The 60948-nt window shown below is 40.4% G+C and overlaps 3 protein-coding genes across 6 annotated transcripts; 2 read left to right on the forward strand and 1 right to left on the reverse strand.

Moving 5' to 3' along the window:
* The first annotated feature begins 11340 nt into the window (after positions 1 to 11340).
* Positions 11341 to 18031, forward strand: cope (COPI coat complex subunit epsilon). Of its 3 annotated transcripts, XM_070909009.1 has the most exons (10): positions 11341 to 11453; positions 11613 to 11675; positions 11816 to 11916; positions 12650 to 12802; positions 13474 to 13527; positions 13726 to 13807; positions 14291 to 14446; positions 15937 to 16005; positions 17278 to 17352; positions 17685 to 18031. In XM_070909009.1, the coding sequence occupies exons 1-10, from the start codon at positions 11352 to 11354 to the stop codon at positions 17736 to 17738; spliced, it is 909 nt and encodes a 302-aa protein (XP_070765110.1). In that variant the 5' UTR covers positions 11341 to 11351; the 3' UTR covers positions 17739 to 18031. The 3 variants fall into 3 exon arrangements, with proteins under 3 accessions (XP_070765110.1, XP_070765112.1, XP_070765111.1); XM_070909011.1 differs by lacking the exon at positions 14291 to 14446; XM_070909010.1 differs by lacking the exon at positions 12650 to 12802.
* Positions 18032 to 19264: 1233 nt separating this feature from the next.
* Positions 19265 to 41917, forward strand: cers1 (ceramide synthase 1). The gene is made up of 7 exons (XM_070909480.1): positions 19265 to 19516; positions 35879 to 36038; positions 38858 to 39038; positions 39509 to 39670; positions 39879 to 40026; positions 40141 to 40301; positions 41875 to 41917. The coding sequence occupies exons 1-7, from the start codon at positions 19265 to 19267 to the stop codon at positions 41915 to 41917; spliced, it is 1107 nt and encodes a 368-aa protein (XP_070765581.1).
* Positions 41918 to 48142: 6225 nt separating this feature from the next.
* ncln (nicalin) lies at positions 48143 to 57372 on the reverse strand. 2 transcript variants are annotated; one of them, XM_070909167.1, is made up of 15 exons: positions 57198 to 57372; positions 56160 to 56350; positions 55209 to 55353; positions 54910 to 55004; positions 53207 to 53287; positions 52849 to 52952; positions 52087 to 52175; positions 51742 to 51881; positions 51199 to 51377; positions 50506 to 50593; positions 50368 to 50406; positions 49504 to 49664; positions 48983 to 49036; positions 48658 to 48736; positions 48143 to 48350 (listed from the first exon to the last, which is right to left on the reverse strand). In XM_070909167.1, exons 1-15 carry the CDS (start codon positions 57370 to 57372, stop codon positions 48288 to 48290), a joined length of 1683 nt encoding a protein of 560 aa, XP_070765268.1. In that variant the 3' UTR covers positions 48143 to 48287. The 2 variants fall into 2 exon arrangements, with proteins under 2 accessions (XP_070765268.1, XP_070765269.1); XM_070909168.1 differs by having other exon boundaries at positions 49504 to 49667.
* Positions 57373 to 60948: the final 3576 nt, after the last annotated feature.

The raw sequence follows: 60948 nt of genomic DNA on the forward strand, positions 1-60948 counted from the left end.
GAGGTTTTATTAGTGCAGCAGACAAAATGAACGGTGACATATTCCTGCTGGGTGACTTGTGATTTTTTTTACTGTTGTTGGAAGGCAGTGCGTCTGCTGCTACAGTGTGTCTTTCATTCCTCTCTCGCTCTCTCTCTCCCTCTGCAATGCCTCTCCAAGAATATCAATAAGACTCCTTGGAGAGAGTGTCAGCAAGATGCTTCCCAGGGAGGAGACACACGAGGAGAGGGAGAGCAAAGACAAGAGGCAAAGAGATGGAGAGAAAAAAAGGCCGGCAGGGGGGCGTTATATATCAATCCTGAAACATTGGGGAAATGTAGGCGTTGAATGAGAGGCCATTTATATACTGCCTCATGCTGTATGTAGTTTTACTCTCCTCTCTCTTTGCAGGTGCTGGACCTTTAAAATCAGGCTTCTTGCTGTGCTGATCAGGGATCACTGGCAGATCGACCGTTTCACCATGATTGTAAATCTAAACTTGCCAACTGCACTTGTTACCGAAAATCCTGCCCTGATGCAATGTGTGTGAAATGGGTAACAAGGAGAAAGACACTAATGATCAGAATGAAAAAAGAAAAAAGAAAAACAGAACTTGAGATCTTTATTTCTATTTGAGTGGCGAAAACAGTCACTTAGTCCTGCTGTCACCCTCTAATCACAACGGTCAGCCTCAAGAGGACAACCGCTTATCGCAACACTTAAGAGTAAGTCTTCATTTACCTCCCTCTCTTCCTATCAGCACTCATGCTGATGGACGTATACGAGTTGAGAGAAGTGCAAATGGATAATGGGCACATTAAGTAAAAGCAACCTCTTTCTCAGATTGGAGGGTGATTTCATAGTGCTCATTAAACTCCACTCTTGTCGGGGACCGGAGCCATCATAGCTGTCAACTCTGCCGATGAACAACAGAAAAAGAGGAGGAGGAGGAGGAGGAGGAGGAGGAGGAGGGGGGAAAAGAATGAAAGAGGGAGGAGTGTTTGTCTTTCACACCCATGAATACAAACGCTTTAACGTGGTGGCACTTAGGATTGTCTGTCTGAAGTTTCACTCAAAGCTGAAGAAGAGTGACATAACACACCCCTGGCACTCTTATCTTAAAGAATGGAGGCAGATCCTCACTGAAGCTCTCACTCACACCCCCCCTCCATTTCCCCAAGGCGAGAAAACTAAAGGCTTCATGAAAAAAGGTCCTCAGGGGACAGGTGCTCACAGTGATGAAAAGGTTTTCGATCAAGGAATCTTTTTTTTTGGTGACTTTGCAGCATGAGAGTGGTTAGTGCCAAACCTAAATAGCCTGTGAAGTCCGGTGCCCAGGGACAGCCTGGCCAGCCCTGACACAGCGTCTCCGTAGTATTTATAGAGGCAAAACTTTAACAGATTTAAGGAAGAACAAGACATGACAGCAGCAAAAAACTGCTGAGTGTTGTTGCAAAAATATATACAAGCCACAGCCATCACTGCATGTAGAAAAATCACACAAACAAACATCTGCACACATTACTGATAGGTCTGGTTTGCAGAGCAGCTGAAGATGAAATGAAAAACAAAGACAGATTGCAGCAGCCAAACAGCTCCTCCGCATAATTACGGCAGTTAGACAAGCTACAAAATCATCAACTCGCTTAGAACAAGCCGGCATATGTTCACTCACAAAGACATGCAGGCAAAAGCTGAGTAAACATGACTCATGGAAATGAAACCGGACCCTGCACAGTGTTAGATGGATGTCTCGTGACAGCGAGGGAGCTTTGGTAATGTACCCAGGGACTCTCGCACCCGTCTGAAGGTGCAGACAGCCCTGACAACCCTGTGTGACAGCCTGACTGAGGGATCGAGGTAAAAGAAGCTGTGAGGACGAGGAAATAACCTAACTGTCCTCTCTAGTCCTTGGAGGATTATTGAAGCTGGGTCAGGTGAAGCTTGATACTAGGCCCTTTATTATCTGGGTTTAATTTGCTTTGCCTCTTTCACTTTCAGGGCAGGTAAAGCTGGGGTCTACAGTGGGAACACAAAAGAGCAAAAAGCTTTTTCCAATCCATTTGGGGAAAGGGGAGTTAGTGGGATGACAACTCCTACTGGCTGTCGTTTTCATTTAGCGTTTTCACAATGTGGCCGCTGTGGAGACCTTTGAGAGTAGGCTGTAAAAAATGACTTCTACATCCTGTTGCAACAACTTTGAAGCACTGTGTAACTTTATAATGAGAACCATTACGCATTATTACTAATTTTAATATTAGAGCTATAATTATTTTCATATTTTCATATTAATTAGTCTGTTGGCTAGCAGTGTGGCTCTAGGGATGGCAATGTCAGTCTGTTGGTGGGCCAGTCCACCACTTTGGTCCAGGCTGAAATGTGTCTACCACTAGTGGAAGGATTCTAATACTTTATGGTTTACACCTGCAAAACTAATGATGTTCCCATCATCCTCGGCTTTGTACTTAAATGTTAGCATGCTAACACACTAAACTAAGATGGCAAACATTGTAAACCTTATACCTGCTTAACATCAGAATGTTAGCATTGTTATTGTGAACATGAACATGTTAGCATTTAGCACAAAGCACCACTGTGCCAAAGTGCAGCCTCACAGAGCTGCATGGCAGTAGACTCTTAGTCTCGTTTCTTGTGAAATAGTGGATCCTTTAATCCTGAATCCTGTAAATGAAACAACCGAAGAAGGAAAAATGACTTTGGTTGAACTGCTCACATCTCGTCATCATGCTAAAACTACAAACTGTGATTAGGGATTTTTTTCTTTTTGTTTTTTTTTTAAAGAAGTCTGCTTTGTCTAACCAACAGTCCCAAACCCAAAGATATGCAAATTGGAGAGAAAATCGGACACACAAATAACTTGTTATGTTGACCGACTAATTAATTGACCAATTTATTGTATCAGCACTATACAGTGACCTAGCTGCAGTATTGGCCGCCTGTGACTCACTTACCAATTAATAAAACCAAAAAAGGAGATAGCTACTGTTTACTACAAAGAAATTCAACACATGCTACTTGACATGAACATTTCTTTTGGCTGCTCATATTTAGAGTAAATCCAGCATGATGTGAGCGTGGCATTTTCTTTTCCATAGGGGGGCATTGAGCAGGATCCAGGATGCAGCCTCTGCATCGACTGCTCTCACTTGTCAGTCAAACTAAAGCTGAGGTGTGACAGGTGAGAAAGAGCCAGGAATTGGATACACCTGTAGCTTCCGCCCACTCTCAGCAATGCCATCATGCCTCACGAGGAAGAAGAGGCCACAGCACCCAAAATATCACCACTCTAATAGCTGCTGCCAATCTAGACAGCTTGGTGGATACTGATAACAGCCAACATAAAGAGAAAACCAATAAAGAGTGTGTTTCTACAGTTCTTGGCCACCACAAGTTGCTAAAAAGGCTTTGGCAGAGATTTTAGAAGTTTCCATGACACTTCATCTTACGAGTGATTGGGTGATGGCAGCAGAAAATGTCACGACTTTCATATTCTTCAGGGATCAGTAGTCACATGGATTGGGACACTGTGACCCTGACAGAGACGACTCCATCAGCAGAGAAAATCTTCACTGCTGTAGGATGGAGCCGATTACTGACAACAGCTCTGTATTTGTTGGGATTTACAATAACTTTTTGAACCTACACTCACAATCATGCACCACACAACGCATAAACACACACTATAATCTGCCCTTAACATAATGTACATCCATCGTTACCTCTGATTATTGACAGAAACCTTTATTCCACTGTGTACTCAACATATTATGTCAACGATCAGAAGCTTAATTCATATTTTCCAGATCTCCACATTTTAAAAGTTGGTGATCCAGAGGTCCAAGACACACACCATGTCACAGAGACGTCCCCAGTTTGAGTCCGGCCAATGACCTTTACCATATGTCCGTCCCCATGTACCCCTCCCTGTCTCCTCTCTCCTGCTTTCTCCTGCTCTCTCGCGCTGTTTCCTGCTGCTGTCAACTGTTCAAAAAATGCTAAATATCATATGATGAAGCTTAAAAACTGGTCAAAAACTAAACAAATATGTAACTATATAACTATGAGTAGTGCAAACAATGCATTACATTTAGGGCTGCAGCTAACAATTACTTTTATTACTGATTAATCTGCTTATTATTTTCTCAATTAATCGCTTAATTGTTTGGTCAATAAAAGGTCAGATCACAATCTCCTGAATCCTAAGGTGACCTATTTAAATTGCTTGTTCTGACAGTCCAAAAAAATATATTTAGTTCAGTATCATAGAAAACTAAGAAAACCAGCAAATATTCACATTTATGAAGTTATAAAAAGTTAATATTTGGCATTTTTGCTTTAAAAATGAATAAATCAATTATCAAAATAGATGCTGATTAATTTTCTGTCGATTGACTGATCCATTAATCAACTAATCATCCTGGCTCTGAATCTATTAAATGCACAGTTTGAAGAGTACCTACAAGAGATGGACCAGTATGGAAACAATACCAGCAACATCTGCAGCCTTTAATGCAATCCTGTACAATAAAAACTACCCTTGTGAAGGTTATAATGTTCAGTTTTGTGAGACACTGTCAGGGACAGTTATTGATTCAAGTATTTTCTAAAATAATCCTTTGGTCTTCAAAATGTCAGAAAATAGTCGTCACAATTTCCCAGAGCCCAGGGGGATGTCGTTAAATTGCTTGTTTTATCAGAGGAACAGTCCAAAAGCAAAAAGATATTCAGTTTACTTTCACACAAGACAAAGGAAAGCAGCAAATCCTCACATTTGAGAAGCTGGGACTAGGGACTCAGGAACAAGCGCGTTTGCTTGAAAAATATAAATATTAAATGATGAACCGATTATCAAAATAATTACTAATTATCTTCCTGTCGATCAACTATCATTTCAGCTCTATTCAACTTAATGGTAAGTTTTGAATCCGGTATTAGTGTTGTTGTTGTTGTATTAAATTGCATTATAATTCACCACTTGTGGGTGCAGACAAAATAATATAAACACTTTCTAATAAAAGACATTTGAGCAATAACATACATAGTTGAATCAACACCTCTTTGACACAGTGCCAACAAAAACTAAACATGATAAGCGCCATAAAAGGTAGTATTTATTGCAGGGCTGTTGAGTTGGACTAGAAGATGTTTTACAGTGTACACACTGTGAACATATTGTATTTGCTTTGCTGCCTTTTGGTAGAACTCCCACGAGTAAAAGGTCAATTAAAAACAGCCAACGTGTGAATAGGGGGAAGTCTATAGGACCACAACCCTGTCTTTCCAATGCCAGTTTGACTAAAAGCCTCACAACACTGCACAAGAAAATTGTGAAGAAAAAAAAAAGCTTCTTGATCATGACCGAAAGCATTACAGATATCATTAGAACACATTCTTATCGGGAAATCTTGAATCAGAAAGAAAAAAAAAACTTCTTCCTCCACAGATTCTCCCCAGCTGTATGATATAATCTGTCTCCACTTTGAGAAACAATAGACAATCCTGGTTGTTATATAAGGTACATCCGTGCTTTGTGCTCAGAGAGGACAAGTAACCACTCAAACGAGCTGTACTACTGGAACCACTCTACTGTTAGGGAATCAACAGCAGGATTTCAGGACAAGTGAATGCCGCAATTTCATCTTTCATCAAGTTTTGTAGTGTTTGTCTCACTCTTCTCTTGAGATGTTGCATAACAGAGGAGGTGCTGACTGCTAATAAGAGAGCCGGTGCTGGGAACGATGTTTGTGTGTTAACAATTGTATATGACAGGCGTGTGTGTGTGTGTCTGCGTTATGGCCTTTGTACACACAATCATTTAGTTCAGTGGCTCTGACACGAGAGCCATAATTGCATCCAAAACAGACGTATGTGAACATACTACAGGCATGCTTTGGATGAAGTCAATCTTTGCATGATGGTTATGCGCTGTCGCTTTCTCATCTTCCCACACAGTCATCATCTGTGAAGACTTGTGCAGATCTGCTGAGAAAGGAGGCAATCAGTGCCTTTCGCTCAGACACCATGCCCCATCCTACCCTTTTTTAACGGTTTTCTCAGATCTTCCAGAGCCCACTGAAAGATTAATAATTAACACATCGGCATATAATGGATCGGGGATTAATAATTCAGCTTGCCGATTTGGACTAAAATAGACCGGAGGGTAAGAGGAGTCTGCTACGGTGCAACAGGTTGGGTCAGGGATGTGGGACGGGGACAAAGGGTGGACTACCAGCACACACAGGTGGCTTTGAGCTGACGGCGTTAATTTAGAAACATCAGTCAGTGTTGAGCATGTATAATAAGGCTGGGAATACAGTAGCTGCTGCCCGAGGCCGGGCCATCGCAACACAACACTCACTGACAACATTTGTTCTAGCATTAAAATTCATATAGTGGGTAGTTGTTTTATGGTTACAACTGAGCTGATTTTTTAATAATACATCTGTGGAAAAAAGATAAAGAATAAAACAGACCAGTCACCTCTCACATGACTTCACCTCGACTGCCACGTCCAAGTTTTAATTATATATTATTTACAATATAATTAGCATCTTAACAGTGTCGCAAGTAATGCAAGACATAACCAAGGTGCTAACTGGTGCTTGAACTATGACTGATGGCTGGGCCTATGACATTTTAATTAAGGCCACCATAAGAGCAGGGCACATTATGACTAATTTTCAGCACTTCAAGCCCAGAGAGCATAATTTGTTAACTCAGTGTGTCAATGGAGAGGCAAATACCAGTGTGCTTGGCAGTAAGAACAGCAGGGATGGAGATCAGCGAAATCAGAGGGGGACCAATATGAGAGGACATGGCTGTGACTATTAGATTACTCAAGTGGGATCTCAAATGAGTCCAGTCTATTGGCAGACACACCATCGCTCACTCTCTCCATTTCAAACAATGCCATGATATTTGCAGGTCATGCGGCTCTGCTCTTTCTGACAAGGCCACATGCTCTGAGTGTTTCAGGTTTCCAGGGAAACTGGAGGCCACCTGCATGCTCGGCTGAACTTTGCAGCCTAGTAAGAGCAGGTCAAACACCTCTCTAGTCTCGCCAGTGAGTTACCATGGATTCTCCTCAGCATGAACAACAGTGTCTCTAGCATTACTGCAGCAATTTCAAGCTCTGCCCTTAATAACACTGCAAGGGGGATGTCTGGCAACGTGACTGTATTGTCCTATTCTCTAAAAGACTCAGAGGAGGGGATCTGCACAGATACAATTACACTGAAATATACATAGACGAGGCTCACCAGCATTTGCTTAATCCTGCTATTGACTGGCAATTATTATATATCATTATTATTTCTTGTCTTTCAGAATCACATTGTGTTGAAACAATAATAAAGCTGTTGTGAAGCACAAAGCTTTGATTAATGATGAAAAGCAAATACTCATTAAAACTAGTCATGGATGAAATCTAAAACAAATGGACTTTAATTGTACTTCTATTGTACTGTATTTCACTTTCACCATTTGCTGTCCAAGGCAACGGACACCAATTTGATTAGTTTAGGGCTGTAACTAAGGATTATTTTCATTATCGTTTATCATATTGATTAAACGATTAATCTTTTACATAACAAAATGTCAAAAAATGTCAAAAACAAAAAAATGCCCATCACGGTTCCCTAAAGCCCAACATGATGCCTTCAGATTGTTTGTTTTGTCTGGCCAGCAGTCCAAAACCCAAAAGATATTTAATTTACAATGAAGACATTGCGTCTTTTGAAAGGGTCACATGCCAAAAAGGTTTAGGACCACTGGTTCAGCCTATAAAATGTCAGAAAATAGTGCAACAGTTAAAAACCCAAAGATATGCAAAGTACAATGATGTAAAACAGAGAAGAGCAGCAAATCCTCGCAAATTGTCAAGCTGAAACAAGGAAATGTTTGGCGTTTTTGCTTGACAAAGAAAACAATCAATAATCAAAATAGTTTCTGATTCATTTTCTGTCAATCTACTAATAGATGAATCAACTGATCATTACAATTCTAGGTTATTTAGCCTGTATCTTTATATATATTGGATGATATAATTATGTATAAAGTATATATTGAATAAAGTCCTGCAGTTGTTCTATGACAGTGGTTTTGACCCTGCCTCAGCTCAACGGTTGTCAACTATTGCTACCAACCACAAAGACACAAAGGAAGCCTCGGCAACAAAAACAGAGTAGGCCGTAGAACGACACATCATTTCACCACTGATTCAGCTAATGCAAGGAGAGAGGCAACTCCAAGTCCTGATCCAAGGCCATAATTCATTTGACATGTCTGTTGAGGCTGTGCATGATAATGTGTGGCTGCTACCTGCCAGAGCCCAGCTGCACAGTGAAGCTATTCATCCACACTCTGGAGAGAAGCTTTACAATGTAAACAGAGCAATGTGCTACAAAACATATCAGTGTTTGCAAAACATATGTCTTCACCCTTTTCAGTCTTGTTTTGGATACGCACTGGATTACACTGGAATTACCAGGAGGCTTATTAGGCGTTTAAGGCAGCAGGGATAAGAGCATTTTTTTCCCTTGTTCTTCCACATTTCCTCAGTCTCTTGTGAGATGGTTAATTGTGTAGACTTCATACCCTCACCATAAATATGACACATAAGGTTCTTGTAAAATATTGTCTCAAATGGCCACACAATATAGCCTACATATTCTTGGTATGGTGCTCTACAGATTGTTTTACCTTTTATCCAATTTCTACAAAACATGCATACATATACAGTATATAATGGAGCCATTAGTAGTCCAACCAAAGCATGTCCAAAATTTAAATAAAAACATAGGAAATTAAGCAAACATGGTCCAAAGCCCTACAAAAGTCTAAAATTTAAATTTGGATGATATTGGTGCAAGTGGACATGCCTTCTGACAAGTTATACAACTTTCCATCTATTTGTTTCACTTGACACCAAATATGGTTGGCGGTTCTGCATTGTTTTTACTTATCAATAACTAAAAACTAAACTTTATGAACTGAGTGATCTAATAATGTACATGATAGTTGCTAAATAGCATTCTGTTTCTATTGATAGCCTAACTAACAAAACTATCAGCTAATGAATTACCCATGCCTATCACATTAAGTTAATAATTCATCAATCAGTTTCATTGCTAAAATAAATCACACATTATAGCCTACAATAGCCCTGTTTACTATAATAAACTGAAGCTATTTCTGTCGCCAGTTGCTGCTAGCTAAATTATCAAAATGCTATATTTGAATCACGTCCTAATATGTCTGACCGTTACTTCCGCTAACTTTGTATTAAAAATACAGCCTGTCAAAGAAAGACAAGTGGCCTAGCAAACTCAACTGAGTCTTACAAAGCCCATGTTTGTCCGTTGACCATGAAAAGGCTGCTAAACGTTGACAAAAGTGAATATTTGAACGGCCTAATAATTTGGGAGTGATTTGACCACAGGCCTCTGATATTAGATGTGACCGTTGATTGTTTGTTGGTGAGATGTTTCATTAAAAACTGCTCGACCGTTAAGATCCCCGACATGAACTCACCTTTCTCTCACCCTCAGCGGGACACAGGAGCGGTCAGCCGACAAGATGACAAATTAATCTGAACAAAATCTCTCAAGTCCTCATCCTGGCAGCAGCAGGGGGAAAAAAAGTCGCTTCACTGCATGTTTTTGTTTGTTCGCTTGTTTTGTTGGATTTCCGCTGTAAAAAAAAAAAAAGAAGACAAGTCCTCCCCTCGCAGCTCCTTTTTGTTCTGTAACCGTGTATCAGGCACAGATGTGTAAATTATTGAAAGAGTGTTTTCTTCTATCGGCTGCTGAGAGATCGGTTACAAGGGTTAGTTGTAACTCGATTCCTCCTCCTCCTCGTAAAAAAAAGTTTCAAACTTGAGGGGGACCTGGAAATCAACAGATTGATGTTGGCTTGGGCCAATGAAGGAGCAACAAGGGGAGTGGACCAACCCAATCAGGCCGAAAGAAAGGACCATTTACAGCCAGCACATTCCCTGCCCCCATTAGGGTTTCCAGTAATTATCCTTGTCCAGTTCCCAGTCCCAAGGCTGAAAATTTCCCAGAGGAAATGGTGTTAAGGGAACAATGAACAGGAACTGTGGGGAGCAGTTTTTCTGTCGTGGACTAGGTGATATACTGGCTTGTTATGTTACACATTCATGAAACACACTTAGACTTTGTTGCATCACAATTTTCAACATTCTTTCAAAATTTTACATTTCATAATCTACATTTCATAGTTTCATAACATTTAATTATTCATGAGAAGAGAGAGAGAGGGTGGGTTTTTGTCAGCGGATGTTTTTAGGATACAGGAAGTTTTTCCTCTTCTGTGTAATGAGGAGACAGGAACTCCCGAGGTCAAAATAGCCTTCTTGCATTGTTATTTTAACGCTGAGGTAATTTCATAGTATTGATATTGAACACTACATCGGCCGAAACATCAGGTCATACCTCAGTGTTATTTACGCAACTATGATACTACCCCGTAAACTATCAATATTTATATCTTGTATTGTAATTCTAACTATTGTGTTGCTGCAAGTCTCCGTCACAATAAAACATAAGACACCTGCAGTGGTGAAATTGATGTAGCGCGACCTCTACTGGTATAATGTGATCAGTGGGGTAAGTACACTATGTGCACTGAAGACTCAATGGTGGGGACTAATGTGCAAAAAGTAAGAAAGTATGTCAAAATCAGCCTGCATTTCTCAAAAACAAAAGACATTACAGAAATATATAATTTATAGTATTTTCATATACATAAACAACATGAAAGAAAAATATATATAATTACAAGATTATTTTATATAAATAATTTCTATCTTTTTAGAATTGGTTTCATTCCACAATAGTAATTTGCTGTAACAAACAATCGTTATAGTTATCGATTAATCTGCCAATTAATTTCTCGATTGAGCGATATGTTTGTCTACAAAATTGTGAAAAATGCTCATTACAATTTCCCAGAGCCTCAGGTGATGTCTTCAGATTGCTTGTTTAGTCAGACCAACAGTTGAAATCTCCAAAATAATCAGTTTAAGTGATTAATTGACTTATTATTTTAGCTCTAATTATACCTCATCAGTGGGCTAGCACGGGCCCAGATGAATGACAAATAAATGGATACATAATAGTGTACTTGTACTTGCGTGGGGATATGTCCATTTTTAGGGCAAAACAATACAGTGTAATACGTGTACAGACTAATTTACCCCGTAATCATCTTTAACTGCATTTGTGTAACGTCGAGTTGTTTTTGTTGTTGAACTCAACCTCCCACAATCCTCGGTGAGAAGCAGGGGGGTGACGTATTTGTGCTACGTGTCAGGGAGTTCTGTAGTCAACATGGCGGCGCAGCAGGGTGATGTTGATGAACTCTTCGATGTGAAAAATGCCTATTATATCGGCAGTTATCAACAGTGTATTAATGAGGCTCAGAAGGTGAAGGTTAGTATCTAATTGTCGTGAACCGAATGGTTTTAAACATACTGTTTCTTCTTAACGTCTCTTCCTAATTGCAGTCAACTGCGTTTTCGATGATACAATGCTAAACATGTTAGCGATTATTTCTCTATAAATACTTCTACCTGTGTTTTTTCTTTAAAGCCGTCAACACCAGAGAAGGAGATTGAAAGGGACATGTTTTTGTACAGAGCATACATTGCCCAGGTAAACCAATTTTCTCAAGTAGATATGTTATGTGTAACACTGAGCTGAGTTTCTTGCCCTTATCTGCTAGCTAGTGTATATTCATTGCTGTGACATTAAAAACCTGCTCATCTGACCTGTTGTGTTTTGTGCTATTACAGAGGAAGTACGCTGTTGTCCTGGATGATATAAAGGCCAACTCTCCACCCGAGCTTCAGGCTGTGAGGATGTTTGCTGAGTATCGGTCCAATGAAATCAAAAGGTAAGAGCTTGCTATGACGTTTGGGTCAACATGGGGCTGAACGATATGGCTACAGCATACGCTCTTTGTCAATATGCTGTGTAGACAATAACTCAATACATTCATTAACATTTTTAGGAGCCTTTCAGTCAGTATCAAAATTAGACTATTACATGTAGTCAGATATGCAATCACACTTGAATGCACAGGGTCTGGAGACTTTATATTTAATTATATTGGGTGGTCTGAAGTATCCACCAGAACCCAATTCTCCACACAATGCTGATGAAAACCATCGCTTTGATGATTTGATTCATTACCACATTAGTTGTTTCTTCCCAGGTTTTGCTGTTCTTACCATACTGCATATCTTGACACATCTAGGTGCTTATGTGGGAGTTTGAATGCTGGTCCAAGACAAAACTGATTACCTTCATAATTTCATGCTAAAGATGCAGTTTGAGGTGATTGAGAATACTTGAGTATCTTCTTCAGTTTGCAAAAGTGGTTGGTTTGTCTATTAATGTTAAACTAGATCCATGTCACTTTTTTGGTGAAGGGAAGACAACTGGTTGCCTCAAAAGTGGATTAGGACTAATGCAATATACTTAAAGTTGTATATTATAATATACTGTATCTCCTACATACTCAATATATCACCCAACCTTAGCATTTATGAGTCTATATCAGTTGATTGTGATTCAAGTCGTCATTGTCTGAACAATTTCCCTGCTGCAATTTTTTTCCCTTGCAGAGATGCCATTGTGGCTGATCTAGACAAGAAGATGGCAAAGAGTGTGGATGCTGCCAACACCACCTTCCTCCTCATGGCTGCCTCCATCTACTACCATGAGATGAACACTGATGCTGCTCTCAGGACCCTGCACCAAGGAGAAAGCCTGGAGTGGTAAGAAGGGATCAAGATTTTACTTTAAAAAAGTATCCGCAAGATTTTATTTTTGAACTGTTTACTTTCTTCAAACTACAAACTTCTTCCTTTGGAACTACAATAAAGACAAAGGATTTTTTTTTCATCCATGTTCCTAGCATTGTAATGTCAGCAACCACCCAGTTAATGTAAATGTAAGAATTACTAAAATTATCCATGTAGCCTGCATCGTCATCTCAACTAGATAGGTGCGTTCTGACCAAACAGGTTTACATTTCCAATAAGCATTGTATGGACGGTGTCTCCAGTTTTTGTGTTCCACCACATTTCACTATACAGATAATAATAATTATTATAATATAATGTATTAATTGACATTAGACACTTCCCTTAAATGTTTCTGCATAAAAAACAACTTGGGGTTTAATAGATGTGTGTAAGAGAGAGAGCGAGATTAACTAAATTTGCATTCTGAAGTCATTACATGGCATGTAACATAAACATGAAAGAAACAGAAAAATCACAAACACACAAGGTTGTTTAGCAACTGTGACTTCCACAACTTGTTTTGTAAATTGAAGTTTCAGCTACCACATCTGCTCCACAGAACTCTCTGGATTTATAAAGTTGCTTTCATTTTGAAGACAGCAGCATGAAACTGACCTGAACATTCGTTTGTTTTTTTTCAGCATGGCCATGACGATTCAGGTGTTGCTGAGTCTGGATCGTGTTGACCTGGCGAGGTATTGCAAAACACTTAGAGGGGAGGATTTGTTATTTGAAGGCTTAAGTAAAACATTCAGGTGCTTTTTGAATGTGTTTAGTTATGTCATTTGACACAGTGGACATATTCTTCTTTACACAACACTGTGTATATTCTGTCTCTTTTGAAATGGGACTGTGTTCCTTTAATAACAATGACATATTATTGTCATTGACAGGAAAGAGTTGAAGAAGATGCAGGAGCAGGATGAGGATGCTACTCTAACCCAGCTGGCCACAGCCTGGGTTAATATTGCTGTGGTGAGGATTCAGTTACATTTGCGTAACATCACCAAGATACATGTAGTTAGTTTATAATTAAATGTTCTATAATTAATCATTTGTAAATTCTCCATACATAATGGAGCGAATAGCATGTGTCTGCATGTACACCAAGTAAATTACATTCTGGTCGTCACATTATCAGCATCCACGTTGTATTGTGATTGACTGAAGCTCCAATCAGGTTTGAAATGACTAGCAGGCAGGGTAGTATGTAGAACTTCCTGGTACAGTATAAGGCTAAGCTAACCAAAGTATGGCAGGTTTAAGAAGGCCATTTAAATTGCTCATCTTGCACATTATGGTTCTTGTAACTCTTGAGGAACAGTAGGTACCCCCGACGCCAGTAAAAACAATCAAACAGCGAGCATTGTGCACTTATTTTTGGCTTTTCAGCTGAACACTTAAACAAATTAGATGTCTTCTTGCCAACATTTAATTGCATTCTGCTTGTTGTTCCAGGGTGGAGAGAAGCTGCAGGATGCCTACTACATTTTTCAGGAGATGTCAGACAAGTACTCATCTACGCTGCTGCTCCTCAACGGGCAGGCGGCCTGTTACATGGCTCAGAACAAGTGGGAGGAGGCTGAGGGAGTGCTACAGGAGGCACTTGACAAGGTTAGATGACAATTGTTTGATTTTGTCTCTCTTGTCTCTTCATCACATATTAACTGACGCACGTTGGTGTACATACATGCTTAGTTTATTCAGTTAAAGCGTTCAGTGGCTTGTTTCTGAGGCTGGTATTAGATTTGTGATGACAAAGCACTATTAAAACAGGCTAATGTGAACTTCCCCTCAGTTTGATGTCATAACTTGTGGGTTTGTGCAATGCAAAATACGGTCTTTAGACACGGTTTAAAAGCCTGTTTCATTCAAGCTGTGTTAAACACTGACAACCAAAGAAATGTTGATGAAACTCAACAAACTTTAGTAAAAGAAAACCACCAATGTGTTTTATAAACACAGCATACCAATTTGTCAGAAGACATTTTTAACTTAGTAATGAGGCTATTTTTTCCTAATAGCATTAAAACTTAAGCTTTAATATCACACGTCTCAGAACGGAGGCCAAATGTTTTCTGTTCTGTGGATGCTTCCCTCAACAACATCAAAAAACAATTTCAACTGCTCGCATTGTAACAGCAGATGGCACCACACACTCTTTTGTAGTCCACAGGTATTGTACTTTATCCAGAACAAATTAGGGTTTGGCCTGTCAACACTGTTTATCCACAAGATACAACAACATATTCACTGTGCAGTAGTGTTGTTTTGTCTTTTTAAAGTATTTTCATTTTCATACTATATAAATATTGAATATTCGCTGCTTCATCTCTCTCTCTGTTTATTGTATTGATGAGACCTGTGCTTCACATCTCAGGTCTGTTTTTGTATTGTTTGAGTTGCACAAGCACAGTTATGTTGACTGTTACAATCAGACCTGAGTTAACCAGACTCTGGCTGGCTTTGTGGAATGGCTAAACTCAACAGTTTAGGTTAACTGAAGTGAAGCTTTTCACAAATGTCCAGCTTTTCTGAGCTTCCTTTTGGGAAACCCCTCCAAACCAAGCTTAGTATTCCTTTGTCATGGGGCTAGACGGCCCAACACAACGTTTAGTGGTTAAATTATTACAAACTGATGGTTATCCATTGATATTATCTTTTACTAAACAGACAGAACATAACAGTAAAATGTGACTTTACATGAATGCCAGTGCTCACGATCTCCGTAGCAAAACCAGACAAATGTTTTGATGGTGGAAAATGGAAATAAATAAAAGGAAAAGATAAACAGAAATTACAGTGTTTCACACATACATGTAGAAACAACACTAATGAATCAATTCATGGCAGATGGTAACATTTGACGGAAATACTGCGCAACAATCACCTGTACCACCTTGTTGTCTGCTGTACTTGTGACATAGGAAATTAAAGTCCTATCATTCAGTTAATTATCTCAGAAAGTGACATGAAGCATGCTGAATAGAAAGTACTTTTCTCTTTCACTGGCTTGTCTCTACTTCTGTTCATATTGCTGTCCTGTTTGCTTTGTGAGAATGACACTTTCTGACCATCTTTGTTTTCTCTTGTCCCCCTTTTAGGACAGCAGTCACCCTGAGACGCTGATCAACCTCATAGTGCTGACCCAGCACCTGGGCAAAGCTCCTGAGGTGAGACTTTGGACCCAAAGCTGTTAATGAAGGCTACGCTTTAACTGCCATCAGTTTAGCAGTTTCCTAAAGACAAACTCCTCTTCAGTCAAAGACGACTTGAAAAATCTTTGTCCAATAACACTCTGCGCTTAGAGTGCAAGATGTTCTTCTCAGCAATTTTATGTGTGTTTGCTTTGATTAAACCAGGCAAAAGCATTCAAGCATGCAATTTCTTGATTGCGTTTGTCTTCTATCGTGAGAAGTGTCAGCTAAGCATTTCTACGGGTTTTAGTGCTGTGTGAGTTATACACCCGGAAGCTCAGAGTTCATAAGATAAAGACTCAATTATCTGTCTTAAGTTTGACGGACTTGATAGTAATGCCATAGAATGCTGACCATTTACTCGAAGCCATCATTAAAAAGGTTCTGACCGTGACAACAACTGATAAGCACATCTCACTCAAGGTTAATTGGAGTTATGTAGGCAAATAGGCAACTAGCCTAATCATCAGGTAAAGTAGTAGAGAGTAACTTGTCTAAATCTAAGTAAGCACTATTAAAGTGTGTCAGTCCTGCTGCTATATGGCTTCTTGATTATGATAGATGTTCAGATATTGTGAATTGTCTTAATCAGCTGCTTCTGTGCTCTGTGAATGGAATAGTGTTTGTTTTCTGTCTCCTCTCGCTCTCATTACTCAAATCAGATCGTAAAATTTTACAAGAGGATATTTGAACACTTTCAAACACAACTGTACAAAGATCGACATTTGAAGTACCTACTGACATGGATGCTATACAAACCATAGTTATAGTTCATAGTTCAAAATTGCCTTAAAGGTCCTGAGAACTTTTTTTTTCCTCTAACGTCAAATATTCATGATTAAATTGTCAACAATCAAAGCATCCTTATGTATTATTTATTAAGAGTTTGACACAGGACGGTTTAGTTTTGGTTTGATCACATTTGATTGACAATGGCCTGGTAATATACACAAACAACCTCACAACTGTCATCAGATTTTGAGTGAAACATCACCTTTTTCCAACTGAATCTCACCCACTTCAAACTAATGAGCAGAGCACAGACAACAACACAAACGCAAAAACCAAACCAACAAAACTGTTCTCATTTTGACAGAAAATTGTGTTTTCAGGGTTTGCAGGGTTTGGTTGTTGACAAGACAGACTTTTAAAGACCTTTTTAAAACTGTGTTTATGAGGCTTTTTTTTCGGTTTATTTACTATTGTCACTTTCTAACTTTTGTATGCTCTGTTTACTTCTGTCTTCAGGTAACCAATCGGTACCTCTCTCAGCTGAAAGATGCGCACAGAGCCCATCCATACCTCAAAGACTATTTAGCCAAGGTAACGTTATAGGTTCACAAGATCTGCTCACAGTTGGTGACAAACCTTAATAACCTTTACTCTGTAATAATTTAATTACCTGGCTTGGCTGTTTTGATGGTTGTGCAGCAGGTTTCCTTGGAAGGTGTCCAAAGTCAGTGGGAGCAGTAAACTCTGAATCTTTAGCCTTTGTCACACATTGTGTTTTAATTACGCAGGAGTGCAGATGTACATAAACATGCTAAAACTGGGTTATACCATTACCAAACAAACCATGCAATGCACAGCTGTTCCCATGGGCCGATATTTGTACTGGTGTTTAACTGTTTCCTCTGCTCTTTGTTTTCCCGCAGGAGAATGAGTTTGACAGACTAGTGATGCAGTACGCTCCCACTGCTACAGCATAAGACATCTGCCTTTGCTGTGACACCTCAACAATGAACTTCAGTGCAACATCATCAATTGTCAACAGTTTCTTTCTCTCTCTAACTTGTATACCTGTATTTGTTTTGATATTTGTACTTAAGAAAAAAAAAGTGTTTAATTAAAGCTTTGGCTGTTTTATTTAAACCAAACCAGGAGTCATAATTTCTCTTGGATGTTGATGGAACATGTCTGCCTTAGTATCCATTCTTTATAAATTTTGACTCCACTTTAATGTAAGCATTCCTCTCAAACAATAATAAATGTTTAATACCTGTGTTGTGTTTGAAGTGTGGTTTTGTTGGAGGGAAACAGAAGGGCTGTACATGCAAACACCATGGATTTAAGCCAAAGAAGCTTAATGATGCCTATTTAAAGTGTTTCTTGGTGCTTCCTGACACATTTAGTGTCTTATGTGTAGTCCTGTAGTAAGAGTTTGTCTGCACTGTCTCTTTAAGTCATCCTTTTAACCCCTTAGCGGTTCAAGCAGACGTTCAAAACGAAGATAGCGGCCCTAATTACGTCACGCCCCCCCTCCTCGGCTTTTTTCTCCTCTTCGCATAAACGTACGCTGTCCTCTTTTTTAATGTACCAGTTGATTCCCAAATGAAACCAACGCGACTTGTCAAAACGCAGGTTTGAACACGCTGACCGGTCCAGAGTAGCAGCAGCAGCCACAGCGGAGGAGGAGGAGGAGGAGAAGACGGAGAGACGGCAGCCTCATCATAGGATATTACTCTTATTTATCCTTTTCTCTTCGCTGGAATAACTTTGCGGCTTCGTGTGAGATTCGCCGGTTTGTCAGGAATCTTCTGCTCTAACGGTACAGAGACGTTATATAAGGCGAATAACGGACAGAGATGAGACCGTATGTACATTAACAGCATAGCGGCACAATAATCGCATGTGCTGAAAGGCGACACAAACGCTAGACGTCAAGCTGAGTTCGTTCATGTATGTGTGCTACATCACGTTTTAGGTTAATTTATTCAAGTAGCTAGCTAGCTTGGAAGCGGCAGCCAATGCTGGTCCATTCACTATTGTGCGCGTTTGATTTAAGTTAGCTAGGCGGCTAACCAGGACGCGCCGCTGCCTCTGATGAGCCCGCGTGCGTAGCGGAATGATGATCAGAAGAAACCTCCACCAGACAGGCGCTAATGGCCCACATTAATTGTCAAAAGCCGATTTAATAATTGTTTTGTGTGATTATTAAATACAGCCTCATAGCCGATGTGTGTGGTCAGACCCGGTGGGCCCTGCTATCATTCATAAAACTGTCCTGAACGCGAAGAATGGGCCCATGTCTTAATTTGGAAAACAAAGAATTAGGCTATTGAAGAGGTTAAGCTGGTTAGATAAGCTTGTTTTAGCGTTTTTAGGTGAGCTAGCAAGCTGGTTGACGGATTAGTCACAGTGTCTGGGCTGTACTGCTCCCTGCACTCCCTCCGTCACTCAATTGGAGTATTTTTTTCCGGTTTCCACGTTTTTGTTCTGATTGCGCCGCACCACAATGAGCAGTCACACCGGGGAGGACGCCGGGCCGGTGGAAGTGGAGCCCATGCCGGGATACTTGGACCTCATCACCAGAGCCTCCACGGTAATGCTGGGCGCATGGAGAGACTGTAGTAGTTGCGGTCTGGAGCTCTCCAAACGGACTCTCCTGGATAACGCATACATTACCTGGACCGAAATCGCCCTGTTCTTCTTTTGCGCCTTTTTGTGGACGCAGGTCAGGAGGGGACTGACAGAAAGTCTGTTTCAGGTTGGTGACACACAATCACAACACATACTGATCCCCTCCCAGCTCCCCAAGGTTATTTTATTTACACCCTTAATTAACGGGCTTAGTGGCTCATTCCTCTAATTAGAGCCCCAGCCCTCCAGAAGTGTGGCCTCCGAGCCTCCCATCTCTCAGGAGTTGTTATTGGTGGCACATGCTGAGAGTGAGTATAACAGGTGTTAACAAATATTAGACTCAGTTGTAGTTTTAAGATACAGACAGAAAACACCCTTATCTATACTTGTGTTGGGCAAACATTTCAACGGAACAGGTGTAATAAATAAGAGCTATGAAATTACGAAATTCTGTTAAAAGATTAAAATTTTGGTGAGCAGTCTTTGGTAGAATTTCTCTTGGGCACATAGCTCACATACAGACAGGTACGAGCATTTCATTGCTTTACATTCTGATGAAGTTTGTATTTTATAGTTTAAAAATGCTATATAATGACCCCAGCCAATAAAGTTCCTTTAAGACTAAAACCAGAGAGCTGTATCTTCAGCTAGCATCTTATTCCTTTTGGTGATCTGCTAACAGATTGCAAATATTTTGGTGAATTGTGATTCTTTTTATGTGCTCTCTGAATACAATCCAAACGTACTTTCCATTTTATCCATCTGTAAAATCCTGAAGCTTTTAGATTTCTGTTAGTGGTTTTTAGGTACTTGTTAGGACCTGGCAGCAAGGTCATTAATTGCAATTATGTCAGATTGCAAGTGATGCAGACTTCCTACCGCCCCCTCCCCTCCCCACTGTGTCGCTTTCTCTCTCTCTCTCACGAACAATGCCGAAATTAAGGTAGGGCAATGTGGATAAAGTGTAGTGCATGTAATTTATATATCGCAACATCAAAACATATCATAAAATCAAACATTTTCTGGAAAATCAATCAACTGTTAATGACTACAATAACCAGAAAGGAATGCCTGTTTTTGGCGAATCCAGTAAATAAAATACCTGTCAATTCAAAATGTTTCTTGACATTGATGCAAAAATCATATAAAAATAAAACCACCATCAATCAGTCGTGCTCATTGATTTGCCCACCATGGCCTAGCACACCCTGAGATATTACATGAAGGAATTAAATTAAATGTCTGGAAATCAGACCAACAGACTGTGACACATCAGATACCTGCTGCCGTGGAGTAGAAAATTGTGGCATTCTTTAGTTACCTGTCTCTAAAAGCAGCGTCATTACATTGTTTCTTACCACACCATGTCACTCAGAGGCCCGTTTCACAGGCTATTCTCTGACAGACTGGCCCCATGCCCAGGTCCCCTATATTTCCCTCAACCATCTAAGTCCTGAGTTCCCTTCTCCACAGATAGCCTGGATGTAGCCCACTTCTCATTATTCTGCCATGATCGTGGGTGGGGGTGGAGTTTCTACACGTGGTAGATGCTATGATGATGATGTTGCAGCATTATACTGTAGCTCAGGGCCCCATGTGTGAAGCCAGATGTGGCCTGAGAATGCAAAGAATGAGGCCTGTTCTCCTCTTCACATTATGTATGTGTGTCCCAGCTTGTGACTCATTGACTCCTATAGAACAGTATGGGATGGACCCCCTTTAAGGTCTGGATACTATAGCAGCTGTGAAGGATGAGGTGAGATTTTTAATGTCGGGTGAATTAAGAATAAGTCAGTGTGCCTCCGGTTATTTGGTGCATGTGTAATACCACCTTTACAGTGCTTGTATTAGGGATGAAGAAGATGGGTTCAGTGTTAGGTCAGCCGTGCTGAGCTAATGCAATACGAGTATTGCCGTTATACATCACAAAAGCTGAGGTGGGTTGTCAGAAGAGTACAACTACATCATTTGAGGTCTTATTTGAGCACAGCAAATTGCACAGACCCGAACAAAACAGGAGGTTTTCTCACTTGTTAAGTCGGACACTAAGTAAACCACGATGCATTTAATACCAGTCAGTAATGATGGAATATGTGGTTTTCACAGTGTTGAAGTACACAATTGATATGGGCTCTGATATGTAGTAAAGTGGCTAAGCTGCCATACAGTAGGAGCACAGACAATCATCTGCACACATACTTAATTAGGTTCAGAGCTCACGACACCTCATGGATATTAAATGTTAGCTTAGACATCAGAGGACAAAGCACTGTGTTAACTTATCCTGTTGTGATCACGTGAAGACTATGGTAACGTGATCTGACATGGGAGTAGTGAATGTTCATTCCTCTGACATACGTGAAAACGCCATTTATGAACCTCTAAGAATGATGCGCTGAAGAAATACATATACATCAATGTAACTGTCAATTATAGAGATGGACATTTGTTTGTCAAATCACGGTAAATCTGCTACTATTTTGATGATTGATTAATTGTTTATGCCATTTTTCAAGCAAAAATGTCAAACATTTGACAACTCCAGGTTCTCAAACGTGAGAATTCGCCGCTTTCTTATTTTGTGGTAAATTATTTTGTGGTTTAAACTGTTGCTTGGACAAACAACACATTTGATGACATCATCTTGTACTCTAGGATTTTGGGTATCAATTCATCCAAAAAAAAAGTTAGTTGCAGCCCTAATTTCTTGTCTAAAATCAAGCTCTATTTGCAGAAGTTGCCAGTGAGTTAGAGAACACATCTGCCACTGATGGAGCTGATGGATAAAAATAATTAGTTTCCTGTTTTGTTACTTACATGTTTGAAGAATGAAAGTTGACCCATTTAAAATCTCCACTTACTCTGATCTGCATTCTCCACTGTACAGTCAGATTCTAAATATGAAAGCCATCTGAGTGTTTCTTGAGTTTATGTTTTATTTTTATTTGACTGTTGTATGCTTAGGTTGCTGTGCGCAGCCAAAAGTGGTCACAATATGTAACCTACACAAGTGTGAAACTTATGCATTCTGGTAGAACCCACTCACTGTCGAAAGAGATCAGTTTAATCACATCTAAATACATCAATGATTCAGTGTCCTCAATCTCAATCTGCTAGACACATGGATGCTTGTGTTTATGGTGAATGAACTTGGTCCATTAACAAAGTTGTCCAAAAGCAAGCAAATGAGGTTACAGACCTAGAGGTTGGATGGACCATCTTCTGTCTTTTGTATCTGTCTATGTTAACCAAACGAGGGGAACCAGGTTCTACATGGTACCATCAGTTGACATGTCAGTGAGCATGCTGTTGGGTGAGGTAAGGTGAGTGTGTTGGGGGTGGGGATGACTCCTGTGCACAGTACTGCGTGGTGGAGTGAGTGGTTTTCAGCAGGTTTCACCTTTGGTTCAATGCTTGAGTGTACGAGTTAGAGCAGCACCTATTCAGGTTGAATTAAACACAACTTGTTGTTAAGCCACTTGAGCTGTTACATAAAGATACTACTGTTGTGCATGATAAGCTTCTGACTCATCCATTGGCACTGTTGACATTGGCTTTTTAAGGACACATTTACTTTAAACTAAATAGTAAAGTAAATGTGTCCTTTAAGTTAAGTGTTGAAAAGTTCACCATTTAATTTCTCTGGGAAACGGATTGAGAAATGTTGCTCATGACTTTTTAACTTCACACACACACGTTTGTGAAAGCATGTGCAGGTTTATGTCTCCATTTGCATGATTTAAAAAGGGTGTGTGGTTTATGAGTTGTGCATTGCATTTGTTATGCATGTGTGCTTTTGTGTATGAGTGTGTGAGGTTTCAGATACATACTGCGTGTTTGTGTTTGCATACATTTTGTCAGTCAAAAGCATGCATTTGCAACTTCCCACTATATAACGTCTCAGTAGATGAGAAAGTGGAGACAAATTGATGATAGTGGGTCAGAGAAGAGGAGACGGGGTAAATAAACAGAGAGGGAAGAGAGAGCGAGAGGAAGGAGGGAAGGAATGGAGAAGTGGGCTGAGGGGTTGTGTAGCTGAGGCCAAGCCTGCTGACTCAGCATGCAGCAGCCAATCATTAACGCAATTGCACGTACACCGTCACACATGCATATGTCAGTAAAAGGATATATTCACACACGTATATACAACTTTTGTCCACTACCTGACATTTATACACAGCAGCATCAGAGCATGTATTTTCAAAAAGGCAGCACACTAGCTGCTCAGTATAGACAAAAAAGGGAGGCTGTGGTCAGTTGTTGCAGCAGCAGCAGTTTACAACCTCTCTAATAAATGCCTTTCATAGCCCCTCACACACACACACACACACACACACACTCTGAAGCAGTCACTCAAAGAGCAGAGTAGCAGTGTGCTTGCCAGCTCTGGCCTCGTTGCGGAGCTTATCTCCTTGCGTAGAGCTGAGTAGCACCTCATCCCCTTGCTGTTGTTCTAAATGTGAAAGCTGCCTGAGGTTTGACAAGGTCCCCAACCACAGATCCCGGATCACGTTCCACAAAGCCCCTGCTCATTGCTGTGCATTAGAGCCGCAGAGAGTAACTTGATACTGGATTTGTGGTGAAGGGGAAGTGCTATCCATTCTGCCAAAAGTGCCCACTCAGGTGAAACTTGCTTGTAATGTTGACACTGATTGTGAGCAATTGTTATGAAGTTTTGGTTGTTATTAGTCCCCTCCTCTCCTCCCCTTTCCCCTTCTCAGCTATCTAATTCATCATCACAGCGGTTAAGCGAGCAGCACTTTGGCCATCACCTGACACATGATCTATTGCTCTCTGTGCTTCACTGTGTCATACATCATAAATACAGGGCACTTATGGGTTCACAAAACTGTCAGCCCCACTGTTACCCACACAGAGGTTGTGCTTCAGTTAATCATAATTTGTCACTGTGATAGATGCGGTTATATAAGTCTAATTATATCAATCATATGTGTTTACATTTACATACAGTATTTTTGTGTATGTTTAGAGTATAGCATGTCTTATTTTAGTGCCACAATATGTTCCTAACCTTGAGTGTCTGCAAAAAGTTGAATGTCTGATGGCTTTGTGCACTGATGCTGAGCTGCCTGCAGGGTTGTTCCAACCTGTAATGCACTCAGCATCAAGCTGTCCTGTTCAAATATCCCACTGACGTATTTGGTGGCTTGCCTGTTAAGTTCAGCAGCTGGTTTCCATATACCTGCCTTTTCGAAGCATTTGGACCTGTTATGTGATCTATTTTGACATTTTGTCACATGAAAGCCTCATATCATATGGTTAGATGACATGTTGCAGCATCAGCAAATGTTATTATTTGCTAAGATAGCGGGCAAATAGTTTGGCAAATCACATAAAACTATTAAACCTGTTTCCACACACCTCCTGTCCCTTAGTGCCCTGCTAATTAACACTCACTCCAGACACATGTAGACTCTTATGTAGAGCTGAAACAATTAGTCGATTATTTCATCGAAAGAAAAACAACCAACAGGTATTTTGATAATCGATTGATTATTTCGGTCATTTTTTAATAAAAAATAGTGGAAAAATGCAACACAAAACATGGTTCCTGCCTCTCAAATGTGAGGATTTTCTGCTTTTCGCTGTTTTATATGATTATAAGATTGGATATGTTTGGGTTTTTGGACTGTTGGTTGAAAATTTTTTCACTACTGTTTGACATTTCACAGACTAAACTTCAGTTCAATTCAATTCAATTAATTGATGATGGAAACAATTGTTTGTTATTAGTTAATCGCTATTTAATGAAACAGTTTGTAGAAGACTCTCTCATTCACCATCATTTAGTTTGAACCTGGAGTTGTTTATCAATGATTCCACTGAAGGAAGGAACAGTGGGAAGGGTTGTGCCCTCTTTAACATGGTGAATCACAGCCTAAGCGGCCATATGTACCACCAGCTACAAAGCAGGATCATGAATCAGCTCTGTTTGCTGACTGTGACAGTCAGACTCTCTTCTGGTCAACTGGAATGTGCTGTGAGGCCTTGACCACAGCAGAGCTGCTGTGGCAAGCCTCTCAATCTTTTTCCTCTTCCTCTCTCTTGCTGTCTCACTTACATGCCTCCAGATAGACACAGTGAGCAGGCTGTCATTAGACAAGAACACACTGCCTCTGTAGGCTTCACACTTGGCAGCTGTCTCTCTACTAACAGGGACACTCTATGACAGTGTGTGAGTGCAGTGCTCAGAAGAAAACCAAAGTTCATTTAGTTTGCTCAGTGCGCACATCACACTTTTAGGCCATATTTGTGTGTGTGTGTGTGTGTGTTGCTTTGTATGCTTGTGTGGTTCATTGAAGTCCGCAGGATCACACAGATCTCAGAAGAATTCTTGGGATGCAATTAGATCAGTCTCTCTGTCCAAGTCTTTCTGTGGAGGAGACTGGTACATCCGCATGGACTCACAATCAGAAAGGGTGCACTTCCCTAATCTAAATGTGATCAGAATAGTCGCCCCCCTCTCTCTCCCCTCATCTCACCTCATCTCACCTTTCTTTCTTTTTTCTGTCTTTTCGTCTATCTTTACTCTTGATCTTTTCGCAATTACAGAAGTTCTAACAAAATGACTGTAGCCAAGGTGACTCAGAGAGACTACAGAGACCACACTGTCACCCTTTGAAACCCCCTGAAAGTATTTTGGCAAAGAATGACAAATTTCTTCCAGTGGAGATGATTAATATCTAAAGCCTCCACTCTGTAACGATGTAAGAATTCAGATTCTTTAAAGGTTGGTCTGTTTTGGAGGCAGTGATCAGCCATGACAGACAGTATACAGAGTCTTTAAAATCTGTGAAAGGAAAGTGAAATTAAATTGTGTATTACACTATGACAGTGATTTGGGATTTTTACTGAGGTTTAAAGTGACCTATTTACAAGGCATTCCCAAGGGAGAAATGAATTGTTGGATTATTTAGATTATCAAAGTGAATGAAAGCTAAAATAGATAAAGGATTGTTTGATTAACTGCACAGGTCTATAGTGCTGCTGTGCAGCCATACCACAGGAGCACAGCAGAGTGTGTTTTGCCTTATTCCTTGCTGTAATCCATACCTGAACCAATAACCTAACCTTAATCCAGACATCAAATCATCATTTCAGTCCCAATTAGCATAATGAGGCCTATCTGTAATATCGTAGGTGTAATCAGCAGCCTGAGCTGATGTTCTTTTGTAGAAGATTCTGGCCTGTTCGAGATTTAAACACACACAAGTTGAGTCATGTGGCCTTCTATATAGTATTAGTGATTGATAGGGATGGGAATCAATGGGGATCTCGCAATATGATACTGTATTGAATCTTAAGGTGCTAATTTGATAAATATTGCCTTTCTGTAATATTGTAAATTCTTTGTGGAACTGTTGATGGAAAAACAATAATCAGAAAGAATTTTTCATTATTTTTATTTAAAGATTTATTTTTAACCCAACTCTGTATTTATATATTCCATAATACATCATTAATTCATATGTGTATTATATTTTTGAATTACTAGGATAGACCTTACAGGCAGGTCTGCTAGCCAGATTCATATTATATTATATCATATTATTCAGCTCCATATGGTGTCAAGCCAGACATGTCTTTGTGTGGGTTACACTACAGAAATACTATTTTTACCCTCTTTGAACTGTATATAAGACAATTTCATGACCTAAATAGACCAGGAAATTTTAGTTACAGTCATTAATGTACTATAAACATCTCTAAATAGAAAATAATTGTATGTCATCAAATGGATTTTCTCTAGCAGCCAACACTGCTGTCTCTCTATGAATGTGTGTTTTAAGATGTAGATTATCTGTGGGTGGATATTTATGGTGAGTTCATGAACCACTGCTTGTTGATGCACACATAGATTGGCCTGTTGCAGACACACATACACACTCATACACACTATTATCAGTCCTCATTCTCCCTGTGTTGCCAGTGGCATGGACAGTGCATTATGAATGACAGCCATATGTCTTCTGGCTGTCAGCCTCGACAGGGAGCAGCTTGAGTGAATATCTTAACACTTTGCTGAGACTGTACCTTTATGTCTCTTATTTACTCACTCTCTTTTTGTTGCTTTAACCATTCCAGAAATATGAGGATTTGAAATTGTATTCACATAGAGGTGTTGTTCCTTCTGCAGTGTGGAGGGATATATAATGGCAGAGACAGAGGCAGTGCTATAATTATTATATACTCTTCAGCATGGTAGTCATCAGACAGAAGTAAAAACCATATGACCACATCACAAGCTTGATGTTCTCTGCTCACAGCAAAATGAAAAGACATGGATGTACAACTGCATCAAATAAAGAGCTTACTGTATGCTACTTATTTGCCACAGTGTGTGTGTGTGTGTGTGTGTGTGTGTGTGTGTGTGTGTGTGCGCAGCTTTAGACTATTTCTGTTGTGTGTGGAAATGTAAGAGGGTTGGAAAATAATGTCCCATTTGTCTCTGCGGACAAATGTACCATCTTCAGCCAAAATATAACAGCATATTGCATGATACATTTTCTAATTAGCTCAAGACACTCGTGTTGATTCATGTTGCTATCATGTTAGAATCAGTTTTTATCAAATGTGAATGAGGTGGATCCCAGCTAGCTTTTCTTGCGGTGGTCTCTCCTGCGCTATGCTAGGTAGCTTTAGCCTTTCTGATTATTACTGTAGCCCAACTAAGTAATGTGTACTCCCGTTTTCTGACTGGTTTATAAAGCAATAATACAGTGTAGACTCCAGAATGAAAAGACACATAAAAATTGGTCGACATCAAGACCCAGCAGTGTGGGTCCTGTGAATGTGTGTGTTCACTGCATTATGTGAAGAAACACCATTGTTTAGCCACAGAAAACGAAGACAAAGGAATGAAGAAATAACGAAAGTTATATTTCACATCACTAGAGAGTATAATCAAATATGGTGAGCTGAAGAGGCTGTTATGTCATTGTGTACTACACATTATAAAACTGTGGTAGATGAGGACCAGTGTGATCACCTCACCGTTCTCTGTGTTATTCTTAGGCAGATGTGAACATGTGCAGCTGTGTAAATGTTAGGAGGACTGATATTACCCTATTTATTTGATATTTTTGCCCTTAAACCCTACTTTTATAGTAGTCTTGACAAACCTAGACAGAATGTAAACGCATTATAGTAACCCTCCTCAAAAACTAGGACACAATGAGCAAACTTGCTGTGATATTATTAAGAAAACTTAATGTCGATTCATAACTATGTAATAGTAGTATGGTACATGAATATATGTTTTAGCTTAATCTTTTTGCTGTGAAGGCCATGTTCATTTTCTTTGATGCTCAAAGAGTTAATTGGTGCCTCCACTGGGATCAACTAATAGGTTCAACCTGCTCCTAACAGGTGAACCTGCTCCCTCTCTCAGTCTCACTCACACACACAAATTGTGACGCATATGTGCTGGGAAATCATGCATGCCCACACAAACAAGACAGAAAGGCTTCAAAGCCTTTCCGTATTTGAATGTACCGGTACTTAATGTATTTATACAGCAGGAACTGAAACCATTGCTGCCCTTGCTGTGAGAGCCAGATGAAATCATGTAAGTGTGTATGATAGTTGCGTTTGCCAAACCAACCAACTTATAACAGATTCAAGACTTGTGATTTATAGTATTAAAGCTGTAATTCAAGTAATCAAATTCATGGCTTTAAGACTTTTCATGATCTGAAAAACACCTTGAACTTGTTGAATAGTTGCTAGATTTTTCACTAGTTATTTTTGAAAAAGAAAGTCAGCAGGGGTCCTGAAAATGTGTGTAATCTGGACTGTGATGGTCAGATGGCTCCAATGCGCCAATGTTAGTCAGACACCACCCCAGACACCTGCTGCAGACTGTCAGTCATAAGTTGTGGTCATTTACTCACTCATGGATGCTAGATGGGTGCTCCTCCAGTCACGTACTTGTGTGCAAATGAGTTAACTCTGTGGCGGCGGTGCCTTGTCTAATCGTGTGTTTTTAATCAAATATTCAGCCAGCCTGTCGGTATGTAATATGAGTTTTCCTGGTGGACCAGCAGTTCAACAACATTCTTCAACAAGAAAGACAAAAAACATCTTGTGCTGTTTGATCCTGAATTAGTCTGGTAGTCTGTTCTTTTTTTTGGAATAGAAAGAACTGTTGTCCCTCAAGGTTCATATGATTGGGCTCATTTCTAATTTATCTTTCTGTCCTTGCAAACTTCACTACGGTGCATTTCATCTTTCATTTACCAAGCTGTCGGACTGCGCACAGTGTGACCATGTCAGACTAACAGCTGAACATCTGTTGCTTTCAGGTGCTTGTTGAAAAAAGACTCAAAGAACTCAAAGCTTGACCCAAAGATATCATATACGTATCATCTCATATATAAAATAGAAACCTCCACCACATAACAATTAAGTACTCATATGCAGTGGTGAGAACACAGAAGCTTAAATCTGATGACAAAGAACATCTGTGGCTATGAGCTAGTGTACAGAAAGACGGCCTATAAATCATTCACCTGCTGCTGTATAGATACATGAGATATATTTCAATAAAACAACAGGTTTTAAATCATCTAGTACCTTGATCTGTATAGAGTGTTTCTGTGTGCATACATGTGTGTTCCGTCTAAATGTGATTAGATTAGTGACTTTTCTCCCTCATATTCCTCTTTGATCATGGTGAGCTGATCAGACGACCTCACAGAATGTATTTTATCTGTTAGTCCATTTCTTTTTATTCAGTATCCTGCATACTCATCTCCCAGCACGCTTCACTGTCTGCCGTCAGCCGCTTCCAGTGAGTGGGCAGGATATGGATGTGAAGGGGTCAGGCCATTACCCAACATTAGTGACCTGGAGAGGTTAGGACAGGGAGACTAAGGAAGGACAGCCAATACCCATTTGGAAACATGGGGAGAGAGAGGAGGAGGGTATGACATGTGACAAGGCTGGAATCAAATCATTGACGTTGTGATAATGTGGTATGCGCCTATATCGTGCCCCACACTTAAACACTTCTTGATGTGACTTCACTCCCACATTACCTTTACTTTTATCACACAGATAGCAACCTCACTGTCTTCTGGACTGTGGAAATGTGATAAAGCCCTCTGCTGTGTTACGATGTTAATAATGCAAAGACGTCCATGTTGCTGCTTCACATTAAATAGTGACAGAAAATGGGGGAGGCTGGATGAGACCAATGCTGCTGTACGTTGTTTTAAGTGTAATAACTTTTAAATACACATAATTAGATCAATGTGAAAATGTTAACTGCTCCAAGCAACCACTACCACAGCCGCCCTGTTAGCTGAAAAAGGACATTGACATTGCTACGGATTGGTTAGGGGACAATACAACAAAATAACCCCCTCCTCCCAAACAAGATATCGGCTAGCTCGACCACAATGTCAGTGTGAATGAATGAAGTGAAACAAAATGGCAATTTAGTTTGATTGTAAGGCTATTAAACCTCAATTATCTACAGTTGACAGAAAGATTTTAGCACCATTTCTTGGTCAATTAACAATCAAGTAAAGTATTAAATATTGTTGTAATACATGTTACCTGCAAAGAGGTGCCTAAAACCTCCAAAACATCATTGAGACAAGGTACATTTACCATGTCATTCAACAATATAGCAATTCAGCAAAGGAAGAAGTTTCTGGATTCTTCTGCTCCGTCTGAGGCAAGAGCTTTATACCCACTGACAGCTGGCCGCTCATCACCTTGTTAAGAACAAAGCGGGAGATTGGGTGGGGAGGTGAGATCATTTTCTCTTTATAGAGGCAGATATTCTGTTTGGGGTGAGGTAGAACAGATGTATGAGGGGGGGATATAGGATGTGAGGAAAATGGCAGGCTAACCTACTTAGAGCACCAGAAAAGTCTAGAAGACACCTCAAATAGCGTATAAATTGTTAATCACAGATAAATAGGCTACATTTACTTACTACATATGTAAATATAGTTTAAAACGCTGGCCGTCTATCGGATTAGCCTTCGTAAATCCTGTTTGACCAGTCTAGAAGAAAAGACGGAGGGAATCCATGACAGAACTGGGTTTAAAAGTGACACTGAGACGGAGAGAGTGACGTCAGATTAACCAGAGAGATCGAAGCCAGCCAGAGCTAAAGGAATGAAAGAGAGGGTGAATGAGAGTGTGAGCCTTATTGAACAAATCCACATATGAGCTAGCATCCTGACTCACTGGCCCAGTTTACCTTCTTATGCAACAGGCCAGTGGAGTCCATTCACCCTCTTTCCTCTCTCATCACTTGCTTCCAGGAAGGGTAGAGGGGGGAGTGGGTGGGGGACTGAGAACTTTCAGAGAGTGGAGGGTGAAAGGGAGGGCAATGGGGTGCAGCTGCAGATGAGCAGGGGAATAGAGGGGGGAAAGGACGGATGAGGGAGGAAGAGGGATGGAGGGAGTTTTCAGCCACACGGGGGCTTTGCCAGTATCCCTGCATAGTTGCTAAGGGAACCACTTATTTGTCGTCAAGTCTCTTTCACACTGACTCTTTTCCTTTCATACACTTTGCCTCTGTAATCTCCTTTCCTCCTTATGTTTTAAGGCTGCTTCTCTCTCTCTTTAGTGAGGACAAGCGGACATTGAAATGAAATCCAGTGATGCCGCAAGCTAGAGAACGAGTTCAGAAAGAGTCTGTCTGAGAGAGAGAGAGAGAGAGAGGAAGAGAGAGGGGGGAGCTGTTGAATGGTTGCAGGTCCCAGCTGAGTAATTCAAGGCCCTGTCATTTATCCGACAGAGGACGAGTGGATTATCTCCGTGTCCTTGACCCACTATACCCCCACTCTGTAGGCTGGCATAGAAAACTAAAGGGTAGATAGATAGAGTGGGTGGAGAGGACCCAGTGTGGTGGTGGGTTGGCTGGCACAGCGAGACAAGAATGGAGCCATTGGCAGGCTGTTACATAATCTCTCAGATCTGCATTTGAAACAAAGATTTTGTCCCTGCTGTGTGGTTTTGGTCACTTAAAGGCCGGGACCAGAATATAGAGAGACCACCTCTGTCCAAAATTAGTCAGGAGGCAAAAACATCACATTTTCCTGCCAATAGAAATTTCTGCTTTTTTACCTGCAGTAATGGGCTTCAGACAGATTTGGGGTTTATTTACTCTTAAAATATGTTGCAAGGGTTTAAACACTGAAACTGAATGTACAGGAAACTTTGCTCTATAGTGATGCTGGGTGATAATCCAGACACAGTACTACATTAAAAAATGCATGGGACTGCTTTGGTGGGGGTGTGTTGCTACAGATACTGGCTGGAAGAGGATATATGATCCAGGAAGTCCAGTTTGAGTAATAGATCCATGAGTTTGAAAGCTTATCAGATGCCAAAAGACTGCATAGCGGTTTATGTTACTTTGAGGAAGGGTTTCACAAAAGTCATTATGACTTATTGTTATATTGTCAAATAAAATTAAATGCATATTCAAAAATACCTTTTTGATTGCCCAATATAATTTCAATGTGTCGTTTATTTCTGTTAAGTTATGTTTTTTACACATTGGTCTGAACAGGTAAACAGTCCTTTCCTCCATCGGTAACTGTAACCATACCGACATGTAGTAATGACCAAAAGTGGTGACAACCTGTGCTCTGGGTTTAGCATTTCAGTTTTAATTTAACACTCGAAGAAAGCAGTGTTATTCCTCTACTTTGCAAAGTACCAGCACGGTAAATGTTCCACAAACAAAGACGTTGTCTCGTGCAGTTCCAGTACAATCTGCAGAAATACACCACATTAAATGTCTCTACCTAGATGAAAACTCCACATCACCACTTTGGTTTTAAATGTGGCTGACACGCTTTCATGAGCAAACTGTGTCACTACTCACATGAGTTTAGTTGCAACGTGAACGAAGCCACATAACACTGTAGATGACACAGAGGAAATGACATGGAAGAAACAATGGAAAAGGTGTTACAGAAGGAAGCAGGACAGAGTGAAACAGTGTAGAAGAATATGAAGGTAAATAGACCAGATGGGATGTGGATATGGAAGCATTAGTAAGAGATGTACCAGCAGTGAGGCAGCAGTAATGGTGATGTGAGCTGCAGAGGCACGGCTGGTGTTTGCAGTAACCTGTGTTAGCCACTAGTGTGTTTCAGCCTTTGAGAGTGTGCATGAGTGTGTGTAGGCTTATGTTTTTTGTGTATCGGAGGGGGTGATGTGGTGGAAGACTGGGGGGGTATGCTGTGTACTGACAGCTGGCTTCTATAAATAAATGTCGCAGGCAGGGGGGAGACGCAGGGGTGGAGAGAGAAAGAACGAGGGAGCTGGGACAAATAAAGAGGAAGGAGGGGGAGAGCACTGAGGGAGGATGGGAGTGCTGATAAAGAGGGACTGATACAGATGTACTGAGAGACTTAAAAGAATGTGTTGAGTGTCCTGTGCTCCGGTCATGACTTACTGAACACACACCACATGTCGCCACTGTCTCAGCCAATCAGCAGCCCCCGGGTGGGATCATGTCCCCCCTGGGATGATGCCATCTTTTTCTATGTGTGTCTCGACCGAGGGCCACAAAGTCTGTTGCTGTTAACATTTTATCTCACATCAGTGTTGCCCCGTCAGCTTCCTTCCCTGTTTTGTTTTGACTCTCTCGTGTGTGTGATGCAGGAACTCCAACAGCAGACAAAGAGACAGAAACAAAGAAAGAGAAAGAAAGAAAAAAATAATGAAGAGACAGGAGGCTGACAGGAAAAATATCAGAAAGAAATAGTTTTATGATTGTGATTGTGACTTTCTAAGACCTCATGGTTTACATTTAGCCACAGCGACGCTCCCTCCATTAATTTGTCATGTAATCGGTCACTGAGCCTTGGCGGATCATGTCCTGTAGACGAGCTGCTTGGTAACAACTGAACGAGACGTACTGTATCACTGACACCGGCAACTTTCACTCTCCTGCCTCCTGTTACACAATTTCATTGCCTTCCAAAGTGGCGTGTGTGTGTGTGTGTGTGTGTGTGTGTGTGTGTGTGTGTGTGTGTGTGTGTGTTGCTTTCTGTTTATGAGGCAGTGAGCTGGGTTTGGTTTCCTGTCTTGGCACAGCTATGAAACACTGAACACCTGCTTGTCTTACTGCTTAACTGATGTACCTGTCTTACCCATTTTACATGTTAGTTTTATTTCCCCAATTCTTTAAAATGAATGATTATGATTTTTTTGCAGTCACAACAGAGATAGAGCCTGAGGAGAGACTGAAAAGGGGAGATAAAAAGTGGGGAAGAGTCAGTAAAATTAGGGAGGGGAAGGAGGAAGATAACATGGCCCCATGGTAGGTGGGGTCATGTTAACAGGCTACATCAGGATGTCAGGAACTCTCTGCCTGACTTCCTCTGTTTCTGCTTGCATAGCAAACCATAAGCAGACGTGTGAAAGACACATTTTTCTGTGGGTCACGTGCTTGTAATGTACTAAAGCTTACTGATGATGGTGCGTGTGCACATGTGTGTCAGGAAGAGAACGGCATACAGAGAAGAAGGCAGCGCATGTGTCATTGTTACTTCAGTTCAATACTTCTATGTAACATGTAACAGTCATCTGTTGTATCTGTAATCTAGCATCTAAACAACATCCTGACACTGTCAGCAGCACTGGCAACAGGCCGACAGTGGGTCATGTTACACTTTATATATCAACATCTCAATATGAAACACTATGTAAATGAACAATCGTCTGAGGTTTATTGTGAAATACCTCTAAAGTCTCCAAACTATCGACTTGATTTAGCTTCTCTCATGCAAGAATATGCCATTATTGGTTTGAACTTTTGTGTGTATCAGTATAGTTTTATAGTTAGTTATAGTTTTATAAGTTTTTTCTGACATTTTTTTAAATACTGCCATGTTAGCTGTCTTGTTTAGTTTACACTATGTCTTTAATGTTCAGTGATGAATTTGTTTAAATAAAGATTCAACGTTCACTCTCTTGTATTCATTCTTACTTACATTTAGGCCCATTACTTTTCTGCAGCCAGCGTTTATTAGGTCAGAAAAATGTGCCTAGAGTTGTTGCAACAGTTACAATCCCTCTAAAAAACAAACATCTGTGGTCCATCCGGCCAAAATCCTCCCCGTGATTTCTCTCTAAATGTCCCTGCTCAGTCTTCCTGTCATAAGACGTCATTTAATTTTATTAGCCTTTACATCATGGAACAACATCAACGGTTTATTTACAATAAACAAATGCAACCAAATGGCTTCATCTCTGCTTAGAAGCCTCAACAGTGCATTAAGAGAATTGTTTGCTTCACCACACATATTGAATTGAGAGCCTTGTGTAAAAGAACACCATCTAAATTAATCAGTCATTGTGTCCTGAAGGCCTCCCAGCAGCTCACCCAGTTGCATGCCTAAAGAAGCAGCTAAATTCATTCTGAGTGCGACTTCCACACACTTCCTCTGTCTGACTGTGCTTCCTCTCTTTTGCTCTGTCCCCACAGCCTCTAGCACAGTGGTGCAGGCTGCTGCCCAAAGATGCCGCCAAGATGCCGGAGAGCGCGTGGAAGCTGGTCTTCTACACCATGTCGTGGTCGTACACCACCTACCTGCTCTTCTTCAGCTCCTACTCCTTTTTCCATGACCCGCCCTCTGTCTTCTACAGTAAGACAACACAAAAGTGTGAACAGATAATGTCATTTATTTAGCAGTTCATGCACCCGTCATCTTTGGGATCTGTTAATTGAATGACTTGACTCTTCTTCTGGCCTATCTGAATTTACTCAGTTTAATTCCTTTTCACTGTTTGAAGCTGGTCTATATAAGATAAATGTTGACCTTTAGAAAAAGTGTGTTTTATATTACTGTAACTGAACCAGTTTCTTACCTAACCTCTCAGGGTAGATAAGGAGCTGAAGTCATTTTAGTCTGAAACAGCAGGCAGCATGGTCTAATCCTATCGAGACTCTGAGGGGGTAAAATGCCACTTTGAGTATTCAAATAGAGAGATATTTATGGCAGTGCATACAGGATATGCAGCCTGGTGGGTTCATACATATTCTGATGACTCTTCCCTCTTATTTAATCATCAGTGCTGCTGTTATTGATACAAAACCGCACAACTTTTATTCACTAGGTTCATTATTACCATTGGCCCAACATTACAAGTAGAAAGTTCAAGTTATGTTCTTTTTATAGCCATCAAAAGGACTATAAGGATTATATAACAACAATCCATATGAGAGCAAAGTTTTATAATTGAATACATTAAGTTTTGAATCAACATTTGAAAGAAATGATCTGCATAATTGTACCTAATAGTCATGAGTGAGAACTTGTGTGTTGATATCACTGCTAATGGAGGATAGATGTGTAATGGGGAATCCACTCATAATCCAGAGATGTCTTTTATAGTCTCTCTGTCTCTTCCATCAGACACGGAGGTGTCAGGGCTCCGATCCAACTCCATTGCTCTGAGTGGAGCAAGCAAAGGCTGGTTGACAGCGCCAGGTTCATCTTTAATAGCTGCATCACTTCTAATAGCTGTCAGCCTGAGACGTGTACAGAGGCAGTGTGATGTGGCTGGACTGTTAGGGAGGGAGGGAGAATAGAGAGAGATGTGAAGCTAAAAAGAGACCTTAAGAATTTGTAACACAGTGGCAGACGAGAAGGAGGGGCAGAGTTTCTTTATTCTGAAGAAAAAAAAGAGAAGAAGAAAAAAGCATCAGTCTCCGGGAGAGAAAAAAAAGGCTCCAGTTCCCATGCCTCCCCTTGGCAGCTCTTCTGTTGTGATCCATCTAGCAGGCTTCTTCTCAATGTTTAATGATGGAAGGTCCAATCAATAAACATTACTCAAGGCCCGAACGTAACCCCATCCCACCCGAGACAAACCGTACTCAAACATCGGAGGAGAAAGTTTCCGTCCAACATCTGATAGGTTTCAGAGACATGAGCTTGCCCAGTAGTCTTAACGTGCATTTGGCCTGTTTTGCCTGTGGTACTTTAGAAACCCTCTCTAATTCTCATGAGGTTAAACCTGATCCCTTTAGCCTCCTCCCCATACCAACTACCCCAGCTGACCCTTCACGTCTGGTGTCCCCCCAGAAGTCACTGTATATATCTCAGTATCTGGAGATAGAATGTAGACTGTATTTGTGTCCAAATGGGTGCATGTTTGTATTTAACAATGATCTGCTCTACATACAACATATTCATCATCTACACAATCCTCTATTACTTCTCTTTGGACCTTTATCATGTGGCTCATTAGTTGTATGTCTTCAAATTAAAGATTTTAAAATTAAAGCTTGGACAAACCTAAAAGTGTAAATGGTAATGCAGGAGGCAAATATTTATTTCAATTTATTGACTCATCATTAAACCACAGAATAATGAAAGAAAATAATTGGCACACTTAACATTTAATGATTTTATCACTTAAGTAGTTTTTTTAGGTTGTAACAGTTAAATGTAAATTTATTCGCCTTAAAGATTATATGATTAACCATTTAAAAAGTATGTTTTTTCTATAGCCTCCAGTCATTTCTAATCTGATATTTGTTAGAAACAGTTGCTGAATTACCCTTAACTAAGTATCCAGATCTCCTGTTTTTAAAAGTTGTTCCCAATGTTTGAGAGTTTTGAGAGACAATGAGTCGTGTTGTCTCAACACTTGCTGACAGATACGTGCCTCCTCCACTCACCGCAGTGAGCCTGAAGTTGGCAGTTGCCTGTTTCTGTGATAGTTGATGATACAATCACCCTCTGTTTTATTGTGTGAGCAAGAGTCTGAGACCCCCAACAAGCGAACAGATAACAAGAAAAAAAGATAATGCAATTACAAGACATACGAGAAAGCCTCAGGGAGTGTAGACCACAACCCTCTAAATTTATATAATACAGATTTTTTATTTCTAATCTGGATTTGTATCAATATTCATATATTGATAGCAAATTATGGTGATTGGCTGATCATAATTTTTGGAGAGTACTATGTACATGGATGACTTCAGAGTTACAGTTGCTGTAAGGTCACTTTGAGTTATTCAGGCTATTTAAATGCATCATGTTGCTGTAGTGCCACCTACAGACAGAATGCCATCAAATTTATGGCTACAATAAAAAAGTTAAATGTTAAGTAAATGTTATATATGTTATATAAATTCTCCTACAAACCTCAGCTTTTGATGTATCCTGCTAACAAACAGACAGACAAAGAAACATGAATGAAAACATTACCTATTTGGTGATGTAATTAAACAAAAAGTAAGACTGTACTTACTGTAGTCTATGCATGTCTGAAGTAAAAGGCCTTCTGGTCCAAACAGTGCAAAACAAATGTTGTCATTTACCTCCTTCATTCATCCTCATCATCACTAAAATTGAAGGAAGTTAGTGAGTTGATTTTAGAGTAAACTCCTTACTGTGCTCTCAGTGTGTATCAGGCCGTAGCTTCTCCTCACATTTCCTTCCTGTTTCTCCAGACTGGAAGAGTGGTATGTCAGTGCCTATAGACATCGCCATCGCCTACCTGATCCAGGGCAGCTTCTACGGCCACTCCATCTATGCTACAGTCTACATGGACGCATGGAGGAAGGACTCTGCCGTCATGGTGGTGCACCACATCATCACGCTGGCACTCATTAGCTTCTCCTACGCCTTCAGGTATTTTTGTGTAATTCAATGGTGCGCCTGTTAAGGACAGAAAAATATGGACAGTAATTTTGACCCTTATGGTGGAAATGAAACTGTTCATCACATAAACAAAGAAAGGTATTCCGTCTGATAGTGACGACGCAAATAAAGTGATTTTACAGAAAAGGGGAGCCATGGTTTGAAATGCTCCCGCAGGTTTCATTTTTGTAATCAAATTGAAAATGAAATAAATATTTTTTTGGACCTGGGAATTGAGACAGAAACATACCTCCAAAATAAACTGCATCACATTTTATCTTTCTTTTGCTGACTGTGCAATATCCTACTTAAAATTACAGTTTTACCATACATGTTTTAGAAAGGTTGCTGGTTTGATTCTTAACGCAGTGGACAAAACTTACATTGACAGACGCCTACTTGTATCAGACTTGTATTAATTAATATTAATATACACATACTGTACTGTATGTTCCCCTCAGATACCACAATGTGGGGATCCTGGTGTTGTTCCTCCACGACATCAATGACATCCAGCTGGAGTTCACCAAGCTCAACATCTATCTGAAGTCCAGAGGAGGAGGCTATCACCTGCTCAACGACGTGCTGTCTAACATGGGCTCTGTCAGCTTCAGCATCACCTGGTGAGGCTCAACAAACACACTCACATTAATTTGCTGTCTCCCCTCGTCTCCTCTTGTCCCATTTGTTCTCCGTCACAGTTGAATGTGTTGTACTGTTTTCTTGACAGCTTCATAATGTTTCTGTCTGGTTCTTATTCACTCATGGAGATACTGAAGATGAATAATATTTCTATTTCTGGTGTCTATTGTGTTTCCGCCTCCATCTCAGGTTCTGGTTCCGTCTCTACTGGTTCCCTCTCAAAGTGCTGTACGCCACCTGTGTGTCCAGCCTCCAGTCCGTCCCCAGCATCCCCTTCTACTTCTTCTTTAACGCTCTTCTCCTGGCGCTGCTGCTCATGAACATCTACTGGTTCTTGGTGAGGACACAGGTTTTTTATTCAAACCAAATCAAATGTTTTATTTGTCGAAAACTGCCACAACAATGACACAACCTGATCTCTTTCCTCTTTTCCTCCGCTGGTCACGCGCAGTTCATCGTGGTTTTTGTGGTGAAGGTGTTAAAGATGAAGGAGGTGAACGACGTCAGGGAGTACGAGGACGAGGACGGCAGCAAGGCGGTAGCGGGCCTGCTCAGAGACCCTCAGGCAGAAAACAACCATGATGATGCTGGACATCACGTCTCTGCCCAGGGGTGAGCTGCACCAACACACCCTGTCATTTCTTTAATCTGACAGAGGCCTCAGCTCAGGGTGGAAAAATACCACCAGACAACTGCTGGCACATTTTCACTGTAACTGTTGAGTTTGTTTGTACCAGCAGAGGGTTTGGCAGGAAACCAAACCAACAGTTTAAGGTGCTATTTGTAGAATTTCCACATCAATAAATCATTAGTTTTAAGACAGCAACTAGTGTAAAGAGGAGGCCTGTTGCAGTCTAACAGTGTTAAGTTCTAACATTAATGGCTACAAGACAGAACGGGGCTATTCCAAAGTAAATATTTCATGAACACATTTTAAAGTTCATTTAAAATGCTTGAGAAAATAAATGTTAACACACACACACAGCCAGATATATTGTAAAATTCAGAGTATTCTACAGCCGTGGCAGCAGCTCTGTGAGACTGTAGTTTGGCACAGCAGTGCTTTGAGCTAAATGCTAACATCAGCATGCTAACATGCTCACAATGACAATGCTAACATGCTGATGTTTAGCAGGTGTAATGTTTACCATGTTCACCATCATAGTTTAGTGTGTTAGCATGCTAACATTTGCTGATTAGCACTGAACAAAACGTACAACTGAGGCTGATGGGAATAATATTAGCTGCTAGCTTGGCTAATAAATATTTCTCAGTATAAATATAGTTTAATGACATCATCATCAATTTGCCAGCATAGGATCTGTATATCTAAAAATAATAAACACACAAAAACACAAAAATATAAACGTGCTTACAAAGATAGAATTGATTATCAGTACCACTGCCATGAGTTTGATATGTCTTAATCATGGCCTCATAGCCGATGGACAAACAAGTCACTGTAGTTATTGTATAATTATTATGCCTCAATAAGAGAAGATTGAGCATAATAATATTTACAGATTTACAGATTGTTTGTTTTAATCTATGGAGCTTTTATATACTGCCATAGAAGCCAACGTATTGCGCAATAGTGGCCTCCTCCAGTGTAAATGCAACAGTGGGCTTTAAACAAGAAAATGCTAACTTGACTAAAACCAAAGTATATCTGCTTGTGTCTTTATCTGAAGTGATGGATTCATCTGTCTTTATCTGAGGAGCTGCCTGTTGTGTGTACCTCTGTCCTCTGCTGCTGATTGTCTTGGTAGCCTTTGACCACTGACACTCTGAAGACCCTGAAAGTGCAGTTGTTTCTCACTTTCATATTAATTTAGAATGTCCACAGATAAAACTGATGCTGTCTAAGTTAAGGTTAAGACTTTATTCATATTTGCACTCTCTCCTGTCCTGAAGGCAGATGTACAGTAGATGCCCACTGAGCTTGTGTAACTAGCCCTCACACGTAGATAGGATCAAAGAGCCTGAGACCATATGGAGATGTGATTATGTGGCACTCCTTATCTGCCTGGCCTTGAACCCTGCAGATATCCTCTCTGCCTGCTAATGCCTCACATCTGCTGATCACCTCACCTGACAAGCTTATTCTCTCCCTCTCAGTCCCGTCCTGTCTGAGACTCCCTCGCAGTTTCAGTTCCCTGACCCTCTGTTGTGTCTCTCTTTGCAGGAAGCACGTGCAGAACGGGACCACCAAGGACAAGCATCTATAACAGGCTCTCCGTCGCCACCACCTGGCACTAGGCTACAAGTACAAGCAAGACAAGACGCCCTCCTTGGACGGCTCACGCTAATAAAAAAAAAAAAAACGTGGCTGAAGGGAAGAGCATCACAAAAAGTAAAGGAAGGAAAATAGCTTAAGTTAGGCCGGGTTTTACTCTTTTTATTTGTTTTAGAACATTTCATTTCATCATTGTCATTTTGTTCTGTTTTTATTAGAGCACTGTGAATGTTATTTCAGGTGACTTTTTTGTCTTATTGTTGCTTTACATTTGATAGATTCAGTAGAAGCAGGTTGAGTGAGACTGTGACTGTCACGTACGGCAGCACAGGGTGTCGTAATCATCACCATCACCCTGAAGAGCGACGCAGCACCCAGACAAGGAAAAGGTTTAGGGCCGGTAGTGGTTCTGTAGACATTTAGACCTACAGGAACCTTTAGTGACCTGGTAAACTGTCGGCATCAGTAATATGCTAATTAATTGCCTTCATGTTTCCGAATGAATTTCTTTCCTCTGTTGCTCCATTCAACCTCCGTCCATCCTCAGAGAAAAGGCTAAAAAAACATGATTCAAAAAACATTACGTTGTTCTCATGGAGAGCTTGCCTGGCATTGTCTGGTGCTGTTTCACCACATGTATTGATTTTCATATCATTGCACAAGTCAGTGGTGGCGAGAGCACAGCTATGGCCCCTTGCGTCCATTAGTTTGAATTAAAAAGCCACATCGATGTGTGTAGATGTGTGCATGTGTTAGGTGTTTCAGGATGTGGAGAGCAAGGATGTAGCTGAATCTTTTAAACACAAAAACCCTTTGTTTCACAACATTTCACCTCTCAGATTTATTTCTTTTGACATTTTATCTCTTGTACTGATGATCAACAGGCATTGGAAATATTCACTTGGCATTCTTGTAAAGAAAAAGCTTTTTTTTTTTTGTCTTTCCTCTTGTGTGTTTTGAAAAAGCATCTGTTGCTGCACTGACATGAAGGCATACAAGCTGATTGCTGGTTTAATGACAGCAAATAGCTAGAATTGATTGACTGAATTTCAGCATCATCCTCATGGCTTAATTTGTTTAAACAATATGAATTTTAATAACATCTATGACCAGTTCGTGGGTGGTGGCGGCTATCAAGGTTCACAGAACAAATTGAAACAATAGCCCAGAACGTGTGTAAAGCTAAAAATCAGTATGATTAAAACATTATGTATGCACAAATTATGGTATCCAGGAATGCATGACATCGAATGATTTTGGAAATATGCTATGTAATCATAATGTCTTTATTAATGTCTAAAACTCATCCTAAAAGCAATCATTTTGGGGCAGCAGTGAACCACTGAACACACATACAAACCAGTGTGTGACAAACCTTCATGTAGCATTCTAATGTGGGTATTTTAGATGTATCTCAGACACACTTTAAGATGTGTGAAGGAATGAGATTAAAGTCTATTTTGTCTCAGAAATCCCACATTTTCAACATTTTGAATGTCATCTGAAATGGTAATGAATTAATTTAATTAAAAAACAGTGAAAGGGACCTATTTCATCCCAGTGGTTTCCCTGGATCCCACTGGGTTACTGCGTGTGTGTTAGTGGAAACAGCTGCTGCACCTGTAGAAAACAAGGGATGTTTCTATTCTTCTCACCGTCTCGATCAAATTCAAGCTCTTGTTTCGATGAACAGCATGCTTGTGCTGCTGGAGCAGGCCGCAGATGTCGTCTGTCCGTAGAAGAAGCGTCCGTTGTGTTTGTCTTCCACAATCTCCTCCGGGGAAGTTCAAATTAACTTTTAATTTTACATTAAACTATCACTATTGTTGCTGTAGTTCAGGTTATTATTGTTGATTTGATTTTTTTTGGAATTGCTGCTGTTTATTTGGTTTGTTTTTTTCCTCTGAGAGCACTGTTGGTATTCCAGTTGTGATGTTTTTGTTCTGCTGTGTATGAGTCGGTGACAGTCTGCTCAGATCAGATGTTTCCGGGGACCAGGGAGAGTCGTTTTGTTCATCTACATCTGGATTTAGTCTCAGATCTCTTCCTTTTAATCTGAATGCTGGCTCACACTCATTTTACTGTAGTTCTTTATACATCTGTACTGTAAGTAACATGGTTTATCAAACATGGCACTGTGTGTAATATATCAGAGTCCCGTGGCTGACTGGTTTTACTAGCATGGTGTTCTGGCAGGAGGTGACCTCTGAGGTCCTCCCTGCTTAACTGTGAGACTAGATTATCCATAGTTTTGCTGATGTTTTTGTTATAGGATGACATATGACAGAGGAGGGAAGTTTGCAGTAAACCCACAAAGACCTGTGATCTGGATTAGGTGTGACTCATCCCTCAAGTCTGGTATGGTACTGTGTGCTTAAGGTGCACCTTCAATCTCTCTACCTCTCTCCCATTGTGTCAAACTACAAACAGTCCAGTGATGTGATGTGTGAACTACTACCAGGGGTGGGCGACATGACGAAATCAAGTCGAAATCAGTGGGCAATGCTGTCAATGAGCGGTTTTATTATTGGACTTTTATTTTTGCATCTGAAGTACTTTTCAGGTATTTACTTTGATGGATTACCCAAAAACAGGAGCAGCGACTACCAGGTGTGCACGAGATAACACTTAAACTGATTTTTCAGGAAATGTATTATACTACCATGTTTATCAGTATCATGAAATGAAATAACGTATATCATGACAGAGGATTTCATCTATGTCGCCCATCCCCAACTATAACCCAGAAGGGACGAAACTATCTAAAACATTTTGAGATTGTCGTTTAGTTTTTCTTTCTGTATGGATTTTGGCTGATTCTTATTCAAATGTTCGACACAACATTGGCCTGCAGCTCAGGTCATCTTTTGGTTTAAGTTGCATGTGAAGCTCAGTTCAGTCAGACAACTCACCTGGAAACAGAAGTTTGTGAATGTACAGACTTGATATTTGATGTCTAGGTTCTGACCTTGTCACTTGCATACAGAGGACATCAGGAAGTGACAAAACGATGAGGCAACATTTGCAAATTTAAAGCAGCATCAATAGGCTTGACACGTCTCGTTTGCATACACTTATGATCGGCACAGAGAAGATTCGGGAGTGACGATACAAAGATGAAGCAGTGTTTGCAAACTAATCAGTAAAGCAGCAGCGTTGACGAGGCTGTCTTACTGCACAGGCTGCAGTGGATGTGTGTTGCAGTGAGTAGACTATGACATATTTGGTGTCTAGACTCTGACCTCGTTTCAAGTCAGGTCAATTTTATTTATATAGCCCAATAAGTTTGCCTCAAGGGGCTTTACAATCTGTACAGCATGCGACACCCTCTATCCTCAGACCCTTGATTCAGGATCAGGACTGCATACATTAAGATCAGGGAGTGACGATAAAATGAGCAGTGTTGCAGCAGCATTGACGGGGGCCGCCTCACCTCAAAGGCTGTGAGTTGTCTGCCTGAACTGGCTGGCAGGCTTCGCTCCAGCATGACTCAAAGTATCTTCACGAATGGTTCAATTGTGCCAAAATGTCCACCCAAATTATGAGGCAAGTGTTTGTGGGAGCGTGGTGACGAGCAAAGAGCAGAGCTAGTAGAAAACGATGGGCAGAGAAGCCCTGCAGGTATTTCTTATAAATTGCACTGTAATTTATTAGTGTTATTTTTATTGTTCATTAGTAGATCAAAATTAGAAAAGGGAAAGTGAGAATTTGGGAATTTTTATGACTTTCTGGGAAGAATCAGTGACTAAAACTTTTGCAAGTGTATTTTAATGATACATGTTTTTTTTGACCATTGATACAAATTGCCCCATTTTTTTTTTTCCAAAGTCTTGACAAATTTCTAAATCTGACCTCTTGATAGACACATACTTGCTCTTTTGTAACGCAATTTTAATACCATTCAGCCAATGTAATTGTTTCATTTTTCCCCCCATAAAAATAAAACGTCAGTAAACAAGAGGCGTGTGTTCCTTGTGATTTCTTTTAATTTAATTCTTCTTTAATCACAACTGATATCATTTTCATTGCAAAGATCAAGTGTTGTGGATGAGGTGAAACAGAGTTCAGACCAGAGGAGAGTTCATCATTTCAGTGCACAAACAAAACTGAATTCAATAAATTAAAAATTCATATGTACCACACAGTATTTCCCTCGTGTTGGTAAATATAAAAAACCCTGTCGTTGTTACCATGGCGACAGGAAGAGGGGAAGGGGGGGGTCACAGGTCATGCAGTAACACATGGAAAATACAAAATGGCAAATAAACACTACTCACCCACAACCAGGCAAGACCAGGACAGAGAAAGGGTCAAGGAAACACTGCAGCATTCATTTTACACACATCTCATCAAATGTATCTTCCAGGTGTGTTTAAGATATTTCTCCCCTTTTAATCCAACACCCTTTTGTGTTATTGCCCATTTTAAGACATCCAGTGTATGACCACTGCAGCGCTGGCTTGACCGAAATCTTAACACGGCTTTAAAAAAAAAAAAGAAGGTCTGATTAAGTCAAATCACATTATTGCTACAGTTGGCAAAAGGTCAAATTCAGCACAACATGTTTTTCTACTGATAAAAAGGAGTAAGTAGTTTTATCTCGTCATGACACTTGACACACGTGATCTGATTAGGCAAAAAAAAAAACAACGTTTGTTGCATGTGACCTTTTTTTAACATGAGCTTTAAGATGACGTGTACTTCACCAGCATTACTTTTTAATCAATTCAGGATTTAAAAAAAAAAAAGTAAAAATAAGACACACCAGGTGACACAGCAACAGGAAACAAACCTCGACTACAGAAGAAGTGACACAAAAGGCAAGAAGGAGCATTTCAAGGTGAAATCTGCGTTAAATTTCTATAACTATATATATTAAATGTGGGGAGAAGGGGGGATTAATACATACATAATTATTTGGCAAGGATTTATTTTCCATTCAACTGAATGTTTCTTTTAATTAATTCACTACCAAGGCAACGGAATCAGGATTATCTAACACTACTTCACATTTTATGTAGACAACTCGTCTTGTCCGTAAACAATATTTTAGGAGTCATTTTCACTGAGCGTTTAAAGAGCAAGTTCAGATTTCTGTGTCTGTCTCAACACAATACTCATACGCTCATATGTACACTGAACGTTATTGGCCACTGATCATTCCTCCTCTTCATACTGGCTCTGAGGAGCTCCCTTTCTTGTACAGCTACACTGTAAGAGATGTGGGGCTGAATTGATTAATCGTTTAAATTATTTATCAAGACCAAATTCCAAACATTTGCTGGTTCCAGCTTTGTTAATCTGATCTGTTGCCTTTCTGTGCTCTATATTGTTGTATTTTTTGTTTTTTGGGCTGTTAGTCTGACAGAAAACACAATGTGAATGCCTACGATGGGCATTTTTCACCATTTCTGACATTTTACAGTCTAAGCAATCGATCAATTAATCGAAAAACTAAGTCAACAGATCAGTTGATGATGAAAATAAGCGTTAATTGCAGCCCTTAAAAGATGGAAGGCAAAATCTACAGTTCTTTCTGTGCAAGAATGCATTCTGAAGTTCACATGAAAGTAAAATGAGGCTTCAGTCTTTTTAGTATGAAATGTCCTCGCTGTGTTTTCACAGACAGCGTTTCCTTGATGAGCTGTCGGGGAGTTTAGTTTAGTACCAAAAAGACTTAATCTCAGAGAGAGGGCGACTCTACAAAGACAGTATGGAGAGAAAGAATTATTTCAGTGACCAATAACTCAACATTTTTATGGGAATGTGAGTATTATATTCAGGCAGAGTGAAAAAATGTGAACTTATCCTTTAACAACGAGGTTGGTGAACAAAAGAAACATCTGGGCTAAACTCTGTGTGGTCAGTTTCTCCCTGTAGCTGCCTGAGACAACACACAACGTCAGTTTGGCAGAGCGATCACTCGTACAGTATATCGAGAGGAGGAATGAAGAGCGATCAGTGACACAGCAACATCACAAACGCTCACTTAATCTCATGTAGATCTTAGAGGCGAGGACAAACGCTTTACATCCCTCTCAACAGTCAAATAATGAAATATTTCCAACGCGAGGGATTACCATAAATGAATGACAAGACATCTGTGTTGGTGAAGACAGGGAGAGTGAAAAATGATTCCTGATTATTCTGGTCCATGAGACCAAAGGGATTAAGTTGGCAGCAGGACAGGATCTGACATCATAGTTTGTGGATCAGGATGAAGGAAATGGAAGTGATTCTGCTGGTTTGAAAACCATCATGAGAACAGCAGCTCGGCCCAGCTTCTGTGTTCTTACTGGCTAAAGTTTCTTGATTTGAGGAAAAGGGTGAGATCTGGAAAAACAAAAACGGTGTCGTGCACCTTAATGGGTCTTCGTCTTGGGTTGGGTGATTCTGCGGACAACGCTGTACAGGACTCCGAAGTTCTGTAAAAGGACCACAAGAGAAGAGACGGTGTTCATTTCATGTTTCCAGACCCATAAAACCTCGGCACACTCATGAAGGACGCTCACCCTTTACTGAAACCCCTTAGATACGTCCTTATTAAGTTTAACATGTATTATACAAATGCAAAAGCACACAAGAATGACTGAAGATTAGATCTCATTGAATTCCTATTTGTAAAAATAGCAGTTATTGATGCTTTAAAAATGTAAAACTGACAACACATTTATATAACGTGGTGTGTGTCTGAAAGGGGCTACAGACTACAGGACGAACACAGCGACTTACCTGGATCGCCAGATACATCATCCCTAAGTAGGCTGCAATGCAGACGGCCAGCAACAAGTCAAAAATAGCAGGTTTCACTCTGAGAGGAAGAAAGAAAGAATCACAGTTTAAGAGAGAGAAGAAGAAACAGTCAGACTTTTTTCCCAGTGATGGCTGGATTTTCTTCTTCTTTTACTAGTATGGACCAAAGTCTGACACAAAGTTAACTGAGGACTAATTTAAAGCAGATGAGATGGCCTCCCGACTCCACAGCTGTAAATAAGTAGATCAGTATGAACTGCACTGAAACATCTCAGAGGAGGAGGAGGAGCTCATTAAAGCGTACCTGTAAGCATTCATAGTCTGCTTCAGCTGGTCGTAGAATACAAACTCTGGATCTCTGAGGACGAGAAAGTTAAAGAAGCTGTTACTCTGACATCATGACCAAAAAAAAAAAAAAAAAAATTATATATATATATATATATATATTTATTATTAGATCTGTCGTTTCTGGAAAGACTAAATGCCGTTAAAAATGTTGAATGAATATATTTTGGACATTTAAGCATCTGAATTCTCTGGTTTAATTCATGATGACAGACAGAAAACATTAATCTTATTATTGAAATTTGATCTTAAAATTGTAACTTCTCGTACAGTGTTAGTGGTTCAATCTCCTGCATATCACAATACACAAGATCAATATATTAAAGTTTAATGCCGTCTAATTTACTATCAAATACTAGGATATTTCAGATGGAAAGATGGGAATGTTTTCACTAAGCCAGGTCACTTTATCTGTCTGCTTATTCTTATAGTAACAACTGAGCATTAATCTTTTCTGTCTGTCTCCGTCCTTTCCTTTACCTTTTGTCAGCTTTGACGTAGTGTCTCTTGACGTCCTTGAGGTAGTGTCCGAGGTGATACTCCAGAGTGGACACCACACTGCTGTCTTTGTCCACCAGCTGAGCGGCTCGGGGCTGTGCTGTGAGCCAGTCAACCACCGCTGACAGCTGCTCCTCCTGAACCTGCTGACATGATCCGAGACAGAAACTACATTACAACAGTACAGTACAGCCCGAGGCTGAAGAGCTACACACAAAATAACCACCACTGCCTGTGATGGACAGGATATAGTTTAACTTTATACTCCAAATCATTTTTACATAAAGCAATGGCTGTTTTTTGGAGTAACAGGAATGTTTGGCTTATAAAATAAAATTCAAAATGTGTCCAGATGTGTTCTGTCCTGATAAAAACAGCAACAAATGGCAGATTGTTGTTACTGCTTTTTCTTTTACAGATCCATTACCACTGTGCCCTCATAAGGACTCAATTAGGGTAGATTTGTTTCCAGACTTGGCAGTTATCCGTCATAAATATTGTGAGTCAGTTTCAGTTAAATGTAACCTGAGAGGATTTCTTTTGGATCACTGAAGCAAACAAACAGAGTTTGTTTCAGAGCGATCAGAGAGGACTGTGATTTAGAAGATGATGAGAGACTAAAGCATAAAACTTTAATCTGAATATTTCAGTGGTTCAGAAAGATAAGAGTTGAACTGTTGGTAGCCATCCCTGGGGATGGACGAGTCAGTGGTATAATGCTTCATCACCACTTTATTTCATTTCCTACAATATATTTATACATTTAATCTAAAACGCATGTCTACTGTACACAGTTCAACTGCAAAGGATTTAACCTCCATCACTGAGGTGGTCCTAGTGACTTACCATTTGCTCAGTGAAGATCTGCAGGTCTCCAGGAGCCCCCTGTGCAGCAGAGGACATGAACAACAGAAATGTCACATAACAGGCAGGAAGCAGACACAGCATCAAGTGTCGATACATTTTCTCCATCTGTGCGTTTACCTTTTCAGTGAGGTTGTAGATGACCCTGGCCAGCGCCTCTGCTACCACCTTGGTGTTCCTGTTGAGTTTCTTCACATCTACATGAGGCCTGTAAGACACAAACACACGTGTGCAGACAGTTAGAGAAGGTGAACAACTTCAACAAACATTTGGAGAGAAACCAGAAACCCTCTGCGACAAGGGAGTGGAATTTACAGAGCATCCATCCATTTCCACTCTGGTGGGCTGAAAGGCAGAAAGACTGAGCAAATATCAAATCAACTGACAGGCCAAGTGTGAAAGTGTAACACAGAACAGATAAATGGTTTACTAACAGACAGGGAGATGGATGGCTACAGGAGCGGTATAAGATGAAGGAATAGAGAGCGGAAAGAGGACAAAAAGGTGTTACTGCCAAACTCAGAAGGCATCAAAACCTCCACGCTCATTCCACATCTGACAAAAGTGCATAAATACAGTCAAGATATGCACTGGTCACAACACTCTGTCTTTCCATGGCAGGTGTACAAAGGGATTCAACGTGATGTGATGGAGCACAGGAGGTGGAAAGGAACGGGTCTACAACCAAATGAATGAAAATGGCTGGCAGCTAGAATGGAAACTCTTTTCTTTTGGAGATTCAGAGACTTGCAGTAATTAACCCACCCAGCAGGGGGCTCTCCCGCTCCGTGGCGAGAGGAGGGGGACACTGACCGCACGTCCATGATGCTGGAGCGCTGCGCCAGGCGATGGGAGGGCAGGTGGGACAACGTGAAGGCCGGCAGCCGGCGGATCCCAAAGCGCTCGTGCTCCCAGGCCAGCATGTCGTCTGCCAGGTTGATTTTCTTGTGGACCATGGAGAACTTGACCTCGGGGTACTGACTAGCAACCACCTGAGAGGAAACGAGAAGGAGAGAAATATAATCCCAAATTATATCCTATAATCTAACATATGCTCTGGCTTTAACAGTAAAAGCAAAGCAAAGCACTTGTATTTGGAAAAGCTTGAGGAGAGTTAACTTAGTGTGAAGCAGCTCTGGTTTACAACCCACATGATGTGCAACATTAAAAGGGGGATAACTCTGAGTTTGCACGGCTGTTAACATTTCCATATACGTTATTAGATTATCAATATCGATCGATACATCCTCTGCCAAATAAGAGCGTATTTTGACGTGTTTTTGTCCGTCCAAGGTTGTGGTGAGAGATTCAGTCATTTACGTGGCTCAATGGCGTATAAAACACTGGGGTTCTTACCATCTCCAGCTCCTTGAGCAGAGAATACTGAGGAGTTCCCTCTTTCGGAGGTTTGGACACATGGAGGTGCAGAGAGTCTCCGTTCCCCAGAGTGTCCAGACACAACACGAAGGCTACGTTGTCCTGCAGCAGACTGGAGTCTATGGAGAAAATGAGGGAAAGGTACAGATGACAAGGAGAAGTTAATAATTAAGTTAAAAAATATTGAAAAATGTCCCAATATGTTTAAACACCAAATACAGAAAAAAACTGGTTCTATCAAACTGAATCATGGCCCTCAAATTGAATCCAGCTGCATGAATACTCCTTCTGTAAACACTGTATGAGACTACTGAACTACTGTACCTGTGTGGTCCAGATTGTCCTCCAGCCAACGTTTGGTGCCCTGGTAGTTAAACTTCCCCCCACCAGATACAAAAAACAGCAGGTTGTACCTGAACACACAACATGATGCACAAATGAGTCAAATCTACAAGGGAAACCTCCTGAAGGAACCTGATGAAGGACGCTGAGTGATACTAGTGAATATTAATGTCTGCGGGAAATAAATCACAAAGTATATTAAAATAATATTAAAACGATCCCAAATCAAGTGAGCGGTGCTGACTTTGTCTTAGAAAGATACTTTACAGTAAAGTCCATTAGTCCTCTACTAACCTCCCTCTGGTAAGACGTGGGTCCTTCCTCTCAGATACTGTTATGTACATTTAGAGATAACCGTATTATTGACGGCTTTAAGTGTTTAACACAGTGTGATTCTTACTGCCGGCAGAGTGCATAGATAATGTTAATAGACTTCTCAAGCATTTGGAGGAGGACACTATAACAAATGTGATAGACATAACAAACAGACTATGTTTGTGTTCATGGATCACTCAGGTCAGGAATCAATACTACTTATACGATATCATCATATATAAGTGAGTGTGTGCAGCATAGAGCTTCACTGAGGTGTCTGTGTTGACATGAATGTGGAAAAATAATAAGAAACTGTGCTTTTTATGCAGCTAAAAAAATTATATAAACTGTGTAACGGCTATTTGAGGCTCATGAGACACAAAATGATCCAAAAGCAATCTGACTGTGAGTGCTGGCATCATTACTCACCCAGCGTGTGTCCTCTTGTAGGTGTAAAGTTTCGAGAAGAGACGAGCCAGCTCTAGTAACATGGACACTCCACTGCCGTTCGAATCTGCTCCGTACGACAGCCACTGGACACGACAACACACAGAGTCAGATTACTGTCCTGGCCTGCTCTCTTTTTACTGACAGTTGTGTTGCATTACTGTGTTATTGTTCTGAACTTCTACGGTATAAAGTTTTTGGACTCATACCCTTAGAGATATCATGTCTGACTAATCAACTTGGGGACAAATAAGCTCTCAAATCCTACAGATATTTGCTGACAAAATATTTCTTCAGCTGCTACATTTCCTGTAAGTGAGAAAAGAAGCAGTGAACATACTGGAGCAACACCGAAGGAGTCGTAGTGAGCAACCACGACAATAGTGGGCAGGTCCTCTCCTCCAACTCCAGCCAGACGACCCTGGTGAATACAAACAGAGCCATCAGACATGTTAAGTAAAATTAATATCTAAAGCATTAGATTCAGCTGAATCAACGACACTGTGTGTATTAAACTTGATGCTGGCAGCGTGACAGAGTTGCAGTGGGTTACAGTCACAGTCGACCTCAGTCTGTCTCCTAATCCCCTGCAGTGTGACTAAACCACTTTTTCCTTCTGGTTTTAAACACAAACCTCAGATTAGACAGTCCTGAACTAACACTTCACTTCTGCTTTCTTTTGCTCCTTTCCGACTCAAATTGTTTGATCCAAAATTATCTTCAAACAATGAAATCAAAGCCATCCAAATCCCTTCATGAACTCTTATGGAAAACCTTTGTTTTCAGAAACAAAGGACAGAAACACTGTAGCAACTGATTCCTGTAAAGTCTGAATGAAAACAGTTGAATAATAACATTCATATGCTCGCACATTCAGCATTAATAATCTCCTTGTTGAGGGTGGAAGACTACTTATGTTGCCATATTTTTAATTCAAATTTGACCTTGAGGGCAAAACAGAAAAAAAAGCTTAGCACCAAGCAGTTTAAGTTCTGTCAGGCCACCAGGCTAAATAATGTGTGTAAATCCATCTAGATTTCAAAATTCCAGGCTTTCAGTCCACACAAACGTTTTTGTTCTGGGATTTATGCCCACCCACGAGTGTAGGAAACACTCATGCAGGGCACTAAGACAGCAGGCAAAACACACAACACCAGCCGAATAACACAAGGCATTGTGGAGACAGGGTTGATTTCTGAAACCCTTTTCTTAAGCAAATCCAACTCAAAATGCTTCATAAATAACTGAAATAACTGAATGATTAGTATATTACCTGGACTAAAAGTCACAAAACAAGCCTAAAGGTTTAGTTATCAATGCCCCAATTAACAAAATTTTCCTTGGCAACAGGAAGAGATCAAACCCCAGTTTGTGCCCTAATACAGTTTCATTACATTAAAGTCACAGAGCTTTTTAACACCTTTCTCAAACATACTGAAGCCTTACCAAATCAAGAGGAAAGAGTAGCGTTTTAGATATTTGAAATTATGAAATCAGCACACAAGAAACATGTAATACACAGTCTCAGTTCAGTTTTGAGTTTATCTGAGCTTCATGCCTGTTGACTGTGGGAGGAAACTGGATCAAGCACACAGAGGAAAACTACGCCAACTACAACTCGCACAGAGAGGGCTGAGACAGAGGTAAATCCAGGGCATTCATGCTGTGAGTCAACAGTCTTAACCACCAAGCCGCCGTTCTGCCTGATGATACTGTAACATTATCCTGCAACCCTCTGTCTGGTGCTTCTGTGTACAGAAAACTGCTGGTTCCTTTTTATTTCCCATTTCAAGTTGGTTCTCCCAAAAAAAGCATTTAAAAACCCACATAAAAAGGTAAAATATCAGAATACTGAGTTTATAATGTTGGAATCTGTAATTTGCAAAAACACCCTGGAAAGCCTTTCTACTCTTACTAGTGACTGAATGTTGTTACGTGTGTTGTGTGTTAAGTGTCTAACTGCATCACTTTTTATCAAGGTCTGTGTATTTCAAGCTGCTGATTCAGTTGCTGTTGTCTTCACATTATGTTTCAATCTCTCACCTCTAAACTGGTGATGGCCCAGTCACTGACAGCTTTACTCTGAGCTCCACTGGTGACCATCTGGAAGCCGTTGGCTGTGGCCGTATGCAGCAGCACTACAGAGAACAACAGAAAACATAAAAGTTAGAATTGGCTGACTTGTATATTTTCAGGTCATGCAGAGTGATCATCCCACATAAGCTATTTTCCCTATCTGTAGAAGACTAGACTTTTTAAATCATTAATGTGTTGCCGTTTCATTTCTGTGTACAATACAGATGAATGGACAAACAGCAGGTTTAGAGGGGATGACTCTCTACCTTCAGCTGCTGATAAGGAGCCCTGTGAGGATGAGGAGGTCAGGGTTTGGGTGTAGATGGACAGCAGCTCATCGTCCTCCATGGCAAAGTAGACGGGGACGATGGTCTCAGTCGCCAACATCTCCGGCTCCAGCTCCATGAACTGCTGCACAGGATAAACAGAGGGGCACGGTGTGTTTAAGAAGCTAAGTCACACTGATTTCATTCCTTCAACCCTGCGAGTTCAGTCTTGCTAGTGATAAGAGACAGCTATAGTGGCAAAGAGGAGAGAGACTGCATTACAAATTAACAGAGCTTCTCTGGAATAATTCACCAAAAAAGGAAATTAGTTATGTAACCAAACGAGTAACTCATCAAATGCCTACTGCTTCTGCTTTCAAGAGATCCCACTTATAAAGCAGGAAGTCTAATTAGTCATAACTTGTGCAGTGTGTTAACATCCAATCTCTGTGAAGCGTTTGGAAGACACTGTACACTGCAAATTCAGGCCTTTGTCACAGTTCTCCCTCTAAACTGGTCTTTGTTTATGAGTCAGTGAAGCTCAGTGTGACTCCAAAATAAACATAGATCAGAGAGAAGGTGCAGACAAACTCGCCTCCCTGTTCTCGCCACTGTTGAGGTGCCCTTGAGCAAGGCATGGACAGTAACACAAACAAATTCAACCCCGAACAGATAAGCTTGTGGTGAAGGGCACTGCTCAGTAATCTCAAATAAAGTTTAGCAGAAATAAGGGATGCTGCTGGTGACTTGTACCATGCACAAAGACAGACAACAAGAATGTGGATGACTGTACTTTTCTTTGCCGTACATCTGTAGATCACAACCATTTTAATGCTGCATCAGCAAAAGAAGAGCCAAAAAGTCAACGGAAAAAGCAAAGTTTTGCACTGTGACCCCCACAATGGGGCACAGTACAAGACATTGATATGTGACATTAAAGTGTGTTATTACCTGCACTATGTCCTGGGGCACAGCAGACATGTTCTTGGGCAGGATGATGACCACAGCCCCAGCTGACTGGCGCAGGGCTTTCTGGTACTCTTCATAGGAGAAGTCTGCCAGCCGCATGATAACACAGCGGCGACTTAATACCTCTGCCTCCACAGTACGGGCCTCCGTGTTCAGGATGGCATTCCTTGTACCTGAGGGTACGAAGACACGCTGATCAGCAAATATGATACAATAACCGAAACTGCCAAGAATTACAAATCCTGCTATTAGAGATGTTAAATAGAGGCTAAGTTGAGTCGAATGCTACTGTATCGATAAACTGATGCTGAGGCTAAAACCACTCAGGTACTTGACTTGATTAAAACAAAAGGTCTGGTTGATCTCTTTCTCAAGTCTGGTAGCATTTTCATCAACCTTTCCACAAAAATAGACATTACTGCTTATTATACTTCTGAAAATGAAACGGTGTTGTGTCCCCATATGAATTTCTTTCCCTTTTTTCACTGTGCTACCATCCTTGTCAAGATATTTCTTTACTATACTTCGGGCTAGAAAGCTCAATCCTCACCAATCCCTAAACTTCACACAGCTATAAACTATTTAATAAGTCTACAAATCAATAAATTCATCATTTTATCACGGTAAAAACTGAACTGTGAAGAGGGATGAACAAATTCTATGAGCCTGCGTTTTGTCTGTCCTGTTTAAGTTAGATGTCTTTTTACAATGTTGCTAATATAAATGTGAATTAATACTGCTAATAACGAAATGGATACAGTTTATTAGGGGGATACACAGGAAATGAGCTAGCTTGATACAGGCTACTAGCAAAGCTAAGCTACATTAGCAGATAGCTAGCTAGTGCGACCCTGCATGCTTTCATTGACATGTTACTTCAAGTAACTTAACATTAGCTGGAGACGACAACAAGGCTAACTTCAGTTAGCTGTTGGAGCTCGATCTATTTACTGGTCTAGTTAAAGCAGCAATGGTTACATTCATTCCCAAGAGATTAAAATAGAGAAACAGCTGACTTACCGTACGGCTGTCCCTGCAGGTCGTATTGCTGCATGCGATACACCGTGAACTCATGTGCCGCCTCGGCCGGGAGCGGTGACACCAGGATCAGCACCGCGGGGATAAACACAATGAAGGTAAGGGGGAACGAAGATTTAAACATGTTATCAAACATTTCACTAGCCTCCTCGAACATGGTGGCGATTGTATTCGGCGCACAGCTAAGAATAAAATACTATTTTCAGCTGTCACCGCTCTTAGCAATTGACAGACAGGGACCCAGTTTAGCTAGCCAGCCAACCGCAAACCACAACCGGAGCAACGCAAATAGCTGTGATCAGGCAAACAGTTGGACGACCAGTCACTCTCGACTGGGACTAAAACAAAATGTAATATTATCGCCAGTTTATGGAAATGGAGTAATACAGTGTAATATGTATTGAAGAGTACGTGTTTATTTAGAATATCTATCTAATAACAATTAAATATCTCAAACTGAGTTGAATCAACGGTCCTTCAGGGATCTTGTCAGACAGCTATAATTGAAGGGCCGGGCATTGTCTAACAACACTAGGTGGCGCTGTACACCATAGAAACTAACAATGATAGAGGCCCTGTAACAATATTGGCTGATTTTGGTTAAAAGTGTTATATATATGTTAAAATGTTATAAATGTAATCCTGATCCGGTAAACCCATAGACTGCAGGTATATAAACAGTCTATAGGTAAACCTTATTGCATCACAGGTGACCCCATCAAATAAGTCCACTATCCTTTTCACACAACAATAAAGCACATCCTGAAGCACAGACAAATCTGTAACCAGGATTACGGTGGTCATGAGTCCTGAAATGAGAAATTAGGCATACATTTAGCTGTCTGATCATTTCACTCACACACACATACACATTTTTCTTTTTTCTTTTTTTTAAAGAGGGCCTTTTTCCAATTATGCTAATGTTGCAAAAATGTGTGCATTGAATAAGGAAAGCCCCTTGAAACAACACTGATGTTGAACCTGTAAGTTACACATAGTAACAGGTTGTTAAAACACTCACATTCCCCCAAAAACAAGGACATGACCCCACTGCCCCAATGTTAGTTTCAGCCATTTTGTTTCTATTTTTTTTGGCAGGGACCGTGTATAAAAAACATAAAATAGATTAGGTTATTAGATTACTTTCCATCTCGGTCTCGGCATTAGTTGTTCTGCTATCTCTGGGCATGTGTCAATTATGTAAAATTACTTATACATAAAAATCCCTTCCTTTCTCTTCCTGTAGTAGTCAAATATTTTTGATGACTCATCTTACACTTGGGGGAATATAGATAAACTCATCTAATCAAATGAAATAACTTGACTTTATAGGTAACAGGATTATAAAAGGATCAAAAAAGGTTCTTCGTGTTGGGAGAATGAACGTGTGCAGCAAATAACTGTGTGTTTATGAGTAACTGGTGAAGAGATTTGAATTTGTGGTGCTAGAAGAAAGTCATGGGATCACCAAAATCCATTTGTTTCCACCAGACCTTTTGACCAAAGTTTTATATCATAAAAAAACAATAATAAGAATTAAAAGTCTGAGTCCAGTTGGGAAGAGCTGAAAATCATATTCTCTCTCTCTTCTCTCCTCCCTGTCTCTTGCTCCCGGGGCTGCTCTGCTAAGTGGCAGATTAATGCTGATATGATGTCCTGCCATCCCACTTAATGGACCTTGGCGTCATTATTTCCTGTTGTATGAGTAATCCATGCCCGGGCTGGTGAGAGAGCAAGCAGCAAAACAAACCACAAAACCAACATGGACGTTGAAACTCATCGTAATGATTTCACATTATTCAGAAATGATCCTTTTGAGATCCGCTGGCATGACCCGCCGTCTGGTCGAGGGGAAACATACTGCTCAGCATAAAGACACAAGTAGAAAAGAACAATTGTTTCACGAGGAAAATAATGTTTTTGTACAGCGGCAGTCGTGTCACATGAATCCAATTCCTCCAAATTCATAACATCCTGTCATCACAGGATCATCCGACACAGTGGCTCGGCAAAAATGCACGAGGTCACAAATTTCACTTGATGTCGTCTCATCCAAAAACATAAACATTTTTTCCAAACATGATTGTGTGCACACTACAGTGAACACTCAAAGGCACTAACACACACACAGATACACACACACACACACACACACACACACACACAATGCATGAGCTGTTCAGTGTCCTCATTTCTTTCCAGTGCTCCTGGGAATGTCCTGAATCAGACCAGCCTTTGCTCCCGACCCTCGGCCACAGAAAAACACTTTGTCTGTGCGACCACACAAAAGGTGCAGTTAGTGTATGTGTTTGTGTGTGTGTGTGTGTTTGTGTGTGTGTGTGTGTGTGAGTGTGTGTGTGTGTGTGTGTGTGTGTGTGTGGGGGGGGTAAATACCGTGGATTAACGAGAGATTAGCTACCTAGCAGTAAGTAAGCAATTTCTGTGTAGCATGCCTATGTAAGAACCCTCCCCCTCCGTTTATTGCCCCTTCCCATTCTCAGAGGATGCTGTCATTTTCTCACCACACTGAAAGGTTGCTCAAACACTGGCCACACTGAAGTGTTTAAACCGCTCAACGACAAGGTCAGAATTACAGAATACCAAAGATATACTGTAAGAGGGAGTGACTTCTGGCTTGGGAGCTGTGCTGAAGTGTCCACACAGACACCACAGTCAGCACACAATGGTGGTCTTTCTAAGCAAGACCTATGGAGCAGGTTTTCTGAGTCATCCATTCCTTAAAACACCACCCGCTGTAATCCCCTTGTTAATGAGCAGAAGCTTGGAAAACAACAAGGTCCTGCTTGATGAACAGATCTGGGAATGAGTGGAAAATCTATGACATTGCCTGGTGCACCACGCCCCCCAAATGACAAGGTAACGTCACATTCACCACCAGTAAATACTACCCAATAATAAAAGAAAACCCTCTTTAATTGGAACAACCAGTCCTTAAGGATGCCACCAACCTGGAAAAAAAGGATTCTGATTGATTGAAATAAAAGCCCTAATTGACTTGTGACTAGCAGAATTGGGGTCAGTGTTGGGAGAAGTATTCGGATCCTTTACTTAAGTAAAAGTACTCCAAATTGTAAATGTAATTTGTTACAGACAAAACTCCTGCATTCAGTAAAAGTGTGTAAGTATTATCAGAAAAATGTACTGCTTCATATCGGTTGATGGTATTGAGTATCCAAAGTAAAAGTAGTCATTATGGACAGAATGACTTCTGTCAATGTTATACTTTTATATATTATGAATATATATATGTCATATTTACTCGCTCATCTTATTTTTTTGAATATAAAATCTTAATCTGTAAATGAACTACAGCTGCCAAATAAAACGCAGTGAAGTACTAATTACAATATTTTCCTCTGAAATAAAGTGAAGCATAAAGTAACGTATAATGGAAATACTCAAGTACAATACAACTACCTGAAAATTGAACTTTAGTTCAGTGCTGGAGTAAATGTACTATATATGTAAATATGACACCTGGTCAACACACTGAGGAAGGCAGAACCTGACACCTCTTTGTCTTTTAGTGGACGGTTGCTATTAATGTAATAAAAGAAAAATGTAAGATAAAAAATTACTTATTTGTTCTTAAATCGCACTGAAGCTGGAAGATTCAGTCTGAGGGCTCGAGCTGTGGTTGTTCTCTCAACATGACCTGGTACTGATGGATCTGGTGTGCGTGCTGAGATGATGGGTGCCTCTCAATATAGAA

Source organism: Enoplosus armatus, chromosome 7 (assembly GCF_043641665.1).
Source record: "Enoplosus armatus isolate fEnoArm2 chromosome 7, fEnoArm2.hap1, whole genome shotgun sequence".
NCBI classification, from domain to species: domain Eukaryota; kingdom Metazoa; phylum Chordata; class Actinopteri; order Centrarchiformes; family Enoplosidae; genus Enoplosus; species Enoplosus armatus.

Bases quoted from the DNA above. Each gene is read 5' to 3' on its own strand.
- cope (XM_070909009.1), top strand. From the start codon at position 11,352: ATGGCGGCGCAGCAGGGTGATGTTGATGAACTCTTCGATGTGAAAAAT. The intron at 13,528-13,725 runs GTATTGCAAAAC...TGTCATTGACAG, and splicing joins GATCGTGTTGACCTGGCGAG to GAAAGAGTTGAAGAAGATGC. The intron at 17,353-17,684 runs GTAACGTTATAG...GTTTTCCCGCAG, and splicing joins TCAAAGACTATTTAGCCAAG to GAGAATGAGTTTGACAGACT.
- cers1 (XM_070909480.1), top strand. From the start codon at position 19,265: ATGAGCAGTCACACCGGGGAGGACGCCGGGCCGGTGGAAGTGGAGCCC. The intron at 36,039-38,857 runs GTAAGACAACAC...CTGTTTCTCCAG, and splicing joins CCCGCCCTCTGTCTTCTACA to ACTGGAAGAGTGGTATGTCA. The intron at 39,671-39,878 runs GTGAGGCTCAAC...CCTCCATCTCAG, and splicing joins GTCAGCTTCAGCATCACCTG to GTTCTGGTTCCGTCTCTACT.
- ncln (XM_070909168.1), bottom strand. From the start codon at position 57,372: ATGTTCGAGGAGGCTAGTGAAATGTTTGATAACATGTTTAAATCTTCG. The intron at 55,354-56,159 runs GTAATAACACAC...TATCCTGTGCAG, and splicing joins TGCCCCAGGACATAGTGCAG to CAGTTCATGGAGCTGGAGCC. The intron at 49,668-50,367 runs GTAAGTCACTAG...GGATCATGTCAG, and splicing joins AGATCTTCACTGAGCAAATG to CAGGTTCAGGAGGAGCAGCT.